Genomic DNA, 72,089 nt, shown 5'->3' with positions numbered 1-72,089 from the left:
AAAATATCAAGATGGCACCCTTCGAAGCTTTATATGGACGACGATGTCGTACTCCGCTAAATTGGTCTGAACCTGGAGAAAGGTACTTCTTTAGGCCTGATATGGTGAAAGAGGTCGAAGAAAAGGTACAGAAAATTATTCATAATATGAAGAAAGCTCAGACTCGACAAAAGAGTTATGCAGACCGACGACGACAACCCTTATGCTTTCTGGTAGGCGATTATGTCTACTTAAAAGTTTCACCAATAAAGGGTGTATCGCGTTTCGGGGTTAAAGGGAAGCTTGCACCCAGGTACATTGGTCCATTCCTGGTGCTTGAGCAATGTGGACCAGTGGCATACCGACTTCAACTCCCCGAAACATTGTCTGCTGTACATAATGTGTTCCACGTGTCACAATTGAAGAAATGTCTTCGAGTTCCTGATCGAACCATTGAAGTGACTGATGTTGTCCTGGAACCAGATTTAACATACTCGGAGCATCCTATTCGAGTTCTGGATTAAAAGGACAGGGTTACCCGGAGAAAAACTCTCAAGTTTTATAAGATACAGTGGAACCAGCATTCTGAAGATGAGGCTACTTGGGAAACTCAAGACTTCTTGAATAAGAATTTCCCAGGCTTTTTAGCCTCTTGTAAATTGTAAAGCCTGTGTAACTGTGTAATAGAGAAGTAACCCCCACATTACCCCTGCCTTGTACCAAAACTTAAGAAATAAAAATGTGATGTGTTTCCTTCACCATTACCTACCCTAGGATTTTAATCTCGGGACGAGATTCTTTTATGGGGGGAAGGATGTAACACCCCTGGTGTTACTATAACTAAAACTTGAGCATGGCATCATAAGCATTGGCATTGCATATGTTTGACACACCTAGAGTGCATTCACTAGGTTAAAATTTCAAACAAGTTGTATTGTTTTAATGTTTTGCAAATAGAACCCTGGTTAAAGGACTTAACCCTAAATAGTGGTTAAAGGGGTAAAACTTAACCTAAGATGAGAAAACCTAAAGACCTTATGGAAAGAGTCATAAAATGACCCTAAGAATAAAGTTGAATCACATTTATACCCCTGGGATACTAGAAACCCTAAATAGAACCCTAGGAAAACCCTAAGTCCAAACCCTAGGGACTAATGTGCAAAAGTGGTGAACCTTTGGACTAAAGTGTAAAAACTACTATGTTTGAACATATATAGTCATTTGGTTTACAAATATGTGAATTTGCAAGTTAAACCCTAAGTTTTGGGCTTATTTGCAAGAATCACCTCTTAAGCACTATAGAGCCTAAGTCTGAAATCAGTGTGTTTTCTTCAACTTTGAGCCCTTGTATCATACAAATTAATAAGAATTTGCCCTAGGTTACCACACCAAACTTGCAGACCAAACAAAGGATAACAACTTTGCTTAAGGTTGTGAGCATAGTTGTTAAAGAATATTTGGAGATAATCCCACTTAAAATCTGACTGTCAGGCTGACTGATGACTGAAACTTGGTCTGACAGTGGGGTGGGTCAATCTTTGAACCCGGATTTAAACAAGATCCAGTGCAAGTTTGGGTATGATTCCCATAACAAAGTTGTAGCTAGAACATGGGGCTATAACTTTGGTACAGAAAGCTTGCTCCGTCACTGCACCAAATCGGGAGTAAATTAGCGCTAAAACTGCTCTGTCAGGCGCTCTGATGAAGCAGTGCCATAGTACAGTGTCCGAAATGGATTAGATTGCCAGCGCCGCGTACTCGCCGCCGACGACCTCCCTGCGCCACGATTCGTGTCACCGCCAGTCCATGTAGTGTTCGGGGTGAGTGGATAGCGCTCAGGGTCCCGGAAATATCCCCGCCATGGATAGGATTACACACCAGAGCTTATCGCTGCGATGTGGCCGGTCTGCCTGAGCCGCCGTGGAAACGCCGGTGAACCCGGTTGTGCCACATCGAAGCTTATTGCTCCGCGGTGACCGGCGTGGCACCCTTGGGAGCGTTATCCATGTGCTGTTACACCGGTGACCGCCACGGTTACAGCCACCGTGTTCTTCTCCGTCTCCGGCCGCCAGCGCATCCGGCTCGAATTGACTGTCGCCGCTGTCGCTCCCTATAAATTGAGCCCGCGAATAGCTTCGCAACATCATCACTCACTCAGCCACCGCTAATCGCTAGCAGTCCCTCGCCAGAGCTTGCGAATTTTGGATTCGCCCCAAATCTCTTTCTGCCGCCGCGAACCACACCCTGTCGTGGCCAGCTTTCCCCAGGTCCGCTCATTCCCTCCTTGTCCCTGTTCTAGCATCCTTACTTGATGGTGATGCTCCCCGATCCCTTCAATTGAACCGAACCGCCAGGGATCGCCGGGAACACGCACCATTTTCTTCCTCATCTGCGGTTCACGTGGGCAGAACCGGATAGTTTACTTAATGAGAAATTAAGTTGGAGGAATCAGTTGGGAAGGGTTCAATCTGGGGTACGTCGCTCGGGAGCGTCGGTCCTTGCGTAAATCGACCGGTGCGTGAGCTCGCCGGAGCTCTGCAGCGCCGCTCGATGTCGTGGACTTTTCCCTGCGAAGAAATAGGAATCGGAGGTCTTTTCTGCAAACAGTCAGCGACCCAGAGCAACAGTAACCAAACTCACTTCTATTTAGTCCAAACCCCGAGTCCCTTTGCGCAAAACAGCCAGCGCGCGGGCGCGGGCGCGCGCATGAGCGCACTTCTGCCCTAACTGGGCCGGCGTAGGCTTGTTTGAGCCCAGTACTGTTTAGAGTTTTTCTTTTTCTTTTTCAGCAGAACTTTGAAAAAGTGTAGAAAATGGTAGGAAAATCCTAAAAATATGAGACCAATTTTCTTAGAACCCTAATTTCCTGTAGTATTTAATAAAAATAAATTCATGGTTTTTAGATCAAATAGGGAATTTTAGAGTATTTAAAATAGCTTAAACTAACAGTTCTGGATTTTTAGAAATTAATTGATAATCCCAAAATTGCCCAAACTTTTTATGTAAGCTTTTCACATTATTTAGAAGCCTTGGATAGAGTTTGAATTGATTTGGACCTAGTTTGATCACCAAACCCAAAACCCTACCCCTACCCTATGAACTCCTTTACCGACTCCGGAAAACCCTAAGTTCTCGGAATTCCGTGAAGGAGAGTTGTACTCAAGACATAGATAATAAGTTCATATTATCTTTGCATTCTCATGAGCATTACATGGCATTCATTCTTATATATATACCTATATGGTTATATTTAGAAAACGGAGAAGAAAGTGAGGTGATTGAAGAGAAGACACCACCACCTTGGAATCTCAGGCGGGGACTTGGCTCTACTTCAACATCTGCAAGTCCGAACCTGACTCACCTACGAACGAAGGCAAGCCCCGGTGCATGCAACCCCTTTCCTTGTGTTTTTAAATACTTTTCGCACACTTAAGTCTAGTGAAATGTGCATTAGGTTCATAGGAGTAACTTGAAACCCTTTGATGCATTGCTTTCCTTGATATCCATACCTTTATAGATACTTCTGTGAAGTATCAAAATATGATTTACAAAAATGCTTAGCCTTGCTTAGATCTTGTGGATAGAGGTTGTCCTTAATTTAACTCGAGAAAGGATGACTTCTACCTGCAAGAATATTTTCATTTGGAGCAATGGTGGGATCTTACTGCAAAGTTCCCTGTGATGCTCTTTTCATCCTAAGGAACAGGAACAATCCTAAGGATGGAAGTACTTAAATCGAGACTTGGGCTAGGAACAGGTGATGCTCCGCCCGGGTCAATTAAGGATTGGATGCGTATGTAGGCCTGTTGATCAAGGACTATCTTATCTAGCCACATGCCCTGAGAATGGGACAGGGTAAGCTTGAACCGGCTATTCCATACATGAAAAGACAATCGCGCACTGGGCGTGGAGAGATGGCGAGAGTGGCACGTACCCTCCTGGCAACGGATCGCCTAAAAGGGGTGGTGTACTCTCGGGTGGCGCGGACCTGTTCATGCAGTGGAGGATCCGTGGGAATAGTAGACATCAAGGTTTACGAAAAACATATGTCGTGTGGTTAGAGATCCTCAGCTGAGTAAATCGATTCGGATCGCCGTTATATCCCCGGACAGTGGAGACTTGAGCTCCGACCTACAACCTAAGTCAAGATGTGAACACTATGGATAAAAATGATGTTGTATTGATGAGATGATGAAATTAGACTAGATGCAAACAGAGTCTATTAAATATTTAATCTGGCGTTAAAATATTGAAAGTAAGGACTCACTTTAGTAAGCTACTTCTGCAAAAGTATAAGTTGATTTCTGTTAAAGCCTCTCCTTGACTCCTATTTATCCAGCATACCCTTGAGAGTCTTTTCCTTAGTCGGGTAAGACTTGCTGAGTAATTCCGTACTCAGGGTTTATCCCTTTGTTGTTTTTAGGTGAGGAAGCGACAAATTTTTGTTGCTTTTGCTCCAAGGTGGTATCTAATGAAGGAAAACAGGAGTGAAGATGCGGGAGGACTTGGTCCTCCATATAGGATCTTTTTGTTTTAAAGCTATTGGGAGGAGTCTGTGCCTCCCTTGATATGTGTAACTACTCAGCACTCGTTTATAGCTCTGGTCTGTAATAAGTAACTTGATCTTACTTTCTAAATAAATGTAAGTTTATGTAATTGCTTCCGCACTTCTATATCTCCGATGTTCTGTAATATCTGCAAGACGGGTGAAACGTTCCTGGTAAGGTAAGGAAAGATACCGAACTTGTCAAGTGACTTAGGAACATCTACAGGGTGTCTGATGTCTGTTAGACAAGGACAAATGTAGGTGGGCCTAATTACTTGGGAGGTTCCGTCACAGTGGCTGACGTTGAGCCAGCTGCCTCAGGATCTCATTCTGCTGAGCCATGAGCTCCTGCAGAGTGGGAGGTGGTGGCGGCGGTGGAGGAACGCGCTCGTTCTGGCCACGACGCTGCCTCCCGGCCATCTGAAAAACCACATACATACTTAACACCACAGTTCCAATTTCAAGATTTTACCACGGGGAAAAGTTAAAACAGCATGATAGACTCCGACTTCAACAAAAGGGATTTTAAGAGGCATAAATTCTTCCTTCCAAATTTAAACTGATAATAGCATCCATCAAACAAGCTCCCAAGAGAGTTTAACACGATTACATCAAATTGCTCCAAAATGACTCAACTCTATCTAGCCTAGTACCCCAAGGGTGCAAAAGCTAAGCTAGCTGCGAGGAGTCCGACTATCCAACTTCTAAGCCTATCCTGAACACCTAGTGAGTGAACGAAGCAACGCTCGACTCGGGGGAAGGTGGTCTTCCCGAGCCAGCAGTGTCTACACTGGAGGCAGGCTCATCTCCTCCCTCAATGTCGACGTCCTCGTTGGCCTCCTGGTCCTGGATCTCCTGGTGGTGCATGTCCAGGTGCTCGTTAGCCTCAGCAAGCTGCTGCTGAGTGTTAATGAGCTGATCCTCGAGAACCTCAATGGTGTTCTCCCTGGTGCCTACCAGCTCCTCCAACTCCTGAATATCAGTGGATAGCTGCTCCACCTGCAAATCCTTCTCCACCATTTCTTGAGATAAATCAACCACGAGTTCCTCTCTGTTATCCAACGTGATCTTTGTTGCCTCCAGCAGTGCCATCAGATGGGACATTGCCTCACCGCGCATCACCTGCAGACGGTACAGAGCATTCATGCACCGTACTGTCAAGTGCGTAGTCTGACCTGGGTAGATGGCCCAGATGTCCTTGGTATGCTCCACCCGATCCTTCCACATTGGGTCGTCCTCCTTCTTAGCGGGGAATAAGCCAATGGGGTGGGTAGCCAGCTCCAAGGGATGGAATCCACAGAAAGTAGTCAATCCATGCAGAGCGATCGCCTCGATCGTGTCCTCCGCTCGGTATCCGAAAGACTCGGAGTCCAAAGAGCGCCAGCCTGGCTGCAGGGGATGAGGCTCCAAGGTCATCCTCACCCGACAGCGAGGCACTCGGTGCTTCTCGAACTGTTGCACCGCGTACTGAGGGGGTGTCATGTATCCAGCCCCCTGAAGTACCTCCCACAAAATGCGGGGAAAGCCCTCTCGTGCAAGTCCGTCAGTGTGGGTCAGTGCATTTCCGTCATCGGAGGATCCGTGGGAAGTCATCTGTGTACGGTTAAGCGTAAGTAAAAGAAAAAGAATTATAAAAAGAACAAGGAAAAGTAAAACGCAGCCTTTCTCTAGTTAAGTAGAAAGGCACTAGGGACCTAGTTGGTTGTTATCTTGTTTTTAAGTCCTTTACTCAGTTATCCATTGCTTAATTATGAATGCATGCATGCTCGTCCTGAACGACCTCTCAACAAGATAAAAGGGAATAGGGAGGAACTCCCATCCTGTAAAAGTGGCCTGTAGGGCCTAGTTTCTTAGCCACCTAGCTACCCTTCTATTATCCTAAGGCTTCACGTCCTAGGTCTATCTTGCTCGCCCTACTATCTATCCAACATTGTTTCTATCAAATTTTACTTGGAAAATTGATGGTATTTACATTTTATTGATTCCTCTATGGTGGTACAAGCTCCGATACCAGCTGTGGCGGAACTGCCCGAATTATTCCAACTTAAGTGCCCAAGCCCCGCCTTAGAGGCTAGACCACACTTAAATGGGAATAACCCGTCAATCCCTCAGATCTAGTCCGACACGGCCACTGACAGGATCACGTACCACAATCTCACTCGAAGGTGAGTCACAGAGCAAATACAATAAAGCATAAAACCATACATGTCAAAATGTTAAATTATTACATCACCATCATCATTATCGGAGTTTTTGCAAAAGTAACCATCATTGTTCAAAGTGCAGCGGAATAAAACTAACGGTAATTAAACAGAGAGATGGGGAAGCCTGTCCCATCACTCCTCATGCTCCTCCTCAGCCGAGGCAGGGTCCCACTCAACAGTCCAACCCGGTGGCAAGGTGGACGGCCAAGTTATCCCAGCAACCATCTCCTCCAGAGAACCTGTAAAAAATTATGCCACAAGCAAGGCTGAGTATACTAATACTCAGCTAGACTTACCCGGTGTGAGGAGTCTACTCCTCTACCTCTAGACATGCAGCTGTTTGGCTGTGGGGTTTGGTTGCCAAAAGCACTAGCTGAGTTTCTAAATCAAGATTTTAACTTAGTCAAAGTTAAGTGTGACTCTCTTAAGGCTAAAAATGAACTATCTATTCATACAAAGTAGCAAACATTTTAGCAATCAATATCTTGTATCATCTCCGCATCATTCCACTTGTTACTCAATGTAGCAGCATGGATCAAGCAGTCTCATTAGCTGCGAGAAGCAGACGATTCGAATCGAGTTTTTATCCTTGCAAGGCAAACCTAAACACACGACATGCAGGGGCACTCCGGCCCCACACACATCAACTGTCCCCATCGATTCCCCGTCAGCAGAGAGGGGCTCACCGCCTTGGCGTACAATGCCTCACTGACCCCGACTGGCCGTCGTGCAGTGACCGCACTTGTACCCACCATAACCGGAATGGGAGACCTCGTCTCAGGTCGCATGAGGAGGGCAATCTGCTGCCGGGTTCAATTAGGTACTAGGCTTACCGATTTACCATATTTCTCGGCATGTGCTTAGTACGTTCAAACGCTTGACTCACGGTACCACACCTTAATCCTTATTCAAATTTTATCCCGTAGACAACCAATCCCCATGGATTGTTGCCCACAACCAACATTAGTACGATATGAAAGTGGGTACAATCAATGTCCTGACCTCGCGCGAGTGCTAGAAAAATCACTCGTCTTCTACCGAGATCCTACTTAATAAAGCAACTACTCGACCTGTCATACTAGTATTCATCTCAAAAGGATTCCTGAGATCATGCAACTAGGGTTTCAAACAATTCCTACACCTAAGTGCACAATCATTCCTACAATCATTAAGTGAAGTAAAATAGCATAAATAACAGGTTATGCATAAAACCGGGGCTTGCCTTCCAAAGCAGTGGCAGGTAGGTCCTCTGGTGCAGGCTCGGGTGCTGGATCTGGGGCTACCTCCTGAGCAGCTCCTTGCTCCGGCACGAGGATGTACTCTCCGTCAGCAAGATTACAGTCTATCGAAATGCAATGAACATGTATGTCATGATTATGCAAGATTTAAGAACATTAAGCTAAAAGAAACTAAGTCAAGAATTAACTTAGGGTTTCCTGGTTATGTGGGGCTTCTAGTGGTATATATATACATAGACTTATTACCTTTTAAGCTTAGGTTTTCTTTTAGGATAACATAGTGGATTTGTATTGTCTTTATAGATTCCAGTGGACAATTTTATAAAGGTTTTAGGATGACATTAATTTACATTATTCCTCTTCCTTTCTTAAATTTCCAATTTAGGGTTTCTAGTGTAGGTTGAACTACGACAGTGTTTTAATAATTTCCAAAAATTCTGTAAAAATTACAGTGGGTTGTCATTTGCTATTCTAACTTGTTTTAAGAAGTTGAGGCTTTAAGTACAAAGGCTAGGCTTTAAACAAAAATAACAATAGTTAGGCAAAATGGGCCACTTTACACTACACCTCTTAGTTAGGGTTAGGTTCTGTCCTAAAGGTTATTTTTGCTGGCATCCCATAGTAATAATAGGCCTCTGTGCTAAAAATCACAGAAAGCTAAGGGGTGGTTATTTAGTTATGACTTTCTAAAGTTTAATGTCAAAAAGGCACTTTCTACTACATTATTATTTGAAAAATGTCAAACAACAGGTTTCATATTTTTCCTAAGTTCCCATTAATAAAACATTAGTTATCCCAAGGGTGGGGGTGTTTTTACCTTGGGGTTATTTTTGTAGAGTTTTTCTAAGTTTCACTTGTTTTATTAAAATAAAAGGGATCCTACTTATTTTACACTAAAACAGGGTATGATATATTTTTCCAGTGAACTATATTGAATAAGTAACCTAACAAAAATAGAGGTACTCTCTGGTTCAATAATTTAATTACATTTTCTATTTTTCTTATCCTTAAGCATACCATAGAATAAGGGGTAAAACTAATTTAAATGGAGTAGACAGAGAGGTTTAACATTTTTACTTGGTCTAGTAGGTAGATATAAGCTTCTCAAAATTTTTCTAACCCTGTTCAAACAATATTCCTATTTTTCCTTCTAACATTGAGTTTTGAGGAGTTTTCTTATTTAATTCAAAACTTCAGAAAGAAATACAGAAGCCATGGGTTCTATTATTTTTATCTGATAGTTCATAAATTCCATAATCTAGCAAAATTGGTTTGAACATTTTTGGATGATTATTCTTCAAGTTATGCATTTATTTAGTTATCTGTTATAACAAAAAGAAAAGAAATTCGAAAATGGAAAAGAAAACAGGTTTACGCTGAGGCCCCTGGGGTTTATCCTTTTCTTTTCTCACAAAACGGCCCTTGGTTCACTATTGGCTTGGGTCACTGACATTGCGCAAAGCCCCCCTGGACTTATCTGAAATCTAACCCGCGCTCCCTGACCGGCTTAAACAGTACCCGCTGCATAGATTACGGCGGTGGGGCTTACCGGCGGTAGTAGAGCTCCGGCGGGGTGGTCAGTGACGTCCGGGAGGTCGCGACGGTCACGTCGGTGTGCGGGTCGGTGTCGGAGGTGGTCGGAGTTACCCTGGCCACGAGCACAGGCGGCGGGGGGTCGTCGGCGGCTCCTGCTCCGGCCAAACCACGGCGGTATAGTTCAATTAGGGTGCACGAGGAGCTTCACGGGGTGACACAGAGGCCATGCGCGCAACGAATTGGAAAACGGTGCAGGGGCTTACCCGGTCCGCGTGTGCCGGTGGGTTCTTGAACTCCGGTGAGCACGATTGGGCTATTCCGGTGACGAGGGTCCCCGGGTCAAGCTTGAGCAAGTCCCACGGCCTCACCAGGAAGCTATCTGAGGGCTTGGATCGAACGGAGGAGGACGGAAGAGGGGCTGGCCACGGTGGTTGCTCTCGGGCGGCACTGGCGGGTCGCGGGGAGGTCGCCGGAGCTAATGGCTGGCTCGGGCAAGTCAGGCGAGGTACGGAGGAGGCAACGGGGAAGGCAGCCAAGCACTGGGGCGGGCTTTATAGCCGTGGCACGGGCGTGGTCACGGGCGGCCGCGGGCGCGCGGGGGTTCGCGCACGGGTGTGCTCTGAGCGCGCCCCCGGATGTCAGCTCGCGTCGAACACGTGGAAGCTTGCTTCTGCCATGGTTCAACGGCCGATTAGAGCGCCATAGCGTGCGTATCTTGGCAAAGTCACTGTGTACGGTCGCTTCTCTGCTCCAAATCCTATCTTTTCGCTGTGAGTTCCAAGTCGAGATATGGTCGGGGTAGGGAGATAGAGAGGGGAGAAGTTTGCTGTGTCAGCCAAGCCCGAACCGAGACAAAAGGGGTGTCAAGTCGTGTCTAGCGCCCTAGGGTAGGTGTCATCTCTTTCCAGGGTGTTCTAGGGTTAATTTGGCGCCATTTTGTCAATTGGGTCGAAGGGTTTTGAAAAGGGGATTAAGGTGAACGTGTGGAGTCTTTGTGCAAGGGTTAGTTTTTGTACTTAGGCAAAAACTGAATTCTCCCTTGTGCTGAATCTTAGGTGAACTGTTTAGGGCTTTTCTGAAAACTTTTTGGGGGTACTTCCTTACTATTAATTGTAGGTTATTAAGTATATTACAACTTTTATATTTGGCCCAAACCATGATCATAAGGTTTACATGATCTTTTGATCATGGCTTCAATTAGGGTTCCCATTGCCCATGGGGGGTTTGCTTTAGGGTTTTGGGAAAATCCCCACTTAGATGTGCATGACAAGCTAGGGCATGACATCCAAGATAGTTGCATTTGGTTAAGACCTTGAATTTAATGTTTGAGGTACTTTGCCCATACAAGACTTCATGTGATAATGGGTTAACAAGGGGTAACCCTGGGGTGGACACCCTGAGTAACACCTGGGGTGTTACAGACTCGGCTTTTTTACATACGCCCCTACGTCGCCTTTCCGCAAGGAGGAGGGGGGGAGAGCGCCATGTTACCCTCGATGGGCACTGAACATGGTGTCTCCGGTGAGCTGCAAGCGGGTAATCCGAGTGGATGTTCGTGCCCCGTTCGTTGGGGGTCGGCTAGGGGCCCAGAGGCACGCCCAAAAGTACCTGCGGGTGATCTGCCGGACCCGGTCCCCTGGCGACGGGGTCCGAGGGCTCGATGCCTCCCTCTGATGGGATTCCGTTACAAGATCGCTCCCGCTGGTCTCGGAAATGTCCTAGGGTACCTCGGGAGCGTAGCCCGAGCCTTGGTTATGTATCGAACGTACCCCTGGTCATCCCTCGCTCGGCGTCTGAGGCGACTGTGAACCCTTCGGGGGCCAGCCTTCGAACCCCTGATCAGTAATGGGCGCGGAGCCCGAGTAGCCTGAGGCGGCCGTGGAGCCCTTCGGGGGGCCGGCCTTCGAACCTCTGACCAGTAGTGGGTGTAGGGCCCACGCGATCTGAGGCGACTGTTGAACCCCTCGGAGGGCCAGCCTTCGAACCTCTGATCAGTAGGGGGGGCTCGGAGCCCGCTGTGAAGGATCCTTTTCGGGGTATCCCCCTTTCCCGGTCCCTGTTGCAAGAGATAGAGAAAGAGGAAAAAAAAGGAAAAGGATACGAAATCGAACGACATGGCGTACCTTTGTTGGCGCGGTTATTACGGCGAAGGCGAAGCGTCGCCCGCTTCTCCTGCCAGAAGCGCCACCTGTCCCACCGCGGAGTTAATGCGACGGGGCGAGTAGTTGGCAGGGCGGCCGTTGCACGTGCGCGAGCCGTTCGAGGAACGGATCACGGGCGCGTCGTCTTCACGCCGTGAGGGGAGGCTCTCTTGCTGCCCCTGGATGGGACGTGAGCCTGGCTGACGACGTGACCGCTGCTCCCGCCCGCCTGCCACCGTCATTACTGCCGGCCCGCTTTCGGCCGTATTGACCGTCGCACCAGGCTGGCGCTGCTGGGTCGTGCGCTGGGCCGCCTCGAGTCGCGGTATTGGTTCCGCAACCGAAGAGGCGCGGTGGTGGCGCAAGTGGCGGTGCAGTTGCTTGCATGCAGCATCTGGCGCGCCGGTTGCGTGACGCGTGGGCCTGGTCCTCCATGCTGGCGTGTTGGGAGTCGGAGAAGCGCGTCCATCTAGCGCGATTGCATGCCGCCTGCATGGCTGCCTGCCCCTTCCGCCCGTTGGTCTGGGCAAAAGCGGGGGGTCGCTTGTAACTGCTGGGCGGTTGTGTGCGCCACGCGCGGCGGTTTGGCTTCTTCTGCTCTGAGCCGGTTTGCATGACATGCGGGACCCAGCCCCCGCGCCGCAGGGGAGGGCCTTGGAGCGTGTTGGAGAAGACTCAGCCCGTAACGTTTGGGGCGTACGTAGGGAGAGTTGCCTTTAAAAGGAGGGTGACCCCTTTCGGAAGGCGACCATGTCTTCTTCCTCCCTTATGCGTCGTGTCTTTCCATCTTCCAAGCCCCCGCCGTCTTTCCGCCTCATCGTTGGAGGAACGCAACTCCGTGGGAGTTGGTACCTTTCAGCCATCGTTCGGCTTCAAGGATTTTCATCACACAGCCCGGTTGCTCCCCTCCGCTGGTGGTCACCCAAGACGGTGACCTCCAGCTCCTGGATGGGGAGAGGCAAGCCGGGCTGTGATCCCGCCCTCAGCATCGGGGGTGTTCGTCATCCTCGCTGGGGCGGGGAGCGAGGCGAGCCGGGGCTCTACCTCCTGCGCGGGTCGGCGGACCACCTCCTCTTCCAGCTTCTGGTGGTGGCAATCGTCCTCCCGCGCTGCGACGGAGACGTCCTCCAGTCATGCCGGGGAAGGCGAACTGTTGCTGCCCAGCTTGGATGCAACATTCCGTCCTTTCCCTCGCATTCGCGGCGAGGACGGCAGCGAGGATCTGCCGGTGCGCTTGGGAGCGGCCCGCTCTTTGGCTTTGATAGCTGGTTCGCGTCCCTTGAGCGGGACCGCGAACAAGAGCCCTCCGGTGGCCGCGTCCACCCGGGACCATGGTTGCTGCTGCAGAGGTCGCTGGCGAGCCTCCCGATGTTCGTCGCCCCGCAGGCTTGAGGTCGCTCATACCCGCGGGGACGGAACCGGAGTTCCGTTTGTAAGGGCACTTTGAATGCCAGTGTTTTTGTTCATCATGGCTGTCGAGGCCTGAACATGTATGTAGTTTTGGCACGGAGCCGTGTTTTTTTCCTCATTTTCGAGCACTAAGTCTCACCTGTCGATTATCTGAACCGCTTCACCAAGCATGAGTCGCCCCGTGTCAAGGTGACGAGTGAGGTATCCGTATCCCGGAGGCGTAGGAGTCCCTCGGCTCGATCGGCCTTGTTGTCTGAGGCTCCTCTAGCTTAGTTAAAGAGACCCCTTGGCCGCTCTTCGACGAGCCGAGGCCAGGGGTAGCGATATCAGCACGAACAGGGGCGGAGTTGGCTCGAAAATGAAAAACCTGGTTGGCCGGAGCCTAGCCGGGTTGTCCGTCAGCGGGACCGACGCCGGAGTTGATCAGCCGAGGCCTCGGACCGGGCTGGCGCCCTTAGAAGATGGTTGGCCGAGGCCCCTGGGGTAACCGACCGAGCCGCCTGCTCGGGCCGGATTCCCGGAGAAGTCCCTGGACCGCGTCGCCGTCTGAGGCTAGGTCGGGTCTCGCTGAAGGTGTCGTCGAAGCCGAGGGTGCTAGCCCCCTTCCAGCGTGAAGACCCGAGCCTGCAGGATCAGATTGTCTTGTAGTGTGTGCCTTCTGCGGCCGCTGAGGCCAGAAAACACACCCTCGCTGCGTTGTAAAGCTGCGTCTCCTTTCCTCTTATTTCGAGCACCTGGACTTTTTGTCAGTAATGGGGATGTTTGTGCGAGCGAGAGTTGCTTCTCGCGGAAGGTGATGAGTGAGGTATCCGTATCCCGGAGGCGTGGGAGTCCCTCGGCTCGGTCGGCCTTGCCGCTTACGCGTACTTTCACCCGTCCATGAGGCCCTGTCACTGATTCAGTCGAGAAGGCTTGAAGGACCGCTTCGGCAGAAGAGCTTCCGAGCATAAAGACTTGTTCGGTCCGCGGAATCACTTTATCCGAACGCGAGTTACTTATCGCAGAAGGTGATGAGTGAGGTATCCGTATCCTGGAGGCGTAGGAGTCCCTCGGCTCGGTCAGCCTTGGCTGCTTACGTGTACTCCGTCGTTTTCAGGATCCGCTTTTCGAAGTAGTCAAAAAGCACGAAAGATATTCTGCTAAAAGAGATCTTTTTTCGAGAAAATTTCGACGCAGAGGGGGTCTCCCCCCTTTTAGCCCCCGAGGGAGGGTCGGGCTTTGCCGAGGCGAGGCCGACCCTTCCTTGATGACTAAACTTTGCGTGGGTGTGAGGTATATGAACAACTTGAAAACATCTTAAGGGTAGAAGCGACGTAGCTGTTTGATGTTCCAAGCGTTGCCGTAGATGTCGCCTTGATTGTTGGCCAGCTTGTATGTTCCGGGCTTCAGAACTTTGGCGATGACGAATGGCCCCTCCCAGGGGGGCGTGAGCTTGTGCCTCCCTCGGACGTCTTGCCGCAGCCGAAGCACCAGGTCGCCCACCTGGAGGTCTCGGGGCCGGACCCCTCGGGCGTGGTAGCGTCGCAGGGACTGCTGGTACCGCGCCGAGTGTAGTAAGGCCTTGTCCCGAGCCTCTTCTAGCTGGTCCAGCGATTCTTCTCGGCTAGCTTGGTTGCTTTGATCGTTGTAGGCCCTCGTCCTCGGGGAGCCGTATTCCAGGTCAGTGGGCAAGATGGCCTCGGCCCCGTAGACCAGGAAGAACGGCGTGAAACCCGTGGCTCGGCTCGGCGTTGTCCTCAGGCTCTAGATCACCGAGGGGAGTTCCTTCATCCATCGCTTGCCAAACTTGTTGAGGTCGTTGTAAATCCTGGGCTTGAGCCCTTGTAGAATCATGCCGTTGGCACGCTCTACTTGCCCATTCGACATGGGATGAGCCACGGCGGCCCAGTCCACCCGGATGTGGTGATCCTCGCAAAAATCCAAGAATTTTCTGCCGGTGAACTGGGTACCGTTGTCGGTGATGATGGAGTTTGGAACCCCGAAGCGATGGATGATGTTGGTGAAGAATGCCACCACCTGCTCGGACCTGATGCTGTTCAGGGGTCGGACCTCGATCCACTTGGAGAATTTGTCGATGGCGACCAGCAGGTGCGTGTAGCCCCCGGGCGCCTTCTGCAAGGGACCGACGAGGTCCAGACCCCATACAGCAGAGGGCCAGGTGATGGGTATCGTCTGCAGAGCCTGAGCAGGCAGGTGGGTCTGCTTCGCATAGAATTGGCACCCTTCGCAGGCGCGGACAATTCTAGCGGCGTCAGCCACCGCCGTTGGCCAGTAGAAGCCTTGCCGGAAAGCATTCCCGACAAGGGCTCGAGGCGCTGCATGATGGCCGCAAGCCCCCGAGTGTATTTCTTGCAGGAGTTCCTGACCTTCGGCGATGGAGATGCATCGCTGGAGGATGCCCGAGGGGCTGCGGTGGTAGAGCTCCTCCTCGTCGCCCAGCAAGACGAACGACTTGGCGCGTCGCGATACCCGCCGAGCCTCGGCTTGGTCGAGGGGTAGCTCTCCTTGGCGGAGATATTGCAGGTACGGGGTCTGCCAATTTCGATCAGGCGTGGCCCCGCTCTGCTCCTCCTCGACGTGCAGCGCCTCGCCCTCGGGGGCCGAGGGTACCTCGGGCTGAACCGAGGGCGCCTCGGGCCAAGCCGAGGGTGCCTCAGGCCGAGCCGAGGGTGCCTCGGGCTGTGCCGAGGGTGCCTCGGGCTCGGGCGTGTCGTCGATCTTGATGGAGGGTTCATGCAGATCCCGGGAGAAGACGTCCTGGGGAACCGTTGTTTGCCCCGAGGCTATTTTAGCCAGCTCGTCCGCAGTCTCGTTGTAGCGCCGAGCGATGTGGTTGAGCTCGAGCCCGTAGAACTTGTCTTCCAGGCGCCGAACCTCATCGCAGTAGGCCTCCATCTTCGGGTCGCGGCAGTGGGAGTTCTTCATGACTTGGTCGATGACGAGCTGCGAGTCACCGCGGGCGTCGAGGCGTCTGACCCCTAGCTCGATAGCGATCCGCAACCCGTTGACCAGAGCCTCGTACTCAGCCACATTGTTGGACGCCGGGAAATGGAGGCGTAGCACGTAGCGTAGGTGTTTCCCGAGGGGCGAGATGAAGAGCAGGCCCGCGCCAGCTCCCGTCTTCATCAGCGACCCGTCGAAAAACATGGTCCAGAGCTCCGGTTAGATCGGAGCCGTCGGCAGCTGGGTGTCGACCCATTCGGCTACGAAGTCCGCCAACACCTGGGACTTGATGGCCTTCCGAGGGGCGAACGAGATTGTTTCGCCCATGATTTCCACCGCCCACTTTGCGATCCTGCCCGAGGCCTCTCGGCACTGGATGATCTCCCCCAGGGGGAAGGATGACACCACAGTTACCGGATGAGACTCGAAGTAATGTCGCAACTTTCGCCTCGTCAGGATCACTGCATACAGCAGCTTCTGAACCTGTGGGTAGCGGATCTTGGTCTCGGACAGTACCTCGCTGACGAAGTAGACTGGCCTCTGAACGGGCAATGCATGCCCCTCTTCTTGCCTCTCGACCACAATCGCGGCGCTAACCACCTGAGTGGTCGCGGCGACATAGACCAAGAGGGCTTCTCCGTCAGCTGGGGGCACCAAGATAGGCGCCTTTGTAAGGAGCGCCTTCAGGTTCCCGAGAGCTTCCTCGGCCTCAGGGGTCCAAGCGAAACACTCGGCCTTCCTTAAGAGGCGGTACAGAGGCAGACCTCTTTCGCCGAGGCGTGAGATGAAGCGGCTCAGGGCTGCGAGACATCCCATGACCCTCTGTACGCCTTTTAAGTCCTTGATGGGCCCCATGCTGGTGATGGCTGCGATCTTCTCCGGGTTGGCTTCGATGCCTCGTTCGGAGACGATGAACCCCAAGAGCATGCCCCGGGGCACCCCGAAGACACACTTCTCGGGATTGAGCTTGACGTCTTTCGCTTTGAGACATCGGAATGTCACTTCAAGGTCGGAGAGGAGGTCGGAAGCCTTCCTTGTCTTGACTACGATGTCATCGACGTAGGCCTCGACCGTGCGACCGATATGTTCGCCGAACACATGGTTCATGCACCGCTGGTACGTCGCGCCCGCATTCCTCAAACCGAACGGCATGGTGACGTAGCAGTACATGCCGAAGGGCGTGATGAAAGAAGTCGCGAGCTGGTCGGACTCTTTCATTCGGATTTGGTGATACCCTGAGTAGGCATCGAGGAAGGACAGGGTTTCGCACCCAGCAGTGGAATCCACGATTTGATCGATGCGAGGTAGAGGGTAGGGAACCTTCGGACATGCTTTGTTGAGACCAGTGTAGTCTACACACATCTGCCATTTCCCCCCTTTCTTCCTCACAAGCACAGGGTTGGCAAGCCATTCGGGATGGAATACCTCTTTGATGAACCCTGCTGCCATTAGCTTGTGGATCTCCTCGCCTATCACTCTGCGCTTCTCCTCGTCGAATCGGCGCAGAGGCTGCCTTACGGGTCGGGCTCCGGCCCGAATATCCAGCGAGTGCTCGGCGACATCCCTCGGTATGCCGGGCATGTCCGAGGGACTCCACTCAAAGACGTCGGTGTTTGCGCGGAGAAAGTCGACGAGCACTGCTTCCTATTTGGGGTCGAGCCCGGAACCGATCCGGATCTGCTTGGAGGTGTCGCCACCGGGGTCGAGAGGGACGGCCTTAACCATCTCCGCTGGCTCGAAGTTGCCGGCATGACGCTTCATGTCTGGCACCTCTTTGGAGAGGTTCTCCAGGTCGGCGATGAGGGCCTCAGCGTACTCCACGCACTCCACGTCGCATTCGAACGCGTGTTTGTACGTGGGGCCGACGGTGATGACCCCGTTGGGGCCCGGCATCTTGAGCTTCAGGTAGGTGTAGTTGGGGACGGCCATGAACTTCGCGTAGCATGGCCTCCCCAGTACCGCGTGGTAGGTTCCTCGGAACCCGACCACCTCGAACGTCAAGGTCTCCCTTCGGAAGTTGGAGGGCGTTCCGAAGCAGACGGGAAGGTCGAGTCGTCCGAGGGGCTGGACGCGCTTCCCAGGGATGATCCCGTGGAAGGGCGCAGCGCCTGCTCGGACGGAGGACAGATCGACGCGCAGGAGCCTGAGGGTCTCAGCGTAGATGATGTTGAGGCAGCTGCCCCCGTCCATCAGGACCTTGGTGAGCCTGACGTCGCCGACGATGGGGTCGACGACGAGCGGGTATTTCCCCGGGCTCGGCACGTGGTCGGGGTGGTCAGCTTGGTCGAAGGTGATGGGCTTGTCAGACCAGTCTAGGTAGACTGGCGCCGCCACCTTCACCGAGCAGACCTCCCGGCGCTCTTGCTTGCGATGCCGAGCCGAGGCATTCGCCACATGCCCACCGTAGATCATGAAGCAGTTGCGGACCTCGGGGAACTCTCCTGCTTGGTGATCTTCCTTTTTGTCGTCGTCGTGGGCCCTGCCACCCTCTACGGGTGGCCCGGCCCTGTGGAAGTGGCGCCGAAGCATGACGCACTCCTCAAGGGTGTGCTTGACGGGCCCCTGATGATAGGGGCACGGCTCCTTGAGCATCTTGTCGAAGAGGTTAGCACCTCCGGGGGGCTTCCGAGGGTTCTTGTACTCGGCGGCGGCGACAAGGTCCGCGTCGGCGGCGTCGCGTTTCGATTGCGACTTCTTCTTGCCTTTCTTCTTGGCGCCGCGTGGAGTAGACGCCTCGGGGGCCTCTTCCGATGGGTGGCCCTGGGGCTGCTTGTCCTTTCGGAAGATAGCCTTGACCGCCTCCTGGCCAGAGGTGAACTTGGTGGCGATGTCCATCAGCTCGCTCGCCCTGGTGGGGGTCTTGCGACCCAACTTACTCACCAGGTCACGGCAGGTGGTGCCGGCAAGGAACGCGCCGATGACATCCGAGTCGGTGATGTTGGGCAGCTCGGTGCGCTGCTTTGAGAATGGCCGGATGTAGTCCCGGAGTGACTCTCCCGGCTGTTGCCGGCAGCTCCGGAGGTCCCAGGAATTCCCGAGGCGCACGTACGTGCCCTGGAAATTGCCGGCGAAGGCTTGGACCAAGTCATCCCAGTTGGAGATCTGCCCCGGAGGCAGGTGCTCCAACCAGGCGCGAGCAGTGTCGGAGAGGAACAGGGGGAGGTTGCGGATGATGAGGTTGTCGTCGTCCGTTCCACCCAGTTGGCAGGCCAGGCGGTAGTCTGCGAGCCACAGTTCCGGTCTTGTTTCCCCCGAGTACTTTGTGATAGTAGTCGGGGGTCGGAACCGGGTCGGGAACGGCGCCCGTCGGATGGCCCGACTGAAGGCCTGCGGACCGGGTGGTTCGGGCGAGGGACTCCGATCCTCCCCGCTGTCGTAGCGTCCCCCACGCCTGGGGTGGTAGCCTCGGTGCACCCTTTCGTCGAGGTGGGCCCGACGGTCGCGACGATGGTGCTCGTTAACGAGGTGGTCCGGGGCCGCAAGCGCGGTGTTGCGCGTGCGCCCGGTGTAGACCGAGGCTTCCCGCATGAATCGGGAAGTCGCGGCATGAGGTTCCGAGGGGTATCCCTGCCTTCGGGAGGCAGAGCTCTCGGCCCATCGGACCGCAGCGCCTTCCAGGAGATTCTTGAGCTCTCCCTGGATTCATCGACCCTCGGTGATTGATGGCTCCGGCATCACGCGGAGGAGCATCGCTGCGGCTGCCAGGTTCTGACCGACCCCACTGGATGCGGGTGGCGGTCTGACCCTGACGTCGTTGGCGACGCGGTGCTGGAAACCCTGGGGCAGGTGACGTATTTCTCTGGCCGGGGGTTGGCCCGCCCATACCTGCTCGACGTCCCGGCGGATCGTCTCAAGCGCTCCTGCTCCCTCGTCGAGCCTGGCCTGCGCCCCGCGGACTTGCTCGAGCTGTGGGTCGTGACCCCCCGCCGGAACGGGGACCACAGCTAGCTCCCGCGGGATGTCGGCGCGAGGCACCGGCCTAGGAAGATCACCGCCCTCCGGCATGCCGAGATGGTTGCCTTCGGAGGGATCCCCTAGCTCGATGTGGAAACATTCGCGGCTTGGGCCGCAGTCCTTGTTGTCAAGGCTGCGGCTACCGTCGGAACAGTCGGAGAGGCAGTAGTCACATGCGGTCATAAAGTCCCGCATGGCACTGGGGTTGCCAAATCCGGAGAAATCCCAACAGATGCTGGGATCGTCGTCTTCCTCGGACCCAGAGGGCCCGTAGGTCGAGACGTCCGCCAACCAGTCCCAAGGCGACCGCATACGAAACCCCAGAGGGGTTGCACTCGCCTCAACGAGAGCGCCCGCCAAAGCAAGGTCGCTAGGCGGGTTGAGGCCGAGTCGAAATGACGTAGGATGGGAATTGGTCGGTACCTTTTGGTCGACGAGGAGCGTCATAGTCACGTCGGGGACTGACTGCACCGTCGTCTCAGGTACAAGGGCGACGTCCTGCAAGCTCTCCGCGAGTGCGCTGGCGTCGTCCACTTGCTCAGGATTGGCGTGTCGTGGGGGGACGGCGCTCACCTTCGTCTCGAACGCGAGGTCGACGCCCGGCGTACCCTCCGATTCGCTCGACAGCCGACGAAGCGCGGCCTCCCGCTTGGCCTCGGTTGCCCCACCTCCTCCTCCGTTGGTGGGGGAGAGGACGGGGCGAGCTCGAATGTTGTTCTTCCACCATGCGGGGAAGATGTCGTCGATTCCGCCGCCGGCGGGCGGGTTGTCGGCCGCCATTGTCGTTGTCGCGCGGCGGTGGAAGGAGTATCATGTCGTAGCTGCCGTCGAAGGACATGAACTCAAGACTCCCGAAACGGAGAACCGTCCCGGGCCGGAGAGGTTGCTGGAGACTGCCCATCTGGAGCTTGACGGGAAGCTGTTCGTCAGCACGCAGCAGGCCCCTACCTGGCGCGCCAACTGTCGGTGTTTCGAGACCGGGGGGTCCCTAAGCCGACGAGTGAGTGTGCCGCGTGCCTAGGGGTGGTAATGGATCGCGATCCAAATGGTTCTTCACAAAATAGTAGGGCCCTAAATATATTTTAGTTCAAAAATGAATAGAAATAGTGTCCGATCCTAATCCGATCTGATCCTTAAATCTTATAGTATAAAATTGAGAGCCCATTGTCACCCCTACGTGTGCCCCAGCCCAGATGGGTCGAGCGCGTGGGCGAGCGCGAAGGGGGGAGAGCGAGGTGGCCGGAGACGGGCGTGAGAGAGGTGGAAATCCCGCGGCCTTCGTGTTCGTCCCGCGCCCAGGTCGGGTGCGCTTGCAGTAGGGGGTTACAAGCGTCCACGCGGGTGAGGGAAGCGAGCGGCCCCAAGAGAGCGCCTGTCCCGCCCTCGTCCCCGCGCGGCCAACCTTTTCTAAGAAGGCCCTGGTCCTTCCTTTTATAGGCGTAAGGAGAGGATCCAGGTGTACAATGAGGATGTAGCAGGGTGCTACGTGTCTAGCGGAGGGAGAGCTAGCGCCCTAAGTACATGCCAATGTGGCAGCCGGAGAGATCTTGGCACCCTGCTGGTGTGATGTCGTGGCTGTCGGAGGAGCAACGGAGCCTGGCGGAGGGACAGCTGTCGGAGCGGTTGAGTCTTTGCTGACGTCCCCCTGCTTACGTAAGGGAGCTGAGAGCCGCCGTCGTCACAGGGCTAGCGGGGCGCCATCATTGCCTATCTGGCGGAGCTAGCCAGATGGGACACCGGTCTTGTTCTCTGCGGCCCGAGTCGGCTCGGGGTAGGGTGATGATGGCGCTTCCTGTTGACGTGGCGGGCCTGTGCCCTAGGTCGGGCGACGTGGAGGCTCCTCCGATGCTGAGGTCGAGTCTGTCTTCCATGGCCGAGGCCGAGCCCGAGCCCCTGGGTCGGGCGAGGCGGAGGTTGTTTGGCAGAGGCCAGGGCGGAGTCCGAGCCCTGGGGTCGGGCGAAGCGGAGTTCGTCGTCTTCTGGGGCTGAGCCCGAGTCCGAGCCCTGGGTCGGGCGGAGCGGAGTTCGCCGTCTTCCGGGGCCTAGCCCGAGTCTGAGCCCTGGGTCGGGTGGAGCGGAGTTCGCCGTCTTCCAGGGCCTAGCCCGAGTCCGAGCCCTGGGTCGGGCGGAGCGGAGTTCGCCGTCTTCCGGGGCCTAGCCCGAGTCCGAGCCCTGGGTCGGGCGGAGCGGAGTTCGCCGTCTTCCGGGGCCTAGCCCGAGTCCGAGCCCTGGGTCGGGCGGAGCGGAGTTCGCCGTCTTCCGGGGCCTAGCCCGAGTCCGAGCCCTAGGTCGGGCGGAGCGGAGTTCGCCGTCTTCTGGGGCCTAGCCCGAGTCCGAGCCTTGGGTCGGGCGGAGCGGAGTTTCCTATGGCGCCTTTGGCAAGGCCTGACTGCCTGTCAGTCTCACTCTGTCAAGTGGCACTGCAGTCGGAGTGGCGCAGGCGGCGCTGTCCTTCTGTCAGACCGGTCAGTGGAGCGGCGTAGTGACGGCGGTCACTTCGGCTCTGCCGGGGGGCGCGCGTCAGGATAAAGGTGTCAGACCACCTTTGCGTTAAATGCTCCTGCGGCTTGGTCGGTCGGTGCGGCGATTTAGTCAGGGTTGCTTCTCAGCGAAGGCAAGGCCTCGGGCGAGCCTGAGATGTGTCCGCCGTTAAAGGGGGGCCTCGGGCGAGACGGAAATCCCTCGGGGTCGGCTGCCCTTGCCCGAGGCTAGGCTCGGGCGAGGCGTGATCGAGTCGCTCGTACGGACTGATCCCTGACTTAATCGCACCCATCAGGCCTCTGCAGCTTTATGCTGATGGGGGTTACCAGCTGAGAATTAGGCGTCTTGAGGGTACCCCTAATTATGGTCCCCGACAGGATGGGATCCTTGTTCCTCCCGATAATTATGTGCTTTTAGAGGTTGTGGATCATGTGGATTGAAGGATTAGAGGTTGGATTAGATGTGGGGTTAGGTTTTGATCTCGAATTTAATTTCTGCAGAATGGAAGATTCGATAGTTTCTGTTCATGTCAGTTTTCCGTGGTCTTAGTCGACTCAAAAAAATAAAAAGTCTATATATGAGTCGTAGATAATTTTTAGATCTTTCCGTGGCCACGAAGAACACCTCAATCAGACATCAGAACAGAAAGTTATTACAGTTTGATTATAGCAGTTTTTCAGTCTCATAATTCTGTGCAGAATCTGTTCTCTTAAGAGTTAGGCAATTTTATCAACAGAATTAAACTGTGGGTTTGTAAAATAAGTTGTAGATAATTTTATAAGCTTTCCAGATTGCTAAAGAGTGCATTCATATTTTTTGTGAAACTCCAGTTATGTTTGTTTTACTGTGGCTGTTTCTGTTTCCCTGACAAAAATGAGCGGGTTTGTTCACTGGTGGGTTTCATCTAGTAAATGGTCGAATTGGCTCTTCCAACTATGGAGACTTTTGTAGAGGAATAAAAGTTCTTACTGCCAGTATAATTTCATAATTTTTGGTTCAGTAGTTTGGGAGATATCGAATTTTGAAGTTAACTATGCTGCTGTCTAAAACAGATTCAGTCAGTTATCTTGTCAGATGTTTTAGAACTTATAGATTGCAGAATTTAATTATCCATTGAATACTGAAGTTGTATAGTATTTTGTGTAGATACTCCTAGAGTATTTGTTTGATATCACCACTGTTTTAATTTTAAAGATACAAAATTAACAAACAGCGTTGCTGCTGTATGACATGTGGTTCAGGGTGGGAGTCTTTCCACTGGGTATTGGTTTCAAGTGTAGGAGTGTTTTGTTGATTGTTGGCAAATGTTTGTGAAGTATTTGTACTAAATTTTATGCCCGCTAGCAGGTGGCTACACTCCAGATCATGCCTAGTACATTTTTCTTCTTCGATGAAGACAAGTGAATGTAGCGGTGGTTGCTACCGTTTTGACCTGTTATTTCTATCACCTACACTCTAATATTCAGAATTATTGGATTCTTTCATAATTGAATTCTATGATGATGTTTTACTTGATTGTATTATATTGATGCTCTACCATATATTGATGATGATTATGGTTCAAGTATGATCCATGAGATTAATTCACACCCCTGAAGGCAGACAAAGTATTATTTGAGGTTTGCATTGTATCTGAAGGCAGACAAAGTATTATTTGAGGTTTACATTGTATCTGAAGGCAGATAAAGTATTATTTGAGGTTTGTATTGTATCTAAAGGAAGTGAAATTTATTGATAAATGCAGCATGCCATATACATTGCATGACTCATTTGCATCTGAAGTTTTGTCGTGACCTATGGTCCGACCGTACCGGTACAACTTAGCATCGTACGTTGCCCGAGGAGGGGTACGATGCGGCTTCATACCCTTAGAGGTATGAAGGCAGAGGACATATGCATTGCATTCATATGCATACATTGAAGTGATATTTGCAGATGATGTGGTTTTATACCCTCAGAGGTATGAAGATAGAGGACCGACATATTGCATTCCTATGCATACATTGAAGTGATATTTGCAGGTATTGTTGATGCAGGGAAGTGTTATACAACCTATTGTGGTTGTTCGAGGAAATGAGATGGTATTGGTTATATTGGGACTACTGAATTTTATATCTATAAGTATTTCTGATCTTGATTGTGATTCTTTTAAAATGTTGATTAATTCAATTTGTGGTTTAAATATCTCGTCAAAACAATTAGCTTGCTAAGATGTTTCATCTCGCTCTTGCATTACTCAATGCAGGTGCTTGTTGCTCATCAAGGGGAGTGGGAAGTAGCAGCACATCCACCTTCACTCTCATAATAACGCTGCCCAGGCTCTGTCAGGATTTAATTAGAAACTTCTTGTCAAAAGATGTTTGTTTTTAACTAGTCGTGCACACTGGTTAATTCAGTTCATGTCGTTATGGTTGTCTTGCCATTGCTAGCAGATTATTAATGTCTATTATGTTTTCTTATCATGATATCTATTTATACTTTGTTGCTTCCCCGTTTATGCAATTTTTCAAAGGAGATGCTGTCGAAATTTTATATATGAATGTTAGATGTGTAGTTTAGTAGCATTCTGGGGTGTTTGTGGATCCCGGGGTGTTACACCCTCTCTTCTGCTTCGAGCTCGTGCTCGGCCAGCATCTCGCCTCGCCGGGTGAGCATTTCTTCCTGGAAGGTGAGATCCGTCTCTCGCGTGGCGAGGTCCGTCTCCCGCCTATCCAAGGACTACTCCTTCGCTTTAAGTTTCTCCTCGGCGAGGGCGGCGTCGCTGGCCTTGCCCTCGAGCTCTTGCCCCACTTTCTCATCCTCTCCACGGCCTTGACCTGCTGGACCCGCTGGGCTTCCAGAGTTTGGTCCAGGGCGTTCAGCTTGGTCTGGTATTCTATTGTGAGGGCCTTCCTCTGGGTCAAGGCCTCCTCCCTCCTAGCCACCTTCTCCCTCCGGGACGCCTCCAGCTCCCTGGCGCACACCTTCTGGAGGTCCCCCTTGTACTCTTTGCGGTCCTGCTCGAGTTGGGACCGCTCGGAGATGAACTGGCAGGACGCCGTCTTGGTACTCTCCTCCAGTTGGGTGCGCCAGTTGCTGAGGCGCTGGTGCTCAGCCTCAAGCGCCTCCCTCTCCCGCAAGATTGCTGCCCCAGTGTCGCTAAGGACCTGGTGGGCGCGGGACAACATACGGGGGAGGGGGACTGGCGCAGCTTCTTGCTCGGCACTAGACCGGAGTCGTCGCCCAAACACCACCTCCATCTCCTCTGGAGCAGGCAGATGGTTGGAGCTGGACGTGCCTCCTGCATCACCCCCAGTGTCCGGAGGGGGCGGATCCCCCAGCTGGGACCTCCTCCGTGCTGCAACACCACCCGACGCTGGTGCCGCTGCCGCCGGATCCCCGGCTGGGGCATGGGAAGCTGTTGGTGCTGTTTTGGCAGCATCCGGGGGCGGATCGCCGACACCACTCCCAGCAGATGCCTGCTGCTGAGAGCCAGACCCGTCGGTGGGCATGGTATTTGGTGGAGGAGGTTTGGCCTTGGGAGCAGAGCGGGAAGAAGCCCTGAAAAACAGACGATGGGTTAAGACTTATCGGCATGACGATTAAGCTCAAAGAAAAAGGGGCTACACTTACTTGGGGCCCTGGACCTTCCAGTGACCCTGGAAGTAAGATCGTCGCTCTTGCTGTTGCTGCTGCTGGTGCCCCTTGGGGAGATCACCCCCAAATGGTGGTGGTGGCGGCGGGACCGATGTTGGTGGTGGTGGTGGCGGCGGCGGGACCGATGGTGGTGGTGACGGCGGGACCGGAGGACTGACGCGCCTCTGCGCGCCATGGGTCTGGGAGCTCGCCTCCTCGGCCCCGCCTGCGGTCCTCTGGCGCTTCTGGGGAGGCTCCAAAACGAGCGACCCGTCAGCACGACGCAGCCGGCGTCGCCTCTCCTCCTCCGACCCCCCGGGGCCACCTGGGGCGGAGGCGCTGCTTGCAGCCCCTTTACCCTTGTCCAAGGGGATGGGGGCCACAGCGGGGGCACTGGGAGCCACACCAGCGGGCTGGGGACCTCCAGCCGGTGCATCTGAGATCCGGATCCCGCGGTGGGGGTCCCGGCCACCGGTCTGGCGAACTGCCATGCCGCTCTCGTCGAGGGTCGGCAGCGTGGCCAAGATCGCCGTCCTCAGCCCTGGGTCGTCGCAGAGCGCAGGGATGTTCTGGGGGAGGATCAGGGACTCAGGGACAAAAGTTTCCCCAGTAATCCCTCCCACTAGGACCGCCAGCTCATCCCCGGACAGATCGGTGCCCGGCCCGTGCTGGATCCTGCCGATGTCATTCGGGCCGGTGAACCAGCAGCAAAGGCGCGGTCTCCTCTGCAGCGGCACGATCCGGCGCTTCAAGAGGTCGCTGACCACGTGCATCGACGTCAGGCCGCTCGTAGCCAAGCCCTTGATCCTGTCCAATACGGGCAGGAACTCTGTCGAAAGGGACGGCTTGGTCCTCCACTGCTTGCGGTCGAGCGCTGGCCCATCGCTCGGTAGGACGAGGCGGTCGTTGGCCTCGGCGCTGGCAATCACCTAGTCGCTGCGCCAATTTTCCCACCTCGCGTTGCCGAAGGTGGGGATGTAGACGACGGCTGGATCCGGCCTCGTCTAGAAGTAGTAGGCACCAATGTGGTCCCTAGTCTTCCTGGACTTGACCAGCACAAAGAAGTAGCGGAAGAGAGAAGTGCAGGGGGCCACACCTACGAACATCTCGCATAGGTGGACGAAGATGGCCACCTGGAGGATGGAGTGGGGCATGAGGTGCTGAAGCTGATGCCCGAACTCCTCCAGCAGCAGCAGAAAGAAGGGCGAGATCGGCAGTGCCAACCCGCAGGAGATGTAGGAGGTGAACAGCACGAACTCCCCGGCGGCGAGATCGCCGAGGGGAGCAGAGCTGACACGAATTCTACCGGTGAGCCCTGACGTGCTCCACCCGAGCAGGCCGCGCACCAGGTTAAGCGCTTCCTTAGACTGGAAATGGTCAGGGTGACCAAGCGAAGCCAGGGCGTGTGCGACGGCGCGGGCATAGAGCAGAGGAGCATGAAGGCAAAGGGGCGCAAGCGATTGGGAGAGAATGCGAAAGGGTACCTGCCGAACGCGGGGTAAATCCTTTTTCAAGGAAACCTGAGTCCTTGTTAGGGAAACCCTTCCGTGCGCCCCTCAATCGCCGCAGGAAATCTCATCCGACGGGCACCAAGGACCAAGACAAACCCAGTCCATGACACGGGGGGCCCGGGTCCACAAGTCATACGATTTGTGTGCCGGACTTCGGGTGCGGAAAGAGCGAACTGCCGCACGCGCCTGTAGTGCGCCTCCTCGGGGCAACTGCAGAAGACAAACCTAGTCCATGACGTGGGGGCCCAGGTCCACAAGTCATACGGTTTGTGTGCCGGACTTCGGGTGCGGAAAGAGCGAACAGTCGCACGTGCCTGTAGTGCGCCTCCTTGGGGCCGCAGCAGAAGACAAAAGGTAATTTTTTTAAACCAATGCAGCAGCAACGAGGCGCCCCACGCGTGGCCCGACGAAATCACCAGGCGTGGGGGCCCGTGGGTCAGTCAGCCACGGGGACAGATATGGCAGTTGGTGTGAACGAAGGTGGATTGACGGTGGGTGCGTCAGCAGACGCGCTGAAACGGCGCGCCAATCATCAATCATGCCATGTTGAGGCAAAGTACAAGCTTTGGCCCCACCTGCAGGCTCACATCCTCCCCTGAGGTGGGCCCGGGGGGCCACTGTTGGTACCTAGAAACTAGGGTACCCCTTACTACTGTGTAAAGACACAGTACCCACGCGACTATCTTTAGTCGCGTGGTAAAAGAGCTGTATGTGGGACCAGGCCATGACTCGCCCCAGCCTCGGGCGACTACTCTGGGCCAGCAACAGCACCTGACCCCACCACATAGGCAGGTTCGGGTCCACCACATGTCTAGAGAAAGTGATATACTCCAAGACATCAACAGTGAGTCAGGACCTCCATGGGAAAGTGTCGGACCCCTGGATATACAGACCGGACCTCCAAGTTTGGTCCAGGACCCCCACGTGTACGGACCGGACCCCTAGAGTGGGATCCGGACCCCTCGTATGGGGTCCGGGACGCCCACAGTAGGGTCCCAAGGTCCCAGGACAGAACACGTCCGGGCTTTAATCAGGGCCCAGGTGGGGGTCCGGTGCCGACACGTGTCCGGACCTATCCGCATACACTCATGTTCCCCGCTCAGGCGGAGACCCGATGTTGCCACGTGGCATACTACGCGTGGCATAAGCCAACAAGCGGAACCTGGCATGACGCCTCTAGCCTACGCGCGCCTTCGCATTCATTACGGATAAGGAGTGCGCCTGTCCATTCCACTGACAGGCAGCGTGCCCAGTCCACGATACGTGGGTCGCGCAATTATTTGCACGTTACTATATCGAGGGCAATGACTCACCATTACTCGTGCGAGTTACTGCCTATCAATGCTGCATGGACTGTAGCCATCATGACTTCCGCTAATTACTCATGCGTTACTCTGTCAGCATTAGTTATTCCCATAATGTATTTCTTCCATTATGCTCTTGGGCCCGCAAGTCGGGGCTCAGCATCCTTGTATGTGCCTCCCTTAAACTATAAAAGGGAAGGCACAAAATGTTACAAGGACACGCTCAATCACACTCTCAATACTACTTACACACAGTGGAGGTAGGGTATTACGCTCCGTCGACCTGAACCACTATAATCCCTCGTGTCCTCGTGTGTTTATCCCGAATTCACCAAACAGGCAACCACTTAGGCCCCCTCCTCATCTTAGGATTAGGGCGGGTGCGTTCCGCCACCCAACCGGTGGATTTCCCCGCCGACAGAGTCAATTCTGTAACATGGGCTATAATTGTTTATTTACAAACATTGATGTATATGTCTTTAGAAGGAGTGATGGTTCGTTAGCTTTTAAGGGTGTATTAGACGACAAGCTCTATTTAGTTTATTTTTCAAAAGAGAATGCCGATCTAGATGCATGCTTAATTGCTAAGACTAATATGGGCTGGCTTTGACATCGCCGTCTAGCACATGTTGGGATGAAGAACCTCCATAAACTTCTAAAGGGAGATCATGTGTTAGGACTAACCAATGTCTGTTTTGAGAAAGACAGACCTTGTGCAGCATGCCAGGTAGGAAAGCAGGTGGGAAGTAGGGATGAAAACAGTCAAAAACGATCGAAAAAACAGCTAAATTGTTTTTGTTTTAATATTTTTTGGCTGGGATGAAAACGAAAACGAAAATCAACGGTCAAAATACGGGATCAGAATTGTCGGTTATTCGAAAACGATAAACTATAGTCGGAAAGATAACTATTTTGTAGTTTTAACAAAAACATAATAAAGTGATGTATTGCCTAATTTTTAAGATTTAGAAATACACAAACAACTCTTTTTCATCATTCATATTAGTTATAGTAATTATAACATTTGCTTTTCTCTTATTCATTCACTTGAACACAACAAAAGTCTATAACTTAAATAAATTATATGCTAGATCTATCTCATATTATATAAAACGGTAGAAAACGGTATTAGCACGACTCGGAAACGAAAGATACGAAAACGATCGAAAAACTAGCTAAATCGTGTTCATACCGTTTCTAATCGGTTTCCGAACAATTCGAAAATGATCAGGAAAAAACATTATTCGAAACGGGACGGTACATGAATTTCCCATCCCGTTTTCATCCCTAGTGGGAAGTACTCATCATAGCAAGAATGTAATGATAACTTCAAGACCACTGGAACTTCTACACATGGATCTCTTCGGACCCATTGCCTATCTCAACATCGGGGAAAGTAAGTATGGTCTTGTTATTGTAGATGACTTTTCCCGCTTCACTTGGGTGTTCTTTTTACAGGATAAATCTGAAACCCAAGGAACCCTTAAGCACTTCCTAAGAAGAGCTCAAAACGAATTTGAGCTAAAGGTGAAGATAAGAAGCGATAATGGGTCTGAGTTCAAGAATCTTCAGGTTGAAGAATATCTTGAGGAGGAAGGCATCAAGCACGAGTTCTCTGCTCCCTACACACTGCATCAAAACGGCGTGGTAGAGAGGAAGAACATGTCACTAATTGATATGGTAAGGACGATGCTTGGGGAATACAAGACGCCTGAGCGGTTTTGGTTGGAAGATGTGAACACTGCTTGCCATGCCATAAACTGGCTTTACCTGCACCGTCTCCTCAAGAAGACTTCCTATGAACTCCTAACTGGTAACAAACCCAATGTTTCTTATTTTTGTGTATTTGGGAGCAAATGCTACATTCTGGTGAGGAAAGGTAGACATTCGAAATTTGCTCCCAAGGCAGTAGAAGGGTTTTTACTAGGATATGACTCAAATACAAAGGCGTATAGGGTCTTCAACAAATCATCGGGATTAGTTGAAGTCTCTAGCGACGTTGTATTTGATGAGACTAATGGCTCTCCAAGAGAGCAAGTTGATCTTGATGATGTAGATGAAGATGAGGTTCCTACGGCCGCAATGCGAACGATGGCGATAGGTGATGTGCGACTGCAGGAACTACAGGAACAAGATCAACCCTCCTCCTCTATAATGGTGCATCCCCCAACTCAAGACGATGAACAGGTACCTCAAGAAGAAGAAGGGCAGGATCAAGGGGGAGCACATGAAGAACAAGTTATGGAGGAAGAAGCATCACGGGCCCCTCCAACTCAAGTCCGAGCGACGATCCAAAAGAATCATCCAGTGGATCAGAATCTGGGTGACATCAGCAAGGGAGTAACAACTCGCTCACGATTAGCTAATTTTTGTGAGCATTACTCGTTTGTTTCTTCTATTGAGCCTTTTAGGGTAGAAGAAGCCTTGCAGGATCCGGACTGGGTGTTGGCCATGTAGGAAGAGCTCAACAACTTCAAAAGAAATAAAGCCTGGAGCCTGGTGCCATGTCCAAAGCAAAATGTTGTGGGAACCAAATGGGTGTTCCGCAACAAGCAAGACGAACACAGAGTGGTGACAAGAAACAAGGCTAGACTTGTGGCAAAAAGTTATGTCGCAGGTTTGGACTTTGAGGAGACTTTTGCTCCTGTGGCTAGGTTAGAATCAATTCGGATTTTATTAGCCTATACCGCTCACCATTCCTTTATGTTGTTCCAAATGGACATGGAGAGCGCTTTCCTAAATAGACCAATCAAGGAGGAGGTACACGTGGAACAACCCCTGGCTTTGAGGATGACAGGTATCCCGACCACGTGTGTAAGCTCTCTAAGGCGCTCTATGGACTTAAGCAAGCCCCAAGAGCATGGTATGAATGTCTTAGAGATTTTCTAATTGCTAATGCTTTCAAGGTTGGGAAAGCTGATCCCACTCTTTTCACAAAGGCTTGTGGTGGTGATCTTTTTGTTTGCCAAATATATGTCGATGACATAATATTTGGTTCTACTAATCAAAAGTCTTGTGAGGAGTTTAGCAAGGTAATGATGCAGAAGTTCGAGATGTCGATGATGGGCGAGTTGAACTACTTACTTGGATTCCAAGTCAAGCAACTCAAGGAAGGCACTTTCATCTCTCAAATGAAGTACACTCAAAATCTTCTCAAGAGGTTTGGGATGAAGGATGCTAAGCCCGCGAAGACACCGATGGGAACTGACGGACATCTAGACCTCAACAAAGGAGGTACGTCCGTTGATCAAAAGGCATACCGGTCAATGATAGGTTCATTACTTTATCTTTGTGCTAGTAGACATGACATTATGCTCAGTGTATGCATGTGTACTAGATTTCAATCCGAGCCCAAGGAGTGTCACCTTGTGGCCGTTAAGCGAATTCTTAGATATTTAGTTTCTACACCCTACTTCAGGATCTGGTATCCAAAGGGGTCTACCTTTGACTTAATCGGATACTCAGATTCTGACTATGCCGGGTGCAAGGTTGATAGGAAGAGCACATCAGGGACGTGTCAGTTTCTAGGAAGGTCCCTGGTGTCCTGGAGCTCTAAGAAACAAACATCTGTTGCCCTATCCACCGCTGAGGCCGAGTATGTTGCCGCAGGACAGTGTTGCGTGCAACTACTCTGGATGAGGCAAACCCTTCGGGACTTTGGCTACAATCTGAGCAAAGTCTCGCTCCTATGTGATAATGAGAGTGCAATCCGCTTGGCGGATAATCCTGTTGAACACAACCGCACTAAGCACATAGACATCCGGCATCACTTCCTCAGAGACCATCAGGAAAAGGGAGATATCGATATTTACCACATTAGCACCGAGAACCAGCTAGCCGATATCTTCACCAAGCCTTTAGATGAGAAAAGGTTTTGCAGGTTGCGAAGTGAGCTAAATGTTTTAGATTCGCATAACTTGGATTGATCTATAGCATACATGTGTTCTATGCCTTTGATCATGCTACTTTAAGCTTAACTATCTTTAATTGCTTATATGTGGTGCTCAAGTTATACAAGTCATCCTCGGACCTCACAAGTCCCTATGCAAATGATACACATGTTTAGGGGGAGGATGTGCTACAACTTGACTCCTTGAGATTAACCTGTTTGTTTGAGTGTTCTTGACATAGTCTCAAAGGAATATTGAACGGAAAATGTGAACTTGGACAACGAAAGAGCTTCCACTGCATTCCGGTAAAATGTATCTTGTCCTAAGTTCCTTTTATGTTCTCATTGCCTTTTTGCTTCAATTTGACATTTTGGTGAGGCAATAGGGTTAGAGGACCAACAGTTATCCCATTTTGGTGCTTAATGCCAAAGGGGGAGAAACTAAAGGGCCAAAAGCAAATGGATCAGCCAACCACTTGTGAATTTCAAAAATAGTAGAGTTAGAATTTGTATTTTCCCCAAATGACTCTTAGTGCAAAATTTGGTCTCTTATGGGGGAGAATTTTGATTATGGGAAAAGGGGGAGTTTTTGGCACTTGATAAATTCTTCTCTTGGAATATCTCTCTATTTGCCTAAACAAGTGTGTTTGACTTAGTAATAGGAAAAAGAATTTGTTTTACGAAAATAAACCAAGTGGTGGCAAAAGTGATCCATATATGCCAAATCTCTAGTGAGAAAATTTGGTCTTCAAATATGCACTTTTGAGAATAATGTTGCACTTTTAGTTGCTTTTTAATGTGTTGGCATAAATCACCAAAAAGGGGGAGATTGAAAGGGAAATGTGCCCTTGGGCCATCTCAACAGTTGTTTTGGTGATTAGATGCCCAACACATTGTTTTAGAAGTTTCATATGTGCCAAGTGTTTTAGAAGTGCATATCAAGAACCAAGGTATGTTTCTAGCCCTAGTAAATTGTTTTTGGGTACTAACATGTTTATCTAAGTACTAGAGACATTGCCAAGAAAAGAGGAAAAGAAGTGGAGAAGAATTGGTTATGTTCAGCCAAATTAGCACGAGCCTGAGGCGCACCGGACTGTCTGGTGGTGCACCGGACAGTGTCCGGTGTCTAGGCTGGCCCGGCGGCGAACAGGCTGCTCTTGGGAAAAAGCAGAGGCGCCACGGCTAAAATTCACCGGACTGTCCGGTGAGCCAATGGCACTCGCGTCCAACGGTCGGCGGCGCAATCAGCGGGCGACGTGTGGCCCGCGCCAACGGTCGGATGGTCACACCGGACTATCCGGTGTGCACCGGACAGTGTCCGGTGCGCCAACGGGACCAAAGACCCAACGGTCGGCTTTGCCAGAAAAGGAAGGAGATCAGGAACTGGACAGGAATTGTTCATGTCCAGTGGTGCACCAGACTGTCCGGTGCACCACCGGACAGAAGGCAAGAATTGCCTTCCAATTGGATCTCCAACGGCTCCTAGCTGCCTTGGGGCTATAAAAGGGACCCCTAGGCGCATGGAGCAATACACCAAGCATTCTCTGATCATTCTAAGACGCCTAGACTCCGCCGCCACACATTCGGATCGTTGTGTTAGAGATTTGAGCACCATTTGAATTGTGAACTCCCTGCGCCGTGTTTTGTTCTCACGTCTTGGCTTGTGTGCGTGTGTTTGCTGCGATTTGAGTCTTGTGTGTGTTGCTTTCCCTCCCTTACTCTTGTGCCTTTCTTGTGATCAACATTGTAAGGGCGAGAGGCTTCAACTTGTGGAGATTCCTCGCAAACGGGAAAAGAACTCTAAAGAAAAAGACCGTGGTATTCAAGTCGATCATTGGATCACTTGAAAGGGGTTGAGTGCAACCATCGTCCATTGGGACGCCACAACGTGGAAGTAGGCAAGTGTTACTTGGCCGAACCACAGGATAAAACATTGTGTCCCTTGTGTTGCTTTTCTCTGTGATTGACTTCTTCTCAAGAGCTTACTCTATAGCAACTTGGTTTAGTCTAACTAACATTTTACAAACCAAGTCTGTGCGATTAGTGTTGAATCTTGTAGGATCACCTATTCACCCCCTCTAGGTACTCTCAATTCTTTATTAAGCTATATGTGTTGAAGCATGTTTATTCAAAGAAATAGGAATAATAAATAAATAAATATACTTTGCATCATATTGGAGTTTTGAATGTGCATTTGGAATTTGTTTGAATTTAAATTTGAATTTGAACTCTATGAATTCAGCTAAAAACAAGGAAGTAGAAAATATGTATATATCTCTACTACTCCTTAAGAGCGTATTGTAGGCGTGCACAGTGGTGTTCTGCCGCGCCTCCGCCCTTCGCGCGTCTGCGCCCCTGCGCGGCTGCGCCCCAAATCTCGCATCGGCATCGCGCCGCCGGCAATCTCGCTCGGTGACCCCGCCCTCACTCCTGCCCCTGCGCCCCAAATCTCGCAGACGTGCTCGACCACCTCAAGCCCCACACTATCGCTCTCTTCCACATTCTCTACAGCCGCTGCCCACCTCTAGCTCCGGCTCCACCCCCAAATTGCTCTCGCACTTCCCGCGGGAATCCTTCGCCGGGAACCTCCAGCTCTGCGGGGACCCGCTTCCGCCCTGCAGCAGCCCGTTCTTTCCCCCAGTGCCGTCGCCCGGCGGGCCCGGCCCTGCACCGGGCTCATCCAAGAAGCGGAAGCTCTCCGGGGCCACAATCGCGGGCATCGTCGTGGGCGCCGTAGTGGTGGGGCTCCTCCTCCTCATCGCCATCGTGCTCTGTGTGGTGTCCAAACGTCGTGGCGCCGGCGCCCGCGACATCCACCGCGGCCAGGGGGCAGCCCCCCGACGTCCGGTGTGGGTGGCGTCTTGACGTCCTCGTCCAAGGAGGACCTCGGAGGCGACGCGTTCGGGTCAGCCGCGGCAGTCGCGGCGGCGGGGGAGCAGAGCCGACTGGTGTTTGTTGGGAAGGGCGCCAGGTACAGCTTCGACCTGGAGGACCTCGAGGATTTCGAGGTCGACTTCAGGGAGTTCGGGGTGAAAATCCCCCTCTCCGGACGGCCCAAACAAAATTCACCCGAACGTTGACCTCACCGCGCCCGACGTCGGCCGCCCCGACGACGACCCCGCCTGGTTCTGCCTACGAGTCGGTAAGTGGTCAATAAACTCCCTCGCGAGTCGAACCCCCTTCATAGTTCTTCCCTGTGTCACGCGTTCTGCGCTGGCTAGCGAAGGGTCATGATCTGTGTCGTGGTATGCAGGTTGCGAACAGGGCCATGAGCAGGTCGACCCTGAGGCCCTGGACAGGAGCTTCTTTATGCGGGTTTGTCCCCTTCTCTCGCATGTGTTCATTAGTATCATCAGCCTGCGATGCAATACAACGCAAATGTCGTCGATTAATGAATGGTGTGATGCTAATTGGCAGGTCATGGCGGCGAGAAGCCCCAACGTGAGGCTACAGAAGGCTATCGACAGGAAGAACTAGAGGTACCGACAGCTTCCACTTGAGCTGGATGTTTCATCTTCGGTTCAGATTTATAGTCCGGATTCTGATTTTGACGCTGCTCGATGCTGAAATGCCCGCACTCTGCGCCACTGAAGCGTCAGAGAGCTCGGTTCGCGAGGCTGAGCGCAGAGACTGAGGCCGCGGGGAAGGCACCGGCGGAGCCCAAGCCAAGGGTCGAGTGGATCTGTGCCATGCGAGCATCCCCAATTCGCACCAAGACAGCGAGGGTCGAATGTCCCAGCGAGAGGAAGAAGGCACTGACCACGCCGCGGAGCAAGACCGTTCAGCCGAGGCAGGAGCTGTTCCACAGCGTGAAGCACCAGAAGGAGTCGTTGGCCGCTGCAGCTAGGAAAGGGACAGTCGTCAAGTCTCTGTTCATGAGCACGATGCCAAAAAAGGAACCAGTCTAGACGCCAGCGGCAGACAAGAGCAAGGGGGCGGTGTCCGAGGTCTGTTCGAAGCTGAGGAAGCTGAACTTGGCGTGCTGGGAGGTGCCGAGCAGGTACATGTCTCAGCCTCAGCCGAAGAATATGAAGACTGCCAAGAAGAGTGAAGAGACCATGGTGGCCAAGAGCGAGAAGCGGGGGCTGGAATCCAAGACCAATGCCAAGAAGAAAATTTTAGGACGCTCAGTGAAGCATGCTAATGCCGGACCTGATGGAGAGAACCGAAATGGTTGCAGCACTGCTGCAGACGAGAACTCGCTTGCAGAAACTGCTGGCTCCCATCAGGAAAGGAAGGTTGTGCTGCAGGAATTGAGAATCGAGGTGGATGCATCGCGATGTGGCAATTCAGATGACAACAAGGAGAATGTGTCTAGTGCTCCGAGTGAAGAAGCATTGGACAATTCATCACATTATGGAAGTGAAATCAGACTGTTGGAGAACAATGATAATGTTCCTCTGAAGGAGAATGTTGCTCTGAAGGTAACTGCTATTTCCGTGAAGTGTGAACTGATGGTACTGAAAAAGAAATACAGCCTTTTACCTGTAGTTAGAATGTGAAGAACCTGACATGCTGTTGTGTACCAAATGCAGGTGGCCAAATTGCAGAAAAAGTGCATCAAGAGCAGGCAGGAAAGCTCAAGAAAACCACCAATCCTAGGGTCTTATGGGATGGGTATTTACTATTTCTAGGGTCTCAACGACCTGAATTTTACTTTATTAGCATACAATATGTACCTGAATTTTACTTACAATACAATATTCCACAATCATTAGCATACAATATATACCTGAATTTTACTTTATTAACTACAATAAAAGACATATAATATTCACCTTAATTTTACTTTATTAACTACATTAAAAAGGTATGGTGCAGTGGTGAGAGTTGTCTCGTCATGGGTTCGAACCCATGAAGCAGCCTCTCCGCATTTACGGAAGAAGGCTTGACTGGGTTTATCCCTTCCACAGACCCCACTTACGCGAGAGTCTCTAGCACTAGGTCTACTCTAACTACATTTAAAAGGTCTTATGGCTTATGAGATTTAGAAGGAATTCATTATTAAGTGTAAATATAAATGTCTTGCACATTATGAATTTTAGCTATGTGTGCACATAGATTATTAAAATGTAGTACTTCAATCATTGGTGAACGTGTCACTGGACACTGAATCACGCTATGTTTGGTAGCAAATGACATAGATGCACACTCAGCTGTTTCTTTCCTTCTGTTTTTTTTCTAATTCTTTGTAGGAATACTATGACCCAAACCGTTCAATGCTGGAGTTGGTCTTTGCTCCTGCAGACGAATGGATTGGTCGAAGTGACACTGAAATCATCGATGCAACTATGGAAGAGCTAGCCAAGTTATTTCCTGATGAAATTGCTGCTGATCAGAGTAATGTAGATACATGATCTTGTCAAGCATGTCTAATGATTGGGCTCTGTTTTTCGTTTAGGTTGTTGAAAACATTGCAAGGAAGAATGGTATCAATAAGAGTGAGTTACTTGATAGAGAAGCAGATGATCTTGCTGTTCGTATTGCTCTTGGTGAGACACACGTCATTGCAGAGACTAAGAAATTTCTATCAAGGTATGGAGTTAATGTTGTTGCATTGGAAGAACATGCTTCTAAACGAAATGAGAAGTTCAAAAGAAGCAATTATGTGATATTAGTAAAGAACTTGCCATTTAATTCTACTGATGAAGAACTCGCGACACTGTTTTAGAAACATGGTAGTTTGGATAAAATCATTCTACCTCCAACGAGAGTGTTTGCCTTGGTATGTTAGTATATTAAACTTGTGTTATCCAGCTATTTTTATATATTGCAGCAACTTATGTTTTTACTGCACTTGACTTTTGTAAGTGCAATCAACCCTAATTGAGGGTTTTGGTGATTAATGACAAAACAAACTAAGATTCTAACAAGTTTGCTCCTAGTGTGTACACAGTATTTTTACAGACAGGAGAAGCACAGATCCTACGAGCATAAAAGTATAAAGCACAGCGGATTTAAATTTCCACATCAAATGGCGTGCTCCAAGTGCTATGAAACGTCGGCGGTACTAAGTTTAAAATTCTTGAATCATAGGAATCGCCGTACAATTAAGAGGGATCCGTGACGGTTAAGTAAGTTGTGAAACGAGCCAAGTTCAATTCTTTTGAAAACTCCTTTGAGATCATCTTTTCCAGATCATGAATGCTCTTGAGAAAAACAAATTTCACTTCCCACAAAGTCTCCACCTAAGTTCTCTTCAAAATTCTCAAAGTTTGGTTTCAGCCCCCAAAACCGGTTCAACCGGTCCAGAAACCGGTTCAACCGGTCCAGAAACCGGTTCAACCGGTTTTGGTACTGTTCATCCTGCCACCTCTGCTCTGACCTGTCTGACAGTCAGAGCTGTCAGAAAAGTCGCAGCAGATATTTTTCTGAAACCGGTTGAGCCGAAATTTGACCCTACTCAGCCGGTTTTGAAACCGGTCCAGTGTCCGGCTGAGTAGACCAGTGGACCGGGATCCCCCTGGTAGAAACCGGTTCAACCGGTTTGAAAACCGGTTCAACCGGTTTTTGCCCTTTTCCCCCCAACGGCTGCCAGCTTTTGGGGGATCCTTTATATACCCCCTCACTCTCTCTCTCTCATTTACTACTGCCTCTCCCACGAATCTTTGGCTGACCAACCCTCAAACAAGAGCATTCACTTCACCTCTCACACCCGCAATCGCATCTCCTTCAATCATTTGAAGGACCCTTGGTGTGAGGTGAACTCGATCGAACTCGCTGTCTATTTCATCTCGATTCTCCCATTCTCTTGTTCTTGAGCTCGTTGCAAACTTAACCGTGTGCGGATTTGTTACTCTTGGAACCTCGTGTTCCTTGACGGTTAGAGGTTGCTTGGGAGTCTCCAAATTTGTGGACGACCCCAAGAAGTTTGTATCACCCGCTCCTTGAGCAGATTTGAGAAGAGATTGCCTTGACCTTTGTGGTCGGCTTGTGGAGGATTAGGGTTGGAAAAGACCCGGCCCTTTGTGGGTTCCTCAACGAGGAGTAGGACACCTTTGTGGTGGTTGCCGAACCTCGGGTTATATCGCGTGTTCTTGTGTGTTCTTGATAAGCATTTCATATTCGGTGGTTGGTTCATATTATTCATTCAAGTAGTTCTTGTGTAGGGCAAATCTTTAGCTATTTTCTTTACTACTTCGAATTTGTTCAATAGATTATTAAATTCAAGTTGAGTAGGGTTCAAACTTGTTCAGCTGTGATTAAAATCGACTGAACCGGTTTGCACCTGTGCAACTTTAATTTAACCTATTTCGAAGTTTTTAGTGAAAATTTTCAGGTGTAGCCTATTCACCCCCCCTCTAGGCTACTTTCAATTGGTATCAGAGCTTCGTGCCTCGTTTTACGCTTAACCGCGTGAGGAAACGATCATGTCTACACAACGGGACCATGTGGATCCTCTTCTCGAGGAAATCCCCGTCACATCTTCCGGTGAGGAAGTGGACCCCAAGGTCCTCGACCTCGCCATGAAGATTGCCGAGAAAATGTTCCTCAAAATGAAAGAGGAAGATGCTAGGAAAAAGGCCGAAGAAGAGGAAACAAGAAGAAAGGCCGAAGAAGGTAAAGGTAAGGGAACGTTTGATTATAATGACGATCTAGTGGACCTTTTGGTGTCTAAGGTATTGAGCAAGGTAAGTCTCAACACCGAAGGATCATCTACCAAAAGCAAAGGTAATGACTTTAGCAAAGTTCAATTCGATTACTCTAGAAATTATATTCCCAACTTCTCTTCCGCCCCACTTGGAAAGTTACCAACTCTTAGTGAGTTGAACTATGATGAGTGGGCCGACAAGATGAAGTCGCATTTAATCGGTGTGCATCCTAGTCTTTGGTAGATTGTTAATGTAGGTATGTATAAGCCCGCCCAAGGAGAAGAGATGACTCCGGAAATGATGCAAGAGGTTCATCGAAATGCTCAAGCAGTGAGCATAATCAAAGGAAGTCTTTGTCCGGAAGAATACCGGAAAGTTCAAGGAAGAGAAGATGCTCGTGACATTTGGAACATTCTTAGAATGTCACATGAAGGAGATCCCAAAGCTAAAAGACATAGAGTTGAAGCTTTGGAAAGTGAGCTTGCAAGGTATGATTGGACAAAGGGTGAGTCGCTCCAATCACTCTTTGATCGATTGATGGTATTGGTCAACAAAATAAGAGTACTTGGGAGTGAAGATTGGAGTGACTCCAAAGTCACAAGATTGTTCATGAGAGCTTATAAAGAGAAAGATAAAAGTCTTGCAAGGATGATAAGGGATCGTGATGATTATGAGGACATGACGCCTCATCAACTATTTGCAAAAATTCAACAACACGAGTCCGAGGAAGCCCCCATCAAGACAAGAGACTCTCATGCCTTGATCACAAATGAACAAGACAATCTCAAGAAGAGCAAAGACCACAAAGCAAAGAAAGTGGTCGAGACCTCAAGTGATGAAGATAGCTCAAGTGATGAAGACACAGCTATGTTCATCAAAACTTTCAAGAAATTTGTAAGGAAGAATGACAAGTTCCAAAGGAAAGGAAAGAAGAGGGCATGCTATGAATGTGGCCAAACCGGTCATTTCATAGCGGATTGTCCTAACAAGAAGGAACAAGAAGCCAAGAAGGAATACAAGAAGGATAAGTTTAAAAAGGGAGGCAAGACCAAGGGATACTTCAAGAAGAAGAAGTATGGACAAGCTCATATTGGTGAAGAATGGAACTCCGATGATGAGAGTTCTAGCTCCGAGGAAGAGGAAGTGGTGGCAAATGTGGTCATCCAATCTACCTCAAGCGCGCAACTCTTCACCAACCTTCAAGACGACTCCTACATTCCAACTTGCCTCATGGCAAAAGGAGATAAGGTAACTTTATTTAGTAATGATTTTTCAAATGAGGATAATGATGATCAAATTGCCATGAAAAATAAAATGATTAAAGAATTTGGCTTAAATGGATACAATGTTATCACAAAATTAATGGAAAAGCTAGATAAAAGAAAGGCAACTCTTGATGCTCAAGAAGACTTGCTTATCCTTGAAAAGGAAAGAAACCTAGAGCTTCAAGAGTTGATTCACAATAAAGATATAGAAGTAATTAACTTGAAAACCTCTATTGATAACCTTGCAAATGAAAAGAATGCACTTGAATCAAGCATGTTAAGCTTGAATGTTCAAAATCAAGAACTTCAAGTGCAACTTGAAAATTGCAAGAACATCAATGCCCCCACTTTAGTATTTGAATCTAAGTCTAGCTCTAATGATAATTCTTGCAAGCATTGTGCCAAATATCATGCTTCTTGTTGTCTAACTAACCATGCAAGGAAGCAAAGCCCACAGGTGAAGGTCAAAGAAATTTTGAAAAGATGCTCTAGCAATGATGGGTTAAAGAAAGTTGAACCCAAGTACAAGTCCCTTAAGTCCAACAATGGTAGAAGGGGGCTTGGGTTCAATTCATCCAAGGAAAACCCTAGCACAGTGCATAAGGGGTGGAGATTCCCCAAGTTCATAGAGGGAACCACTCTATATGATGCCTTGGGGAGGATCCACTCCTCAAATGACAAGTCATCTCAGGTAAAGGTTAACTTGAGTTCCACAAAGAGTAAGATGAAGGAAGTGGGATCCTCAAGTGGACAAAAATCTAATGCTCCCATTTCCCACTCATATCTTTGTGATTATATGTTGACTTGGGATTCAGGGAAATTAGTTGTGAAATATGTGGGTGCCTGCACTAAACAAAAAGTCATGAAAAGAAGTGTGTGGGTACCCATGGCTATAACTAACACTGTAGGACCCAATTCAATTTGGGTACCTAAAAGTATAGCCTAAACTTGTTTTGCAGGTCTACTCCTCTGGTGGGTCAAGTTGGGTGCTTGACAGTGGATGTACAAATCACATGACCGGGGAGAAAGACATGTTTCATACATTGCAACTAACTCAAGAAGCACAAGAAATTGTGTTTGGAGATAGTGGCAAGGGTAAGGTGATTGGTATTGGTAAAATTCCTATCTCTGACCAACAATCACTTTCAAATGTTTTATTAGTAGATTCCTTGAGCTATAATTTGTTGTCCGTTTCACAACTTTGTGGAATGGGTTATAATTGCTTATTTTCGGATGTGGATGTGAAAATCCTTAGAAGGGAGGACTCCTCAGTTGCCTTTACAGGTTGCTTGAAGGGTAAGCTTTATCTTGTTGATTTCACAACAAGTAAAGTGACGCCTGAGACTTGTTTAGTGGCAAAATCCGACAAGGGTTGGCTATGGCATCGCCGGCTAGCCCATGTCGGTATGAGGAATTTGGCCAAACTTCAAAAGGATAATCACATCATTGGACTAACAAATGTTGTATTTGAGAAAGATAGGGTTTGTGGCGCATGCCAAGCAGGAAAGCAACATGGAGTCCCACATCAATCAAAGAATGTGGTCACAACAAAGAGGCCATTGGAGCTTCTTCACATGGACCTCTTCGGACATGTGGCCTACATTAGCATTGGTGGTAGTAAGTATGGTTTAGTTATTGTTGATGATTTTTCTCGATTCACTTGGGTTTTCTTTTTGAGTGACAAAGGTGAAACTCAAGAAATCTTAAAGAAATTCATGAGGAGAGCTCAAAATGAATTTGAGCTCAAAATCAAGAAAGTGAGAAGCGATAATGGGACGGAATTCAAGAACACAGGTGTCGAAGAATTCTTAGGAGAAGAGGGAATCAAGCATGAGTTCTCGGTGCCTTACACTCCACAACAAAATGGTGTTGTGGAAAGAAAGAACCGGACTCTAATTGAAGCTGCAAGAACCATGTTGGATGAATACAAGACACCTGACAACTTCTGGGCAGAGGCGGTCAACACCGCCTGTCATGCAATCAACCGCCTCTATCTTCATAAGATCTACAAAAAGACTGCCTATGAGCTTCTCACTGGTAACAAACCTAAAGTTGATTATTTTAGAGTATTCGGTTGTAAATGTTTTATTCTTAACAAGAAAGTCAAGAGCTCAAAGTTTGCTCCTAGAGTGGACGAGGGTTTCTTGCTTGGTTATGCATCAAATGCGCATGGATATCGTGTTTTCAACAATTCCACCGGTCTTGTTGAAATAGCGATAGACGTGACATTTGATGAGTCTAATGGCTCGCAAGGGCATGTTTCTAATGACACTGCAGGAAATGAAAAACTACCTTGTGAGGCCATAAAGAAACTTGCCATAGGTGAGGTGAGACCTCAAGAAAGGGATGATGAAGAAGGAACCTTGTGGATGACCAATGAGGTAGTTGATGTGGGTGCAAGGGTGGTGAGTGACAATGTCTCCACCCAAGCAAACCCATCAACCTCAAGTCATCCAAACCACGAAGAAAATCATCAAAGGATGCCAACAGTGGTAGAAGATGAACAAGAAAATATTGATGGTGAAGTGCCTCTTGATCAAGTAACTGATGAGGAAGAGCAAATACAAAGACATCCATCAGTGCCTCATCCAAGAGTCCATCATTCAATTCAAAGGGATCATCCGGTGGACAACATCCTGGGTAGCATCAGGAGAGGGGTAACGACTCGATCACGTTTAGCTAATTTTTGTGAATTTTACTCGTTTGTTTCCTCTCTTGAGCCACTTAAGGTTGAAGAAGCATTGGGTGATCCGGATTGGATAACTGCGATGCAAGAGGAGTTGAACAACTTCACTAGGAATGAAGTCTGGTCCTTAGTCCAAAGACCCAAACAAAATGTGATTGGGACTAAATGGGTCTTTAGGAACAAGCAAGATGAAAATGGCGTTGTTACAAGAAACAAGGCAAGGTTGGTTGCCCAAGGCTATACTCAAGTGGAAGGACTTGACTTTGGTGAAACATATGCGCCGGTAGCAAGGTTAGAATCAATTAGAATATTAATTGCCTATGCCACTAACCATGATTTCAAGCTATATCAAATGGATGTCAAGAGCGCTTTTCTAAATGGACCACTACAAGAAAGAGTATATGTGGAGCAACCACCGGGCTTCGAAGACCCAAAGAAGCCAAATCATGTTTATCTTCTTCACAAGGCACTCTACGGGCTTAAACAAGCCCCTAGAGCTTGGTATGATTGTCTTAAAGATTTTCTAATTAAAAATGGGTTTACAATAGGAAAAGCTGACTCTACTTTGTTTACTCGAAAAGTTGATAATGAATTATTTGTGTGCCAAATATATGTTGATGACATTATATTTGGTAGTACTAATGAAAAATTTTGTGAAGAGTTTAGCAAAGTAATGACGAACAGGTTTGAGATGTCTATGATGGGCGAGCTTAAGTACTTCCTGGGATTTCAAGTCAAACAACTCAAGGAAGGTACCTTTTTATGCCAAACTAAATATACTCAAGATATGCTCAAGAAGTTTGGCATGGAAAAAGCAAAGCACGCCAAGACTCCAATGTCATCAAATGGACATCTCGACCTAAATGAGGAAGGTAAACCTGTAGATCAAAAATTATATAGATCAATGATAGGATCACTGCTTTACTTATGTGCATCTAGGCCTGATATTATGTTGAGTGTTTGTATGTGTGCACGTTTTCAAGCAAATCCTAAAGACTGTCATCTTGTAGCCGTTAAGAGAATTCTAAGATACTTAGTCCACACCCAAAACCTAGGATTATGGTATCCTAAAGGCTCCTTTTTCGATTTGCTTGGCTATTCTGACTCAGATTATGCCGGTTGCAAAGTAGATCGAAAAAGCACTACTGGGACTTGCCAATTCCTTGGGCGGTCCTTAGTGTCATGGAGTTCCAAGAAACAAAATTGTGTTGCACTCTCCACTGCAAAAGCTGAATACATAGCAGCTGGGGCATGTTGTGCACAGTTGTTATGGATGAAGCAAACCCTTAGAGATTTTGGTTGTGAGTTTAACAAAATTCCTCTTTTGTGTGACAATGAGAGTGCCATAAAACTTGCAAACAATCCAGTGCAACACTCTAGAACTAAACATATTGACATTAGACACCATTTCTTGAGAGACCATGAAGCCAAAGGAGATATCGAACTTTTTCATGTGAGCACCGAAAATCAACTAGCTGATATCTTCACAAAACCCCTTGATGAGACTAGGTTTTGTTTTCTTAGGAGTGAGCTAAATATCTTGGATTCTCGAAACGTGACTTAATAACTAAAATTTTGATCAAATTTGATGATTGAAAATTGTTTGTTTGAGCAATATGAATTGAGAAATGTCATTTTTATCTTTATAATATCTCATGTCATAATTGCTAAGTGATATTACAGCCCTTCCAGGCAATATTTGAAATCTGGTTGAGTAAACCGGCTGAGTAGGCCACTCAACCGGTTTCTTCCTGGTGGAAACCGGTTGAACCGGTCTAAAAACCGGTTGAACCGGTTTTGGCCGTCGCGCCGTCAGTCCGCGCGCAGTCTGCGCTGACAGCTGCGCAGTCTGCGCTGTCAGTTTTGCAGTCTGTGCTGTCAGACTGTCAGGTTTTGCGCGCAGTCAACACTGTTTTCTGCGCGCTTTTACTGCGCCGTTTGACCCGAAACCGGTTGAACCGGTTTTGAAACCGGTTGAACCGGTTTTCGGCTTTCTGGCGGCCGACTCCTCTCCTTTTTTATACCTCTCCCTCTCTTCTCTTCCCTTCTCAGCCCTGTTTCCAGCCGCCGCTGCCACTTCTGTCTTTCCTCTCTCCTCTCCAAACTCTCTCGAGCTCTCACCCGTTTGGAAGTGTGGTTGGAGATCCGTTCTTCCCGGCGTGTTTCCACCATCTTCCTCCTTCTCGTTGAGAGATCTTGCCCCCCATCTTCGGATCGAGGTATTGTTCTATGTTATTTTCTTGTACTCGATCCTACGCGTTCTTGATTATCTTATGTATCATTCGTTGGGTACATTTTGGTTTAAGTGATTGCAACACTTAGACTATCTTCATTTTGTCACAAACACTGTTTGAGATTAGCGATTTGATATTGTTCATTGTAGTTGAACCGCTCATATGAACGGTTGAAGTGCATGATTCAATCTCTTATGCGTTTCTTCTCAAGCGTGGTTGATCCTTGCTCATCATAGGTTCTATCTCTTATTTCTTAGAATGGTGCGACGAAGGAACCCGTCAGTGGTAGAATCCGACTCTTCGGATGAACAGGAGATCCATGGTGATACCCCTCCTCGCTCTCGATCCAAGCGAGGGCGCGGATGTGGAAATGTCATGCCGGGTACTGAGGCCTCCGGGTCTCAAAGTGCTCGGGGTCGGACTTCCCGGACTCCCTCCGGTAGGTCTCGACCTGCCACGAATCCGCAGGCGTGGGAGCCTGCAAGTGACGATGACGGTGGGAAGGACGATGAGGTTGATCTTCCCCCGGCGTCGGCTCCTGTGATTCGCGGCTTGGTGCTCCACCGGGCCGAGGCTCGGCGTGCTGGCAATGAGCCAGTCACGGACTTCACGGCCAGTGGAGGGTCTGCACTTCTCCAGGATCTGCGTTTCCAAAATCCGGTATTGCGTATTCGCGATGCCAGGATCGATGGAAATCGTTTCTGGACTCTTCACCATGTTGATTTCTATAATTCAGTTATTCTTCCCAAGAAGCATCAGCCCATCCTTCATCAACGTTATATTAACTGGGAAGGTTGCGAAGCAATTGGAGACCCAGAGATGTCACAGGCACTGAGGGCCTGTGAAAGGAAGCAAATGAAGAACATCATGACATTCCATTATGATTGGAATGATGAAGTGATTGCACAATTTTATTCCACTCTCTGGATAAAGCTGGCTGATGAGGAGAGCCATTACAACTACCCTTATCTAAACTTCTTCATTGAAGGTAGTTGGTACAAGGTGAGCTATCATCGATTTGCTCACATTCTTGGTTTTTCTGACGAGGATATATCTGGAGACAGGATCAAGATTCATGATTTCCGTCAGCCCACAAGAGATGAAGCCAAGGACCTTCATTTGTCTGAGTCTGGAAAGTATTGGGAGTCAACCAACATTCACAAGTATTATCGCTATATCAACTCCCTCTGCAGGATGACCCTCATTCCAAAAGGGGGAAATCAGATGGACATCCTTGGCGAGAGCAAAGTCTTGCTCTCTTTTATGAAACCAAACAGCTCAGAAAGGATTAATGTCTTTGACATGATTTGGCAGGAGATCATTCATGCAGCCTGCTTTCCTTTGAAGGGGTGTCTTCATGCCCCATTCATTATGAAGATGATTGAGGTCGTGACCCAATTCAGATTTGAGAAAGGCACCCGACATCAGTCATACACTCCCTTCTGGATTGATCCCAACAATCCAGCTGGGCGTCTCAGGAAAGCTCCCTCCAGTTCCCGTGGTCCTACATCTGCTGGTCCGTCTGCCGGTGCTGGTGCTGCTGCTGCTGCTGCTGGTGGTGCCTCGCGCTCTTCCCCTGGCCGCGGATCTCCCACACCACGTGGTCGTGGTCGTGGTCGAGGTCGTGGACGTGGGATGGGTGCCCGCCTGGCCCACGGGTTTGCGGCCTTCTTCTCCATGTGCCGAAATATTGCCGCAGATGTCCATGAGGTGGCTCGACGTCAGCGGGAGACCGACGACAACCTTCGTCGTCAAGCTTCTGCTTTGGGTACTCCCTTCGCCCCTCGCTCTCCTGATGTACCTCTTCACCCTCCTCCTCCAGATGTGAATGAGTGGTATCAGCAGGCGTATGGGGTACCTTTCTCTTCAGCCGATGACGTCGAAGAAGAAACCTATTTTGATGATCCGGAGCAGTTTGACCCTCCCCCATATCGCGGGGATCCGGGTCAATCGTCCTCTTACCCTCCGCCCCAGGACCTGTCTGGCAGTGCTCCTCCTCCGGCCCAGTCTGGAGAGGAACACTTTGCCTACGACCTGGCGCAACACCTCTTTGCTCCTCATCAACCTCCTCCCCACTGGTGATTCGTGGCTTGTCGCGTCTCTCTCTCTCTTTTTGGTTCTTGGTGCCAAAAAGGGGGAGAACGTTTACTATTCAGTACTTTATTTTTGTAATGAACTCTTGGTCTGTAATAACTACTATTTGCTGCATGCATGGCTTGGAAGCCATAAACACTTGATGATGTGTTGAGACGAGCTCTCACTATTGTAATAGCTGTAGACCTTTTTCATATCATATGCTATGCGATGATGAGCTTGAATGTGCTTTTACTCTTTATATTCAATTATGTTTCATATCTCATCATTTTTTTGTGTATGGTGTTGATTGTTCTCTCTCTAAATATGTTGCAAATTGACATATCAAGTCAATGTGAATATCGCAAAACTCATGCACATATTTAGGGGGAGCTACATATACACAAAAGACTTTTATCACAAGTATGTGTAACTTTTAATTATTATTTCCATTCTAGTTTGTTTTGGCATCAATCACCAAAAAGGGGGAGATTGTAAGTGCAATCAACCCTAATTGAGGGTTTTGGTGATTAATGACAAAACAAACTAAGATTCTAACAAGTTTGCTCCTAGTGTGTACACAGTATTTTTACAGACAGGAGAAGCACAGATCCTACGAGCATAAAAGTATAAAGCACAGCGGATTTAAATTTCCACATCAAATGGTGTGCTCCAAGTGCTATGAAACGTCGGCGGTACTAAGTTTAAAATTCTTGAATCATAGGAATCGCCGTACAATTAAGAGGGATCCGCGACGGTTAAGTAAGTTGTGAAACGAGCCAAGTTCAATTCTTTTGAAAACTCCTTTGAGATCATCTTTTCCAGATCATGAATGCTCTTGAGAAAAACAAATTTCACTTCCCACAAAGTCTCCACCTAAGTTCTCTTCAAAATTCTCAAAGTTTGGTTTCAGCCCCCAAAACCGGTTCAACCGGTCCAGAAACCGGTTCAACCGGTTTTGGTACTGTTCATCCTGCCACCTCTGCTCTGACCTGTCTGACAGTCAGAGCTGTCAGAAAAGTCGCAGCAGATATTTTTCTGAAACCGGTTGAGCCGAAATTTGACCCTACTCAGCCGGTTTTGAAACCGGTCCAGTGTCCGGCTGAGTAGACCAGTGGACCGGGATCCCCCTGGTAGAAACCGGTTCAACCGGTTTGAAAACCGGTTCAACCGGTTTTTGCCCTTTTCCCCCCAACGGCTGCCAGCTTTTGGGGGATCCTTTATATACCCCCTCACTCTCTCTCTCTCATTTACTACTGCCTCTCCCACGAATCTTTGGCTGACCAACCCTCAAACAAGAGCATTCACTTCACCTCTCACACCCGCAATCGCATCTCCTTCAATCATTTGAAGGACCCTTGGTGTGAGGTGAACTCGATCGAACTCGCTGTCTATTTCATCTCGATTCTCCCATTCTCTTGTTCTTGAGCTCGTTGCAAACTTAATCGTGTGCGGATTTGTTACTCTTGGAACCTCGTGTTCCTTGACGGTTAGAGGTTGCTTGGGAGTCTCCAAATTTGTGGACGACCCCAAGAAGTTTGTATCACCCGCTCCTTGAGCAGATTTGAGAAGAGATTGCCTTGACCTTTGTGGTCGGCTTGTGGAGGATTAGGGTTGGAAAAGACCCGGCCCTTTGTGGGTTCCTCAACGAGGAGTAGGACACCTTTGTGGTGGTTGCCGAACCTCGGGTTATATCGCGTGTTCTTGTGTGTTCTTGATAAGCATTTCATATTCGGTGGTTGGTTCATATTATTCATTCAAGTAGTTCTTGTGTAGGGCAAATCTTTAGCTATTTTCTTTACTACTTCGAATTTGTTCAATAGATTATTAAATTCAAGTTGAGTAGGGTTCAAACTTGTTCAGCTGTGATTAAAATCGACTAAACCGGTTTGCACCTGTGCAACTTTAATTTAACCTATTTCGAAGTTTTTAGTGAAAATTTTCAGGTGTAGCCTATTCACCCCCCCTCTAGGCTACTTTCAACTTTTTTTAAAACTTCTGTCACTTGCCATCTTGAATGTCTAAATTGCACAAATATTGCCACTTGAGGTTATTTATCTTGAATTACATTTTTTGTGTGTCAGGTGGTCTTTGTTGAAGCAACTGAAGCCCAATACGCATTCAAAAAACCACTATATACACGATATAAGTAAATTCGCCAAGTACTCGATTCCTCCTCGATCACGTCTCATGATCTCTCAACTACACCTATACTTTTTTCTAAATTTCAGTATGTAATTTTGCCAGTGGTGTGATGCGGAGAAGTTTGTTTGACCACGAATTTGCATTCCAAAACAGTTTGTTTTTTGCCACTAAGCAAAATGTGTTCTTTTTTGCTTGAAAACAACATGATGTGGTTTTTATTGCGGTCCTGTTCAGGAACCATTTTACATATCAAATAAAATAAAATGCTAAGCTCTTATAGATTTTACTTTAAATGGTTGTTGTGTGTCCGTACCAGTTTTGAGGTCGAATGATCATAGCATTCAAAGTGATACATTTGACAGGTTCTAGATTCCCTTTCATGGACTCCAGGGGAAGTCAAGCAGCTGCATGATCTGTATATTATCATGAAAGGGAACTGAGAACAGAACAGCAAGCTCTTTTTATAATGCATTTGTTCAATAGCTAATTAGACAAAAGCCCTTCTTGGAAGACAACAAACTGTTACCAAAATGCCCATTTGTATCCAGCACCTAGAAAACGTGTGGAGCTAAATGATACCTGATGAAATGTCAACGTAAATATGGAGAATATGGTCACAAAAAATCCATCCTAACTAATATGATCCAAGAACCAAAACCAGTTACTAGAAGCTATATCACAACTACCAAACTTCACTTTCAAGAGAAGGGCCTGGTGGTCCTAACTTTCAGAAAAGAGACGAGGCAAAGCATCGATATCCAGCACTGAGCATGCGTACAATCTATTCTAATTGAGGAGAATAAGATGTGAAGGTATGGATCACTTGCTTTCTAAAAGCAGGGTTAAACCTTGATCTAAAAAAAGAATAAGAGATGAAGGGTATTATTAAGAGCCCTCATGCTGAATGCGTCTTTTTTGTTTACTCTATGTTGACACCTTCCGTATCAACCACTAGGACCAGGTTCATCTCAGGTGGGTGGGGACTGACATAAGGGCTCTAGAAGCATTTTTCCCTTATTATTGTGTGCTGACATTAACATGGATAAAGGGAGAGCTGCATGCCTGAATCTACATTGAAATTTTCAGTAGTGGTGTGCAGGATACATGCTCACAGTCACACTGGTTCAGTCAAAAGTGCTTGTGCTAATGAGGGAGTTGCTAAAAGGGCAATACCTTTCACTACAGATCTCTATTGAAATTATAGTAAGTTGCAAGGACTTCTTTGTGAAGTATAGGGTACATACTCACAACTTTCAGTTTTTTTTACAAAAAACGGCTAGATATTACATCAATATTTTACAGAAAATACCACACAGCATAAGGGGAACTTTTGTTTAGGCTATCTTCAGCGGTCTCTCATATCACATCTCTTATTTTAAACTCCACTTTATAAACAGTGTAACAAACAGTCTAACATCTCTTATTTTAAACTCCACTTCGTAAACGGTCTCTCATATCACATCTCTTATTTTCACGACTTCTGGGGAACAATCACTTGCTATTACTGACTGACATGTCCACTCCTCATATGTGAGATATTAGGGTTGATATATATGTTGTTCGTTTCCATGTAATTGTTGTGCACTAACATTTATCGAATAATTTGTACACCGTCGCAACGCACGGGCACTCACCTAGTATTTATATATATATAAAAAGACAAACCTTGCTCTGGGCCCAATCTCCACCTCGGCCCGCCCTCACTCTTTCCAGCGCCGGCACAACTCGTGCCATCGCGCCTGCGGGTGCTGACCGGCGGGCCCGGATGGGCAGTCTCTCGACGCGTTAGCATCGGTCGCTGCTAGTGGGGTCAACTCAGCAGTACACCTCCTTCTTCCCCCTCCTCTCACGCGGTCTCCGATCGAGCGTCGTGCAAAATCTCACCGCTCAGCTCGAGGATTCCACAACCGAATGCATGGCGATATTGCAGGAGTTGTTGGCGCTGACCCTAGGTATAAGACCCAGCCCCACAGCCCTACCCTTTGAGCCGTCCAAAGAGAGATTGTGTCGAGCCGCCATTAGCGCTAGGAGGAGCGATCCAGTCCGCCACCCACCCACCCACACCCCCAATTGGCGATCGAGTAAGAGCCATGGTAGTTCACCTGTATGTATTGGTTCTCCCAGACCTGTCAATTGGAAACAAGGAACTTTCGGGCGCGTGGAATTCGTCGACAGGATCTTCACCGTGCGCTTGAGCCGCACTGGCTGGGGTCCAACACCGCCACCGTCGATCGGTGTCCGTGGCGTGGCCATAGATGATCGCTAGGGCATATCGAAGCTCGTTGAAGCAATGCCTGGGCGGAATTGTGCTCTGAGCCACAGGAATCGCTCACCGGAACTATCCCTCGGTGGTGCGCCCGCTCTCACTGTGGGTCGGCATCACCACAACCATACAACTGGTAAGAATGGCCCTAATTGTTTTGTCTTCGGTCTTCGTCTCTATTGCGTGTAGCACCTTTCGTATTAGCAGGTAGTGCTTTGGAGCGCTGGCGGGCACAGCTCTAGTGAGCGCTCCGCTGTGGGTGTCCTGTACGCCACCGTTTGGGGCCGCCACGGGTAGGTGATGGGCTCGCAACTGTCTGATCTTGTGGCTATGACCCTGATTAAAACCTAGGATGTCGTTTCGGGTAATTGATCGGGGCCATAGGCTTTGAATCCAAGGGCGGGTGTAGTTCAAGGAAGAAAAGGGCTTTCTGGCCGTAGATCATGGATCCGTTGACCGTAGGCATCATGTTCGGGCAGGCAGATCTGGCGCGTTAATCCGTGGGTGAACGGTTCAGTGTCGATAAGGTGATTTTAAATCCAGGATACCGATAGTTGATCAGACGGATGTCACTCCATACCTCTTCATGGGGAGCCTGATCTAATCCGATCCGTAGATTGGTGATCCAACAACCGAGAAATAACCATACCCTTTCGTCTGGGTGCAATTGCAAAAGGGACCTCAGATTTCGTAGTATTAAACCCATCGTCCCTCGTCGGATGGGGATCCTCACATCTAGGTCCCTGGGAATTTACGATTAAACCCTGGCAGACCATTTTAGAGTGTAAAATTAATATAAAAATGAATAAAAATCTAGATAAATTATATCTTGTTCATTTTAATATCGTTTTACTCCATTCAAATTGTGTTAGCTTTGTAATAATGTTGCCTACGTCTCTGTAACATTACTTTATCAAATAACATGGTTTCAAAAATAAATATTCATTTAACCTATGCTCAATGAATTAAACCTTCTAAACAAAGTTAATATATCCATAATAGTAGTGTGACTAAAATATAACCTCTAGTCGAATTATAAACTAAATTAAAGATAAACTAGTTTTTTGTCATAACATTTTTGACTTATATTAATCTATAAAGAAAAAAAATTTAATGTTTAACCATTAACTTGGGAATATTATATCTTTTTTTAACCGTAACTACGATTTTAGCCGTTCTCGAACCTACGATCTCGTAGCGACGCGTAGGTCATTATTATGCAGTTTGTGCTTATATTTGATGTGATGTTAATTTTGCCTATGCCATGTTTGTTTGTATTGCTACGATTAGTAGCGAGGTTACGAGTCACTTGAAGGCCATCGTGGTACCTGGAATCTCAAGTCTCAGGCAAGTTGTGTCCTTGATCACTTTTCTTTACCCAATAATGTTCCTGCTAATCACTGTGATATGCTCATGTTAATCTGATGGGACCTAATAGGTTTTCCTAGACTTGTTTATCTCACACCGTGTTTACTACTGAACTTTTGGGTAGTTATGCTATTGCTCTATCTGGTTTTGGGGTTGATATTACATTATGATCATGTTCCAATTATACTGTTGTTTTAATTATTGTTCATGATAAGACTATTATGTTAATTGGAACATGGAGCTTAACTTGAGAACCACGTGCAACCACAAGGGTGGAATGGGACGCCCTTGGCTGACTAATTAGGAAACCTAGTGGAGGACTACCTTACCCGAAAGGGGCAAGGGCACTAGGGGAGTTGGTGTGTAGGGAGGTTCTCGGGTTGATTTTGCTGCAATGGCGGTCAGATGGGGGATTCTTGCATTGCGCTCCCTAGAAACTGTAGCGAGTTTTCTGAAGCTAGTGAAACTTTGTAAAGGCCTCATAGTGTTACCTTGCCTCGTCTCCTCGGTAGAGATGAATGGGACTTCTAGACCCCTTGGCAACTGGGTGACATGACTTGTGCGTAAAGGGTACGACCTCTACAGAGTGTAAAACTAGTATACTAGCCGTGCTCGCGGTCATGAGCAGCTCATGGCTCTCGCATGATTAATTTATGGAATTAAATTCAATTTGTCATTTGCATCGCATTGTGGTTTATTATTAATTTTGATCTATTATTACTCTAGTTTTGGTATCTACTTACACTTAGCAACTGCTTAAAATTTTGACCAGCTTTAAAACCAATGCTCAACTTTATCCATCCTCTTTGGTAAGCCTTACACTTCACATGAGCTCCCACCTTTGGTGAGTTCATGCACATTATTCCCCACAACTTGTTGAGCGTTGAACGTATGTGAGCTCACCCTTGCTGTCTCACACCCCCACAGGTCAAGGACAGGTACCGCAGGATGAGGCGTATGAAGGATGCTGGGATGAGTTCGTGAGTGGTCTAGGCCGTTGTCTCCTAGTCAACTTTGGGTTGCTGGATCGTTGTCTTCATATGATGTAATTATTTATTTATTTTGTACAAGAACTCCTATTATATAGTAAAGATGTGACATTCGTTTCTGTACCATGAGTCATCATATGTGTGAGACTTGGTCCCAGCACCTCGTGATTATGATCACGATAGGGTCCCTAAAACCCGGGTGTGACATCATGCACGCTGAGCGGGCGTTCCCAAAACCTGAGATGCGTCACGTGATACGACAGCTCCTTTTCCCCTTGTGACGATTATAGGAGGCGTTTCTTTGGGGATGTGAGGCTGGAGGCGGACTAGATCTTTAGGATCCTACTGCAGGAACCCCCAGGGTTCAGCACCCACTAGGTGCTCGATGAAATGCGTCCAAAGGTGTCCGTTGATCCGGTGACGGAGGTGCTATTCAGGATTGTTGTGCGGTGGACAGTGTGAACCGTGAGAGGTACCCAAAGTCAGCGTATAATTTCTTCATGTGGAAAGGGCAGCAGGAGGGGTACCAACATAGCACAAGCATGTACAACCTCGTCATGAAGGTTTTCACCGAGTGTGGGGAGGTGATGGCGATGTGGCGGTTGTTTGAGGAGATGGTAGACAAAAGGCTGCTCTACCTCTTACAGGATGTCCCACCTCTTGATATGTGCATCTAGGAAGGTTGGGTTGATGCGAAGACTGTGGAGAGGTTCATCAGGTCAAGTACTTTCGACTACCGCCCATTTAGAAATGCATTTAATGCAATATTGCACACACTTCTGACCATAGAGGAGTCCTCATTGATTGAGTGGGTTCATGAGATGGGAAAATGATCTTATACGGACTTCCATACTCACAACATGTTGCTTCATGTACTTGGTAAGTGAGACAAACCCCTCACAGCTCTCAATTTGTTCAACTATATGAATGATGTTGGGTGTGTGTGCTCCATTTCACAAATTTGATAGATGGTCTTGGCCATGTTGGTAACCTAGAAGCCTACAGGTATTTCTTTGATGAGATGTTTTGGCGAGTGCAGATGTCTATTGACATCTTTTTAGGACTAGCTCCTAGGGAGTTTATCCTAGTGGTCTTTGGTTTTTAAAGGATTTAGAGTGCAATATATTATAAAGCTGGTAATGTTGTAGTGATTTCAATTTATGGCGTGCTTTAATTTTATTTGCTTATATTGTGTGCTACAATTTGCTTTATCCACTAAGAACTAAAGGTTGTGTTTCTCTACAGACTTTATTTAGAGCTCTAAAGACAAAGCATTGTACACCAAAGTATGGGCTCGACCACACCATTAAGCAACATGTTACAACCCCCAAATCAAGCTACATCAACTCAAGTACAACCAACATCATCACCAACCCAAGTCTTTGATGGACCAATTACACGTAGCCGAGCTAAAAAGCTACAGCAAGAGGTGCACGCACTACTTTATGAATTTCAATTAAACGCTAATGAGAACTTTATGATACCTAAGTCATGTATGTTGATATTGTTTAGGTTCACCAAAGAGGAAGGACAAAACATATTGTCGGTACCCTGAATCAGGGGTACCCCCTACTACAGTATAAAGACGCTGTACACGTACGACGTCTCCTAGCCGCACGGTGAACAGCACCCAACCCCACCACATGGGCAGGCCTAGGGGCTCCACGTGGTGAGAAAAGGTGATACACCCCAGGATGTATCATTGGGACCGGACCTCCACGGAGGAGCGCCGGACCCCTGTACACACAACCCAGACCCCCGATTACGGCCCGGGATTCCCAAGAAGGCATGCCGGGTCCCTCGGATGGGCCCCAGGTCCCTTCGAGTAAGGACCGGACCACAACAGGGTCCCGAGACAGGGGGGACCCCGGCATGAGCAAGGGTGCGGTGCTGACACGTGTCCAGGCCTTATCCTGTGCACTTGCGCTCCCCGCTCAGGCAGAGACCCGCTGCTGCCGCGTGACTTGTGGCCCATGACATAAGCCAGCGGGCGGGGCCTGACGTAAGGCCTCTAAAGCCATGAGGTCTCTACATTTATTGTGGAGAGGACGCGCCGCCTTCCCACCATGCTGACAAGCGATGTGCCCTCTCAGCATTTAATGTGTCATGTCTACTCTGCTGGCAGGCGACGCCAGGGCCATCCTGCAGACAGCGCACCTATCCAGTCTGTTGTCAAACAGTGCGCCCATGCCGCGCGGCACACTGTGCTCATCATCCCTTATACGAGAAGCTTCCCCGGCACGCTGATGATACGTAGATCTCAGATGTCAAGGCGCGAGAAGATTGCTCCAGCGGTGAACATTTGTAGCTCCAAGTGCTATACCCATCATGTCCCTGGGCCCAGATGTCGGGGCTCAGTACCTTTGTACATGCCCCCCTTAGCTATAGAAGGAGGAGGCATGCAACGTTACAAGACAGACACACTTAGACCCAAGTCATCCAAGACACAACTCAAGCTCTCAAGAAATACAACACACAGTGGAGTAGGGTATTACGCTCCGGCGGCCCGAACCACTCTAAACTCTTGCGTGTTCATTCCTACATCTAGCAACAAGCAAAATGCTTAAGCCCCCTCCACATCTTAGGACTTAGGGTGGGTGCACTCCGCCACCCGGCCGGAGAATTTCCTCTCCGACATTTGGCGCGCCAGGTAGGGGGAAGGCATTGAGTTTTTGCTTGTTTTCTCGCTCAGTATGATGGTGCAAATCGTTGAGCACCGCGCTGAGACTTCAACGGATTTCCTGGTGGAGGAAGAAGTTGTTTCTTCCACGCCATAGGTTCCCAACCGCCTAGTGCCGGGCACTACTGCTGTGCACGCTGCACGACAGCATGCAACTGCACAGACATCCCGAACACCGTCTAGGGCACCTCCGGGAGCGTTGTCAGCAGCTAGGAAGTTGCTGCGACACCCTCCGAGCTCCACGGCCTCACCAGGGGCCATAAGCAGTGGCGAGACGATGTCGACCGATTGCTCGGCATGGCGCATTCTACCTCGACCAGATCGAGGTCACGACCATCCCGATGCCAACATGAGGTGTCGGCATCTGTGCGCTCACCCTTAGTGAGGGGCGCACAGACCAACGACCTCCGGGCAGAGCTCAACCGCAGGCGTGCGGGAGAGGACGCCCGAGTCTCTTTAGAGAGGGCGCGCGAGCGCCGGCAAAATATCGAGGGTCGCAACCTCGACCAAGACTTTGTTGCGGTAGCACCGCAGACTCCAATGGGCGCTCGGTCTCAAGCGGGTGTCCCATTGGCCGGCGTAGGCTGCGCCGCTCTCGCGGATCATCTCCGCGCGATGTTGTGGCCATCCAAGTTTTAGCCACACCTGCCAGAAAAATACAACGGTACGTCAAACCCATCGGAGTTCATACAGGTGTACGTCACCGCTATCACAGCAGCAGGTGGAAACACCGCTGTGATGGCGACATATTTTCATGTAGCCTTGTCTGGACCTGCCCGGACTTGGCTCATGAATCTCGCCCTAGGATCAATCTACTCCTGAGTAGAGCTCTGCGCGTGGTTCGTTGCGAACTTCGCCAGCGCTTACCAGCAGCACAGCGTAGAGGCCCACCTCCACGCAGTGAGGCAGGAGCCCGGGGAGACTCTCCGGACATTCATCTCCCGCTTCACCAAGGTGTGAGGTACTAAACCTCGCATTTCTGATGCTTCCATCATCATGGCCTTCCGACAGGGAGTATGTGATGAGAAAATGTTGGAGAAGTTGGCCACGCACAACGTGGAGACTGTCCCCACACTCTTCGCTCTGGCCGACAAGTGCGCCACAGCCGCTGAGGGTCGTGCATGGCACTCGGTCCCACAGACCGGGGCTACCCAGTCGGGTGGCTCGGGTGCCGTCCCCTAGGACAGTAAGAAGAAAAAGAAGAAGGACAACAACTACCAGAAGCCGTGGTTGAAAGGGAAATAGGCTTACACCTTTTCCTAATTGATTTTGGTGGTTGAATTGCCCAACACAAAATAATTGGACTAACTAGTTTGCTCTAAAATATGAATTCTACAGGTGACAAAGGTTCACAACAGACCAATAAAAAGACCAAGAAAGGGTTCAAATAAAAAGAGCAAAAGACAACCGAAGTGTGCCCTGCTCTGGCGCACCGGACTGTCCGGTGTGCCACCGGACAGTGTCCGGTGCACGAGGGAACCCGACTCCAAACTTGCTACCTTCAGGAATTCTGGGAGCCGCTCCGCTATAATTCACCGGACTGTCCGGTGTAGCACCGAACTGTCCGGTGTGCCAACGGAGTAACGGCTACACAATGCCAACGGTCGTCTGCAACGAGTTGTTAATGCGCTACAATGTGCGCAGAAGTTAGAGCAGAGCCAGAAGGCGCACCGGACAGTGAACAGTGACTGTCCGGTGCACCACCGGACTGTCCGGTGGCCTAGCTGTCAGAAGCTCCAACGGTCAGAACCCAACGGCCGGGTGACGTGGGTGGCGCACCGGACAATGTCCGCTGGCGCACCGGACTATCCGGTGCGCCATGCGACAGCAGCCTCCACCAACGGCTCCTTTGGTGGTTGGGGCTATAAATACCCCCAACCACCCACCATTCATTGCATCCAAGTTTTCAGCCTTCACACCTCATACAAGAGCTATAGACTTCATTCAAGACACATACAAAGAGATCAAATTCTCTCCCAAGTCCAAAGATCATTCCAATCAAATAGTGACTAGTGAGAGAGAGATACTTGTGTTCATTTGAGCTCTTGCGCTTGGATTGCTTTTCTTCTTCCTTCTTTATTGATTCCAACTCAATTGTAACCAAGGCAAGAGACACCAATTGTGTGGTGGTCCTTGTGGGGACTTAGTGTCCCGTTTGATTGAGAAGAGAAGCTCACTCGGTCTAAGTGACCGTTTGAGAGAGGGAAAGGGTTGAAAGAGACCCGGTCTTTGTGACCACCTCAACGGGGAGTAGGTTTGCAAGAACCGAACCTCGGTAAAACAAATCACTGTGTCATTCGCTCTTATTCGCTTGTGATTTGTTTTCGCCCTATCTTTCGGACTCGTTTATATTTCTAACGCTAACCCCGGCTTGTAGTGTGTGCTTAAGTTTATAAATTTCAGATTTGCCTATAAACCCCTTCCTCTAGGCGACTTTCAATTGGTATCAGAGCCCGGTGCTTCATTAGAGCCTAACCGCTCGAAGTGATGTCGGGAGATCACGCCAAGAAGGAGATGGTGACCGGCGAGAAGCCCGCCACAAGCCACGGGAAGGCTCCATCAAGGGAGTCCGGTAACAAAAAGAAGGAGGGATCCCCTTCATGCATTAGGACGCACAAGAGTGGCGAGAAGAAGAAGAAAATGAAGAAAGTGGTCTACTATGAGACCGACTCTTCATCGCCCTCTACATCGGGATCCGACGTCGCGTCCATCACTTCTAAGCGCCAAGAGCGCATGAACTATAATAAGATCCCCCTACGCTACCCTCGCATTCCTAGACATACTCCAGTACTTTCGGTCCCATTAGGCAAACCACCGACATTTGACGGTGAAGATTATTCTAGGTGGAGTGATATGATGAGATATCACCTAACCTCACTCCACAAAAGCATATGGGATGTTGTTGAGTTTGGAGTACAGGTACCATCCGTAGGGGATGAAGATTATGATGAGGACGAGGTGGCCCAAATCGAGCACTTCAACTCTCAAGCAACTACTATACTCCTCACCTCTTTAAGTCGAGAGGAGTATAATAAAGTGCAAGGGTTGAAGAGCGCCAAAGAGATTTGGGATGTACTCAAGACCGCGCACGAAGGAGATGAGGTGACCAAAATCACCAAGCGGGAAACGATCGAGGGGGAGCTCGGTCGCTTTATGCTCAACCAAGGAGAAGACCCGCAAGCCATGTACAACCGGCTAAAAACCTTGGTGAACCAAGTGCGCAACCTCGGGAGCTCCAAGTGGGATGACCATGAAATGGTCAAGGTTATTCTAAGATCACTTGTATTTCTTAACCCTACTCAAGTACAATTAATTCGTGGTGATCCTAGATATAAGCTAATGTCTCCCGAGGAAGTTATAGGAAAATTTGTGAGCTTTGAATTGATGATCAAAGGCTCCAAGAAGATCATCGAGCAAGGCGCCACCTCAACACCCGAGGTGCAACCTGTCGCCTTCAAGGCAACGGAGGAGAAGAAAGAAGACTCTACACCTAGTAAGGGTCCCCATCGACGCCTCCAAGCTCGACAATGAGGAGATGGCGCTCATCATCAAGAGCTTTCGCCAAATCCTCAAGCAAAGGAGGGGGAAAGACTACAAGTCCCGCTCCAAGAAGGTTTGCTACAAATGTGGTAAGCTTGGTCATTTTATCGCTAAATGCCCTTTGTCTAGTGATAGTGACAGGGATAACGACAAGAAGGAAAAGAGGAGAGAAAAGAAGAGGTACTACAAGAAGAAGGGCGGCGATGCCCATGTTTGCCGGGAGTGGGACTCCGATGAGAGCTCCACCGACTCCTCCTCCGACGAGGACACCGCCAACATCGCCGTCACCAAAGGACTCCTCTTCCCCAACGTCGGCCACAAGTGCCTCATGGCAAAGGACGGCAAAAAGAAGAAGGTAAAATCTAGAGCTTCCACTAAATATGCAACTTCTAGTGATGAGGCTAGCTCTAGTGATGACGAGGATGATTTGCTCACCCTTTTTGCCAACTTGAACATGCAACAAAAAGAAAAATTAAATGAGTTGATTAGTGCTATTCATGAAAAGGATGAACTCTTGGATAGCCAAGAGGACTTCCTAATTAAGGAAAACAAAAAGCATGTTAAAGTTAAAAATGCTTATGCTCAAGAGGTTGAAAATGCGAAAAATTAACTAGTGAGCTAAGCACTTGCCGTGATGTTATTTTCAACCTTAGAGATGAAAATGCTAAATTAATTGCTAAGGTTGGGAAATTATATATTTGTGATGATTCAATTGTTAGTCTTAGAAATAATAATGCTAGTTTGACTACTAAGATTGAAAATTTGAATGCACCGCTTTCTAGCCTTAAATTTGAGAATGATAAATTAATTGCTAAGGCTAAGGAATTAGATGTTTGCAATGTTTCTATTTCCAATCTTAGAGATGAGAATGACACTTTACATGCTAAGATTGTTGAACTAAATTCTTGCAAACCCTCTACATCCACCGTTGAGCATGTTACTATTTGCACTAGATGTAGAGATATTAACATTGATGCTATTCATGATCACATTGCTATGATTAAACAACAAAATGATCATATAGCAAAATTAGATGCTAAAATTGCCGAGCATGAGTTAGAAAATGAAAAATTTAAATTTGCTCGTAGTATGCTTTATAGTGGGAGATGCCCTGACATTAAGGATGGCATTGGCTTCCAACAGGGAGACAATGTCAAGCTTAATGCCCCTCCTAAACGATTATCTAACTTTGTTAAGGGCAAAGCTCCCATGCCTCAGGATAACAAGGGTTACATTTTATACCCTGCCGGTTATCCCGAGCACAAAATTAGGAGAATTCACTCCAGGAAGTCTCACTCTGGCTCTAATCATGCTTTTATGTATAAGAGTGAGGCATCTAGTTCTAGGCAATCAACTAAAGCTAAATTGCCTAAGAAGAAAACTCCTATTGCATCAAATGATCATAACATTTCATTCAAGACTTTTGATGCTTCATATGTGCTAACTAACAAATCAGGCAAAATAGTTGCCAAATATGTTGGGGGCAAACACAAGGGGTCAAAGACTTGTGTTTGGGTACCCAAGGTGCTTGTTTCTAATGTGAAAGGACCCAAGACCGTTTGGGTACCTAAGAACAAGGCCTAAATTTGTTTTGTAGGTTTATGCATCCGGGGGCTCAAGTTGGATCATCGATAGCGGGTGCACAAACCACGTGACAGGGGAGAAAAGGATGTTCTCCTCCTATGAGAAAAACCAAGATCCCCAACGAGCTATCACATTCGGGGATGGAAATCAAGGTTTGGTCAAAGGATTGGGTAAAATTGCTATATCACCTGACCATTCTATTTCCAATGTTTTTCTTGTAGATTCTTTAGATTACAACTTGCTTTCTGTTTCTCAATTATGTAAAATGGTTTACAACTGTCTTTTTACGGATATTGGTGTTACTGTCTTTAGAAGAAGTGATGATTCAGTAGCATTTAAGGGAGTGTTAGAGGGTCAGCTATACTTCATAGATTTTAATAGAGCTGAACTCGACACTTGCTTAATTGCTAAGACTAACATGGGTTGGCTCTGGCACCGCCGACTAGCCCATGTTGGGATGAAGAATCTTTATAAGCTTCTAAAGGGAGAACACATTTTGGGACTAACCAATGTTCATTTTGAGAAAGACAAGGTTTGTAGCGCATGTCAGGCAGGGAAGCAAGTTGGTGTTCATCATCCACACAAGAACATCATGACGACCGACAGGCCGCTTGAGCTACTCCACATGGACCTATTCAGCCCGATCGCTTACATAAGCATCGGCGGGAGTAAGTATTGTCTTGTAATTGTGGATGATTATTCTCGCTTCACTTGGGTGTTCTTTTTGTAGGAAAAATCACAAACCCAAGAGACTTTAAAGGGATTCTTGAGACGGGCTCAAAATGAGTTCGGCTTAAGGATCAAGAAGATAAGAAGCGACAATGGAACGGAGTTCAAGAACTCTCAAATTGAAGGCTTCCTTGAGGAGGAGGGCATCAAGCATGAGTTCTCTTCTCCCTACACGCCACAACAAAATGGTGTAGTGGAGAGGAAGAATAGAACTCTATTGGACATGGCAAGAACCATGCTTGATGAGTACAAGACTTCGGATCGGTTTTGGGCCGAGGCGGTCAACACCCCGTGCTACGCCATCAACCGATTATATCTACACAGAATCCTCAAGAAGACATCATATGAACTCCTCACCGAGCCCAATGTCTCATATTTAGAGTCTTTGGTAGCAAATGCTTTATTCTTGTTAAAAGAGGTAGAAAATCTAAATTTGCTCCTAAGGCTGTAGAAGGCTTTTTACTTGGATATGATTCAAACACAAGGGCATATAGAGTCTTTAACAAGTCCACTGGACTAGTTGAAGTTTCTTGTGACATTGTGTTTGATGGGACTAACGGCTCTCAAGTAGAGCAAGTTGATCTTGATGAGTTAGATGATGAAGAGGCTCCGTGCGTCGATCTAAGGAACATGTCCATTGGGGATGTATGTCCTAAGGAATCCGAAGAGCCTCCACATGCACAAGATCGACCATCTTCCTCCATGCAAGCGTCTCCACCAACCCAAGATGAGGATCAAGCTCAAGATGATGAAGATGAGGATCAAGAAGATGAGCCACCTCAAGAGGAGGGCAATGATCAAGGGGGAGATGTCCATGATCAAGACAAGGAAGATGATGAGGGTCCAAGACCGCCACACCCAAGAGTCCACCAAGCAATACAACGAGATCACCCCGTGAACACCATCCTCGGCGATATTCAAAAGGGGGTAACCACTCGATCTCGTGTTGCTCATTTTTGTGAACATTACTCCTTTGTGTCTTCTATTGAGCCATACAGGGTAGAAGATGCATTAAGAGATTCGGATTGAGTGCTGGCAATGCAAAAGGAACTCAACAACTTCACGAGGAATGAGGTATGGCATTTAGTTCCATGTCCTAACCAAAATGTTGTAGATACCAAGTGGGTCTTCCGCAACAAGCAAGATGAGCATAGTGTGGTGACAAGGAACAAAGCCCGACTTGTGGCCAAGGGATATTCACAAGTCGAAGGTTTGGACTTCGGTGAAACCTATGCACCAGTAGCTAGGCTTGAGTCTATTCGCATTTTACTTGCCTATGCTACTTACCATGGCTTCAAGCTTTACCAAATGGACGTGAAAAGTGCCTTCCTCAACGGACCAATCAAGGAGGAGGTCTATGTTGAGCAACCTCTAGGCTTTGAAGATAGTGAGTACCCTAACTATGTATATAAACTCTCTAAGGCGCTTTATGGGCTCAAGCAAGCCCCAAGAGCATGGTATGAATGCCAAAGAGATTTTCTTATCGCTAATGGCTTCAAAGTCGGAAAAGCCGATCCTACTCTCTTTACTAAAACACTTGCAAATGATTTGTTTGTATGCCAAATTTATGTTGATGATATCATATTTGGGTCTACTAACGAATCTACATGTGAAGAGTTTATTAGGATCATGATTCAAAAATTCGAGATGTCTATGATGGGGGAGTTGAAGTATTTTCTAGGATTTCAAGTCAAGCAACTCCAAGAGGGCACCTTCATCAGTCAAACGAAGTACATTCAAGACATACTCACCAAGTTTGGGATGAAGGATGCCAAGCCCATCAAGACACCCATGGGAACAAATGGGCATCTCGACCTCGACACGGGAGGTAAATCCGTAGATCAAAAGGTATATCGGCCGATGAAAGGTTCTTTACTCTATTTATGTGCTTCACGACCGGACATTATGCTTTCTGTATGCATGTGTGCAAGATTCCAAGCCGATCCTAAGGAAGTTCACCTTAGGGCCGTAAAACGAATCTTGAGATATTCAGTTTATACTCCTAAGTTTGGTCTTTGGTACCCCAGGGGATCCACTTTTGATTTAATTGGTTATTCGGATGCTGATTGGGCAGGGTGTAAAATTGATAGAAAGAGCACATCAGGGACTTGCCAGTTCTTGGGAAGATCTCTGGTGTCTTGGGCTTCTAAGAAACAAAATTTTGTAGCTCTTTCTACCGCCGAAGCCGAGTACATTGCCGCAGGCCATTGTTGCGCGCAATTGCTTTGGATGAGGCAAACCCTTAGGGACTATGGTTACAAATTAACCAAAGTTCCTCTCCTATGTGATAATGAGAGTGCAATCCGCATGACGGATAATCCCGTTGAGCATAGCCGCACTAAACACATAGTCATTCGGTATCACTTTTTGAGGGATCACCAACAACGGGGGGATATCGAGATTGCATATATTAACACCAAAGAACAATTAGCCGATATCTTTACCAAGCCACTAGATGAGAAAACATTTACCAAACTTAGGCATGAGCTAAATATTCTTGATTCTAGGAATTTTGATTGATATTTTGCACACATAGCTCATTTATATACCATTGATCATATCTCTTTCATGTGCTATGACTAATGTGTTTTCAAGTGCATATTATGCTAAGTCATAGATTGAAAGGGAAATGGAGTCTTCGGCGAAGACAAGGCTTCCACTCCACTCCATCGATTATTCATCCTTCGCCGTCACTCCACACCGCTCTCCAATTTGGTATAATCTTCACTCCTATATTATTTATCAAAGGGAGAGAAAGTAAAGGGCTTATATTTCACTCACAAGTATTCGTTTTTGGTGATTCATGTCAAAGGGGGAGAAAGTATTAGCCCAAAGCAAAAGGACCACACCACCACCAATTTCAAAAAATGCCGTCTTTCAAATTTGGGTTAAGAAAAGATTTTTCAATTGGTATCTTATTTTTAATATAATTTCAAATTGGTATACCCTCTTCAAAATTAATATCTAAAACTCTCTTGAACACTAAGAGGAGGATTTCATTAAGGGGGAGTTTTGTTTAGTCAAAGGAAAAGCATTTGAAATAGGGGGAGAAAATTTCAAATCTTGAAAATGCTTCTCAAAATCTTATTCATATACCTTTGACTATTTGCAAAAGATTTTGAAAAAGAATTTCCAAAAAATTGCAAAACAAAACAAGTGGTGCAAGCGTGGTCCAAAATTTTAAATTAGAAGAAAGCCATCCATGCATATCTAGAAGAAATAATTGTTGGTTTCATTCCAAGTAACCTTTGCACTTACCTTATGCAAACTAGTTCAATTCTGCACTTTTATATTTGCTTTGGTTTGTGTTGGCATCAATCACCAAAAAGGGGGAGATTGAAAGGGAAATAGGCTTACACCTTTTCCTAATTGATTTTGGTGGTTGAATTGCCCAACACAAAATAATTGGATTAACTAGTTTGCTCTAGATTATGAATTCTACAGGTGACAAAGGTTCACAACAAACCAATTAAAAGACCAAGAAAGGGTTCAAATAAAAAGAGCAAAAGACAACCAAAGTGTGCCCTGCTCTGGCGCACCGGACTGTCCGGTGTGCCACCGGACAGTGTCCGGTGCACGAGGGAACCCGACTCCAAACTTGCTACCTTCGGGAATTCTGGGAGCCACTCTGCTATAATTCACCGGACTGTCCGGTGTAGCACCGGACTGTCCGGTGTGCCAGCGGAGTAATGGCTACACAGCGCCAACGGTCGTCTGCAACGAGCAGTTAATGCGCTACAGTGCGCGCAGAAGTCAGAGCAGAGCCAGAAGGCGCACATGATAGTGAACAGTGACTGTCCGGTGCACCACCGGACTGTCCGGTGGCCCAGCTGTCAAAAGCTCCAACGGTCAGAACCCAACGGCCGGGTGACGTGGCTGGCGCACCGGACAGTGTCCGGTGGCGCACCGGACTGTCCGGTGCGCCATGCGACAGCAGCCTCCATCAACGGCTCCTTTGGTGGTTGGGGCTATAAATACCCCCAACCACCCACCATTCATTGCATCCAAGTTTTCGGCCTTCACACCTCATACAAGAGCTATAGACTTCATTCAAGACACATACAAAGAGATCAAATCCTCTCCCAAGTCCAAAGATCATTCCAATCAAATAGTGACTAGTGAGAGAGAGATACTTGTGTTCATTTGAGCTCTTGCGCTTGGATTGCTTTTCTTCTTCCTTCTTTATTGATTCCAACTCAATTGTAACCAAGGCAAGAGACACCAATTGTGTGGTGGTCCTTGTGGGGACTTAGTGTCCCGTTTGATTGAGAAGAGAAGCTCACTCGGTCTAAGTGACCATTTGAGAGAGGGAAAGGGTTGAAAGAGACCTGGTCTTTGTGACCACCTCAACGGGAGTAGGTTTGCAAGAACCAAACCTCGGTAAAACAAATCACCGTGTCATTCACTCTTATTCGCTTGTGATTTGTTTTCGCCCTCTCTTTCGGACTCGTTTATATTTCTAACGCTAACCCCGGCTTGTAGTGTGTGCTTAAGTTTATAAATTTCAGATTTGCCTATTCACCCCCCCCCCTCTAGGTGACTTTCAGCGGTCCACCGCTCCGGTCGTTGCAACCGCGACCGGGGGCTGGGGCGACCGCAACAAACACCCACGGCCGCAGAGGGGTAACAGCTGCTCATGCCCTGTGCACCCCAACGGTCGCCACAGCACCACGGAGTGTCTCGAGATCATCGATCTCGTGAGACGCATCAGCGCGCGGCGCGAGCAGACTTCCGGGGATGGCTCCCCACCTCGTCGTCGACCCGGCAAGGAAAGGTCCAACGACGAAGAGGTGGCCGCGACTGAACCGGACATCGGTTATCAGTCACCCGAGGGAGTCCTAAAGGATGTCTTCACTGGAGGCTCTGAAGGCAACTAGACAGACGACCAGGGGGCTCCATAGTACCTGGCCTACGGGGCCGAAGCCTGCCTTCCCCTGGAAACCCTTCTGGACTCCCCACGGGTCCAACCTTTTGATGGGTTTGTGTAGGGGTCGCTACAACGCGAAGACGTGGACTCAAGCGGAGGACTCAGATGTCAAGTTGCAACCCTAAATGCAAATCGTAACCAGGCGCTCAAGTACTATGGCCGACAGTTCGTGCATAGTAGGGAACCCAGGGTCGGGATCTAATCCTACGGCAAAGTACTGAACCAAGAGGGGATCCGCAACCTCTCCCCCTGTAGGGAAGGAACCCCTCAAGGCGATGGAAATATGCCAACCCGAGGGATGCCAGCTTTGCTGTACCTGAAGAAGTACCCCTTCCTATCTCTGTAAGTTCAATCCATAGAAGCAACTCTTAGGGGTTAAATTTTTCTCCTTTTATAATTAAATTTCACATATATGTACACCAGCCCGGTGAGGTCTGCCCACATAAACCCGGCCTAATGGTTTACACCCATGCATGTCAAATTATAAAGAGGAAATTTACCCCCTCGGACGCGTTTCTATGACAACTTTATCTTCCTGCTCCATGGATTTGGCCTACAGTTTTCAGATAATACATTTTTATCTAACCCACCCGCACGGTTCCCATCTGTCCTGACATGACGACATCCGAATTGAGCAGCCAGGCTTGCAGTTTAGGACCTCCTTGGGAGGTCCGTCAGCCTGGGGGCCGGTTCCAAAGAACGGGAGCTCGTTCCATAGAGTGGTCTGGTGCAGTGTGGCCGCTTAGCCTGGTCCTGTACCGTAAGCCTGCACAGCCCACCATTCTGTGACGAGTACCTTAGTATTTGAAACTATAGTCCTGTGGGTCCGACAACCTGGGGTCCAACTCCAGAAAATGGGCACTTGTCTCCTGGGGTGGTCCGGAGCCGTGTAGCCGCTTAGCCTGGTCCCGTACCGTAAGCCTACACACTCCACCACCCTGCGACGGGAGTCCTAGTATCTAGAGCCGCGACCCAAGGGGGTCCGGACACGCAACTTGGCCGCCCAGGCTAAACCCTGCGAGTCCCGAGCGTGTATCAAAGGATAGCTAATATCAGACAGAGGACCCTATGGGTGTACTACTAACGCTCCCCAGCTGAAGCTGTGTACAGGTCCATATCCCGGCCGAGGCTGCCTCCCGGGAGTTGTTGACAACCCTTTCAGATACGCTGGTATCCAGTCTCGACACCTCAAGCCTGCATCCCAGGTGGGGGCCGGGTACCAGGAGGAGTCAACAACATCGCACACAGCAGGAACAGGCGGTACACAGATAAGTGCTAACACTGCTTGGTAAATAGTGCTCAAAAGTACCTTACAAAAAGCAAAAAGCAAAAGTATTACATCCGCCTTCAAGCGGAATCCTAGTTCCATCTCTACTCTGCAGGTATAAACTACCCGATGCCAGCAGAGTCGCGCTGGAAGTTCGTGGCCACTGTCCTTGTGGAATCCTCCAGGACGGCGTGACAGCGATGATGGTCGCCTCAATGCGTGCGCCATTGCAAAGAGATCCTCGCCCCCGTCCTCCTACGGGGGGCAGCAACAAGGCCATTAAAGCCAAAGAGTTGGAGGCTCGACGGCAGGGGGCGCTGGTGGTCTCGCCAGCAGAGGCAACCACCTCTGCAGCGGGTAGCCTCACCAGCGGCGGCGACCACCTCAGCACCGACAACAGCGGCCACCTCTGCACCGGTGGCTTACCGGTGACGGCGGCCACATCAGCGCGTGCGAAGAGGTCCTCGCTCCCATCCTCCTACGGGAGTGAGGACGAGACCATCCAAGAACGCGACCGTCACCTCCACGGCATACGACATCTTGTACGACCCCCCGGACGGTGTCGGAATAGTGCGGCCAGCAGCGCGAGAGATGCCACAGATGTGGCGAACCTGCGCACGGCGCGACCGTCGCTCGTGCGATGGATGGACAGCCATGCCCCGATCAGCGGCAGGAGGCAGCGGCAGGAGGCGGCACCAAAGCCATCCAAGCCAAGGAGCCAGACACGCGGCAGCTGACGGCGCCTGCAGCCGGCCGGCCCCGTGTAGCCGAAGTTCGCCTCCTCCGCAAGGCTGGTGAACATCCTTCTCCTCCAAATGCTGGAGGAAGAAGTGGGTCACTAGCCCATGCGGAAGGCAGGACCCCAACTCGGCTCGCCTTCCACCCCGGCGAGGATGATGAACATCCTTGAAGCTGAGGGCAGGGGGAGGCCGCAGCCCGGCTCGCTTCTCTGCACCACGAGGCTGGTGGTCATCCTTGTAGATGACCACTGGCGGGAGACCGCAGCCGGGCTGCATGATGAAAATCCTTGAAGCTGAGCGATGGCAGAAGAGCGCCAACCCCCACGAGGTCACGCTCCTCCAACAGTTGTGCGAAGAAAGATGGGATCGACGGGATCGACCCGCTGGGAGTTTGGAAACAAAGAACACAAACTCTTCGGCGGAAAGGTCGCCAAAAGGAGAGACCCCAGCACAAGTCCTCTCGGCGAGCGCTGGTGCATCCCATCCAAGCAGGCGATATAACATTTCGAGTACTCACTCAGTCTGAGCGCGCTCGGGATGAAGTTACAAGGCCATGGTGAACTATGGCGACACAAAATAGAAACCTTGAAGGCAAAGGGACGCAGAGAGCTCGAAGACGAAAGGGCACCGCGAGTGGGAGAGAAGCAAGACATGGCTGCTACCCGATGGATGAACCCCTTTTTAAAGGCAGCTTTCCCCACTCGCGCCCCGAAGCGTCACGAGCAAAGTCTCCCCCGATGCGCACCAGGGTTCCCACCCTATGACACGGGGGACAGGCCCCACATGTCATACAAGCTGGTCCAAAGCGCGAAGAAGGCGAACCGCAGCACAAGAAGCATGCAATCGCCCCGCGGTTATGCACCCCTTCATCTTTGCCGCAAACAGCGGTCAAGAAGGCGAACCGCCGCGCATGAAGCATGCAACCGCCCCGCGGTTGTGCGCCCCCTCGGCTTCGCTACAACCAGCGGTCCAACATGGTGGCCCAGGCCCACATCACATGCACCCGGCGTGCCGGTTACTGGGTGCAGAAAAGTCGCACCGTCTCTCGCACCAATACCACGTCTCCTTGGGGCCATCGCAGAAGGCTGAAAAGATAAATTTTCAAAACCAGTGCAGCGACTCGAGGCGCCCCACGCATGGCCCAACAATGGCATTAAGTGCAGAAGTCACGGGCCAGTCAACCATGGGAACAGGCGTGGCAGTCGGCGTGACCATAGGCGGGCCGACAGTAATTGTATCAACAGGCGCGCAGGAGC

At 49.1% G+C, this 72,089-nt stretch overlaps 1 pseudogene; it reads left to right on the top strand.

Annotated features, from left to right (window-relative positions):
- The first annotated feature begins 27,420 nt into the window (after positions 1–27,420).
- LOC103628166 (uncharacterized) lies at positions 27,421–38,422 on the top strand (annotated as a pseudogene).
- The last annotated feature ends 33,667 nt before the right edge of the window (positions 38,423–72,089 follow it).

This window comes from Zea mays, chromosome 5 (genome assembly GCF_902167145.1).
Source record: "Zea mays cultivar B73 chromosome 5, Zm-B73-REFERENCE-NAM-5.0, whole genome shotgun sequence".
Lineage (NCBI taxonomy): Eukaryota > Viridiplantae > Streptophyta > Magnoliopsida > Poales > Poaceae > Zea > Zea mays.
This window is presented reverse-complemented; position numbering and strand designations above follow the sequence as displayed.